The sequence below is a fragment of the Rutilus rutilus genome, assembly GCF_951802725.1.
Source record: "Rutilus rutilus genome assembly, chromosome: 6".
NCBI classification, from domain to species: Eukaryota; Metazoa; Chordata; class Actinopteri; order Cypriniformes; family Leuciscidae; genus Rutilus; species Rutilus rutilus.
Genome location: NC_140214.1, coordinates 47,724,947 through 47,797,035, shown reverse-complemented (window position 1 = coordinate 47,797,035; position 72,089 = coordinate 47,724,947). Strand labels below are relative to the sequence as shown.

The following is a 72,089-nucleotide window of genomic DNA, read 5'->3' as shown; positions in this document are numbered from 1 at the left end:
CATACCAAGTTTCGTAACAATTCGTTCATGCGTTCTTAAAATACAGCATTTTAGCACATAATTCAAAATGGCCGACAGTCAAAATGGCCGAAATGGTAAAATTGGATATCAGTCGACTCGGAATGTTGCCCTGAATCTAACAAGACCAATTTTATGATTTTTGGACAAACTGTTCAGAAGTTATAAGCAAAAATAGCCATTTTTCATATCTCCGGACCAGTAGGTGGCGCTGCGCCGAAACACAGCATGTAGCCTCAGTTCATGCTTGTGATGACATGTACCAATTTTGGTCTGAATCCGATAAAGCGTTGCGGAGATACAGCCCTACGACTGTTTTCGCAAGCGCTACGTAAAATTTGTTCGAGCCTTATTCGAAAACGGTTTGACGAATCAATTTGAATTCCATAACTTTTTGTCAGCACTACCTGAAGATGATCTGGTTCAATTTTCTTGCAAATCGGACAAACCGTCTAGGACGAGTTCGAAAAAGTAGCTTTTTCAGGTCATTCAAAATGGCGGCCATATTTATATGCCGGAAAATGACATCATAGGGTGCACTCGAATCGACAAGAGCTCAGGAATCAGAGGAAAAAAGAATTTTGTTGATTGGCCTTACTGTTCAAAAGTTATTAGCAAAATAAAAGTGAAATTTTGGACAGGTGGTGGCGCTAGAGGGAATGACTTAGAAACACCAAAATTGGTGTATTTAATGTTGGGACTGTCCTCTATCAGAATGTCAAATCAAAACAACTTTCCCGCAATCGGTTCTATGGGCTGCCATAGACGCCCAGTCGGAAGAAACGGAAGAATAATAATAAATATAGCTGCAAGCAGCAATTATCGGGGCCAAGCGCAAGCAGATGACAGGATATGCCAACATGGCTGAAGGTGTCAGACCATCTGCAACAATGAGCAATTAAATACATTTAAAGAGGATTTTAGGCGAAATGGCTGAAAAATCATATAAAAAGTCATTCAAAATATGATTTGATGGATTATCACTTTCGACCAATAGGTGGCGCAGTTACAAATGTGATGTGATGTGGTCAGAGTGAAGTGACAATGACACATACAAAGTTTGGTGTCAATATGTCAAGGCATTGCAGAGATAAAGCCTGAATAGTGCTTTTAGCATCATGCCTCAAGTTTGCTGCTACGCTATACGAAAACGGTTTCGTCTATAGACACGAAATCCATAACTTTTAGTCAGCAGAGTCTGGAGATGATACGATTCGATTTTGGTGAAAATCGGACAAACGGTCTAGGAGGAGTTCGAAAAAGTAGGTTTTGAATGAAAATCAAGATGGCGGACAGGAAGTTTGGCCAAATAAGGAAAACTTGGTATCTATGTTCTCGGCTTGACCCAAGGAATCTATTAAGACCAGTGGCATTTCAGTAGCCAGATTTATTCAAAAGTTATTAGCCTTTTTGGAAATGTTGTTATAACTTTTGACCACTAGGTGGCACTGTCTTGAAATATTTTGGGTACCTTCAGGGAATGGTGCTGATGGCACATTTTGAGTTTTGTAATATTACACCAATGCATTTGTTTAGTATAGCATTTTATTTCACAAAACTGTATTGAAGTCAATGGGAATTTCATGTTTTGTTCTATTATAGCGCTACCAAGAGGCTGAGTCCCACCATTTTTTTTACATGTCCTCAGAGTGAGCTCGTACATATGTGTGTCGATTTTGGTGAAAATATATCAATTCCCTTCGGAGTTATAGACTTTTATATGAAAAAACACGTAAAAAATGACTGACACATGACTTTGATTGGAATTTACTACCCCTAAACATCAATATTTTCGCATTTGGGCATTGGCGTATAGCTATCGACCTATGTTTCCAAACTTCTGAAGGTGGTTTCGTCTCGATCGGACTAGCGGTTTCGAAGATATAGCCAAATGTTTTTTAAGCGCTAAATCACAACGCTACACAAACCGTAAGGCAAAACCTAGCATGTTTGGTATCGTGGGACTCGGCAACGATTCAGGACTCTAATGAGATGAGTCTCGTGAAAATAAGTCGACCACACCCAAAGTTATAAGCATTTGGAAGCATTTGGGAAAAAAAATTCACCACTAGGTGGCACTGTTTCGAAACTTCTCAGGCTCCTTCAGGGCATCGTGCTGATGATCCATTCCGAGTTTTGTAACGATACGTTCACGCGTTCATAAAATACAGCATTTTAGCACATAATTCAAAATGGCCGACAGCCAAAATGGCTGATCGGGGAAAATTGGATATCAGTCGACTCAGCATGATGCCCTGAATCTAACGAGACCACTTTTATGATTTTTGGACAAACCATTCAGAAGTTATAAGCAAAAATAGCCATTTTTCATATCTCCGGACCAGTAGGTGGCACTGTGCCGAAACGCAGCATGTTGCCTCAGGTCATGCTTGTGATGAGATGTACCAAGTTTGGTCTTAATATGATAAAGTGTTGAGGAGATACTGGCTTGTATCTGTTTTCGCAAGCGCTACGTAAAATTTGTTTGCGCGGTATTCGAGAACGGTTTGATGAATCAACACGAATTCCATAACTTTTTGTCGGCATGGTCTGAAGATGATCTGATTCAATTTTCGTGGAAATTGGAGCAACGGCCTAGGAGGAGTTTGAAAAAGTAGGTTTTTCGGAAAATTCAAAATGGCGGAAAAATTATTATGACGAAAAATGACGTCATATGGTGCAATCGAATCGCCCTGAGCTCAGAAATCAGAGGAAAAAAGAATTTTGTTTCTAGCCCTTGTGGTTCAAAAGTTATTAGCATAAACATGAGTGAAACTTTGGACAGTTGGTGGCGCTAGAGGGAATGACTTAGACACACCAAAATTGGTGTATTTAATGTTGGGACTGTCCTCTATCAGAATGTCAAACCAAAACAACTTTCCCGCGATCGGTTCTATGGGCTGCCATAGACTCCCAGTCGGAAGAAGGAAGAATAATAATAATAAATATAGCTGCAAGCAGCAATTATCGGGGCCAAGCGCAAGCAGATGACAGGATATGCCAACATGGCTGAAGGTGTCAGACCATCTGCAACAATGAGCAATTAAATACATTTAAAGAGGATTTTAGGCGAAATGGCTGAAAAATCATATAAAAAGTCATTCAAAATATGATTTAATGGATTATCACTTTTGACCAATAGGTGGCGCAGTTACAAATGTGATGTGATGTGGTCAGAGTGAAGTGACAATGACACATACAAAGTTTGGTGTCAATATGTCAAGGCATTGCAGAGATAAAGCCTGAATAGTGCTTTTAGCATCATGCCTCAAGTTTGCTGCTACGCTATACGAAAACGGTTTCGTCTATAGACACGAAATCCATAACTTTTAGTCAGCACAGTCTGGAGATGATACGATTCGATTTTGGTGAAAATCGGACAAACGGTCTAGGAGGAGTTCGAAAAAGTAGGTTTTGAATGAAAATCAAGATGGCGGACAGGAAGTTTGGCCAAATAAGGAAAACTTGGTATCTATGTTCTCGGCTTGACCCAAGGAATCTATTAAGACCAGTGGCATTTCAGTAGTCAGATTTATTCAAAAGTTATTAGCCTTTATGGAAATGTTGTTATAACTTTTGACCACTAGGTGGCACTGTCTTGAAATATTTTGGGTACCTTCAGGGAATGGTGCTGATGGCACATTTTGAGTTTCGTAATATTACACCAATGCATTTGTTTAGTATAGCATTTTATTTCACAAAACTGTATTGAAGTCAATGGGAATTTCATGTTTTGTTCTATTATAGCGCTACCAAGAGGCTGAGTCCCACCATTTTTTTTACATGTCCTCAGAGTGAGCTCGTACATATGTGTGTCGATTTTGGTGAAAATATCTCAATTCGCTTCGGAGTTATAGACATTTATATGAAAAAACACGTAAAAAATGACTGACACATGACTTTGATTGGAATTTACTACCCCTAAACATCAATATTTTCGCATTTGGGCATTGGCGTATAGCTATCGACCTATGTTTCCAAACTTCTGAAGGTGGTTTCGTCTCGATCGGACTAGCGGTTTCGAAGATATAGCCAAATGTTTTTTAAGCGCTAAATCACAACGCTACACAAACCGTAAGGCAAAACCTAGCATGTTTGGTATCGTGGGACTCAGCAACGATTCAGGACTCTAATGAGATGAGTCTCGTGAAAATAAGTCGACCACACCCAAAGTTATAAGCATTTGGAAGCATTTGGGGAAAAAAATTCACCACTAGGTGGCACTGTTTCGAAACTTCTCAGGCTCATTCAGGGCATCGTGCTGATGATCCATTCCGAGTTTTGTAACGATACGTTCACGCGTTCATAAAATACAGCATTTTAGCACATAATTCAAAATGGCCGACAGCCAAAATGGCTGATCGGGGAAAATTGGATATCAGTCGACTCAGCATGATGCCCTGAATCTAACGAGACCACTTTTATGATTTTTGGACAAACCATTCAGAAGTTATAAGCAAAAATAGCCATTTTTCATATCTCCGGACCAGTAGGTGGCACTGTGCCGAAACGCAGCATGTTGCCTCAGGTCATGCTTGTGATGAGATGTACCAAGTTTGGTCTTAATATGATAAAGTGTTGAGGAGATACTGGCTTGTGTCTGTTTTCGCAAGCGCTACGTAAAATTTGTTTGCGCGGTATTCGAGAACGGTTTGATGAATCAACACGAATTCCATAACTTTTTGTCGGCATGGTCTGATGATGATCTGATTCAATTTTCGTGGAAATTGGACCAACGGCCTAGGAGGAGTTCGAAAAAGTAGGTTTTTCGGAAAATTCGAAATGGCGGAAAAATTTTTATGACGAAAAATGACGTCATAGGGTGCGTTCGAATCGTCATGAGCTCAGGAATCAGAGGAAAAAAGAATTTTGTTTCTAGCCCTTGTGGTTCAAAAGTTATTAGCATAAACATGAGTGCAACTTTGGACAGTTGGTGGCACTAGAGGGAAAGACTTAGACACACCAAAATTGGTGTATTTAATGTTGGGACTGTCCTCTATTAGAATGTCAAATCATTACAACTTTCCCGCGATCGGTTCTATGGGCTGCCATAGACTCCCAGTCGGAAGAAGGAAGAATAATAATAATAATAATAATAAATATAGCTGCAAGCAGCCATTACCGGGGCCAAGCAGAATAAGACGACAAGACATGGCTGAAGGTGTCAGATCAACTGCAACAATGAGCAATTACAGACATTTAAAGAGGATTTTAGACGAAATGGCTGAAAAATCATAGAAACAGTAATTAAAAATATAATTTAATTGATTATCACTTTCGACAAGTAGGTGGCGCAGTTACAAAACTGATGTGGTCAGAGTGAAGTGACACTGTCACATACAAAGTTTGTTGTCAATATGTCAAGGCATTGCAGAGATAAAGCCTGAATAGTGCTATTGGCATCATGCCTCAACTTTGCTGCTGCGCTATACGAAAATGGTTTCGTCTATCGACAAGAAATCCATAACTTTTAGTCGGCACGGTCTGGAGATGATACGATTAGATTTTGGTGAAAATCGGACAAACGGTCTAGGAGGAGTTTGAAAAAGTAGGTTTTGACTGAAAATCAAGATGGCGGACAGGAAGTTTGGCCAAATAAGGAAAACTTGGTATCTATGTTCTCGGCTTGACCCAAGGAATCTATTAAGCATTTCAATAGCCAGATTTATTCAAAAGTTATTAGCCTTTTTGGAAATTGTTAGAACTTTTGACCACTAGGTGGCGCTGTCTCGAAATATTTTGGGTACCTTCAGGGGATGGTGCTGATGACACAATCTGAGTTTCGTAATATTAAACCAATGCATTTGTTTAGTATAGCATTTTATTTCACAAAATTGTATGGAAGTCAATGGGAATTTCATGTTTTGTTCTATTATAGCGCCACCAAGAGGCTCAGTCCCACCATTTTTTGTATGTGTCCTCAGAGTGAGCCCATACATATGTGTGTCGATTTTGGTGAAAATATCTCAATTATCTTCGGAGTTATAGACATTTATATGAAAAAACACGTAAAAAATGACTGACACATGACTTTAATTGGAATTTACTACCTCTAGACATCAATATTTTCGCATTTGGGCTTTAACGTTTAGTTAACAAGCTATGATTCCAAACTTCTGACGGTGGTTTCGTCTCGATCGGACAAACGGTTTCGAAGATATCGCCTAATGTTTTTTAAGTGCTAAATCACAACGCTACACAAACCGTAAGGCGAAACCTAGCATATTTGGTATCGTTGGACTCGGCAAGGATTCAGGAGTCTAATGAGATGAGTTTGGTGAAAATAAGTCGACCACACCCAAAGTTATAAGCATTTGAAAAATAAAATTCACCACTAGGTGGCGCTGTTTCGAAACTTCTCACGCTCCTTCAGAACATCGTGCTGATGACCCATACCGAGTTTCGTAACAATCCATTCATGCGTTCTTAAAATACAGCATTTTAGCACAAAATTCAAAATGGCCGAAAGTCAAAATGGCCGATATGGTAAAATTTTATATCAGTCGACTCGGCATGTTGCCCTGAATCTAACGAGACCAATTTTATGATTTTTGGACAAAATGTTCAGAAGTTATAAGCAAAAATAGCCATTTTTCATATCTCCGGACCACTAGGTGGCGCTGCGCCGAAACGCAGCATGTAGCCTCAGGTCATGCTTGTGATGACATGTACCAATTTTGGTCTGAATCCGATAAAGCGTTGCGGAGATACAGCCCTACGACTGTTTTCGCAAGCGCTACGTAAAATGTGTTCGAGCGTTATTCGAAAACGGTTTGACGAATCAATTTGAATTCCATAACTTTTTGTCAGCACTGCCTGAAGATGATCTGGTTCAATTTTCGTGCAAATCGGACAAACCGTCTAGGACGAGTTCGAAAAAGTAGCTTTTTCAGCCCATTCAAAATGGCGGCCATATTTATAAGCCGGAAAATGACGTCATAGGGTGCAATCGAATCGGCATGAGCTCGGGAATCAGAGGAAAAAATAATTTTGTTGATTGGCCAAACGGTTCAAAAGTTATTAGCAAAATAAAAGTGAAATTTTGGACAGGTGGTGGCGCTAGAGGGATTGGTTTTAAGACACCAAATTTGGTATGGTGACTTTTCGGACTGTCCTCTATCATTGTGCCAAATTTCATAACTTTCCCGCAATCGGTTCTATGGGCTGCCATAGACTCCCATGGCGGAAGAAGAATAATAATAAATATAGCTGCAAGCAGCAATTATCGGGGCCAAGCGCAAGCAGATGACAGGATATGCCAACATGGCTGAAGGTGTCAGACCATCTGCAACAATGAGCAATTAAATACATTTAAAGAGGATTTTAGGCGAAATGGCTGAAAAATCATATAAAAAGTCATTCAAAATATGATTTAATGGATTATCACTTTCGACCAATAGGTGGCGCAGTTACAAATGTGATGTGATGTGGTCAGAGTGAAGTGACAATGACACATACAAAGTTTGGTGTCAATATGTCAAGGCATTGCAGAGATAAAGCCTGAATAGTGCTTTTAGCATCATGCCTCAAGTTTGCTGCTACGCTATACGAAAACGGTTTCGTCTATAGACACGAAATCCATAACTTTTAGTCAGCACAGTCTGGAGATGATACGATTCGATTTTGGTGAAAATCGGACAAACGGTCTAGGAGGAGTTCGAAAAAGTAGGTTTTGAATGAAAATCAAGATGGCGGACAGGAAGTTTGGCCAAATAAGGAAAACTTGGTATCTATGTTCTCGGCTTGACCCAAGGAATCTATTAAGACCAGTGGCATTTCAGTAGCCAGATTTATTCAAAAGTTATTAGCCTTTTTGGAAATGTTGTTATAACTTTTGACCACTAGGTGGCACTGTCTTGAAATATTTTGGGTACCTTCAGGGAATGGTGCTGATGGCACATTTTGAGTTTTGTAATATTACACCAATGCATTTGTTTAGTATAGCATTTTATTTCACAAAACTGTATTGAAGTCAATGGGAATTTCATGTTTTGTTCTATTATAGCGCTACCAAGAGGCTGAGTCCCACCATTTTTTTTACATGTCCTCAGAGTGAGCTCGTACATATGTTTGTCGATTTTGGTGAAAATATATCAATTCGCTTCGGAGTTATAGACATTTATATGAAAAAACACGTAAAAAATGACTGACACATGACTTTGATTGGAATTTACTACCCCTAAACATCAATATTTTCGCATTTGGGCATTGGCGTATGGCTATCGACCTATGTTTCCAAACTTCTGAAGGTGGTTTCGTCTCGATCGGACTAGCGGTTTCGAAGATATAGCCAAATGTTTTTTAAGCGCTAAATCACAACGCTACACAAACCGTAAGGCAAAACCTAGCATGTTTGGTATCGTGGGACTCGGCAACGATTCAGGACTCTAATGAGATGAGTCTCGTGAAAATAAGTCGACCACACCCAAAGTTATAAGCATTTGGAAGCATTTGGGAAAAAAAATTCACCACTAGGTGGCACTGTTTCGAAACTTCTCAGGCTCCTTCAGGGCATCGTGCTGATGATCCATTCCGAGTTTTGTAACGATACGTTCACGCGTTCATAAAATACAGCATTTTAGCACATAATTCAAAATGGCCGACAGCCAAAATGGCTGATCGGGGAAAATTGGATATCAGTCGACTCAGCATGATGCCCTGAATCTAACGAGACCACTTTTATGATTTTTGGACAAACCATTCAGAAGTTATAAGCAAAAATAGCCATTTTTCATATCTCCGGACCAGTAGGTGGCACTGTGCCGAAACGCAGCATGTTGCCTCAGGTCATGCTTGTGATGAGATGTACCAAGTTTGGTCTGAATATGATAAAGTGTTGAGGAGATACTGGCTTGTGTCTGTTTTCGCAAGCGCTACGTAAAATTTGTTTGCGCGGTATTCGAGAACGGTTTGATGAATCAACACGAATTCCATAACTTTTTGTCGGCATGGTCTGAAGATGATCTGATTCAATTTTCGTGGAAATTGGAGCAACGGCCTAGGAGGAGTTTGAAAAAGTAGGTTTTTCGGAAAATTCAAAATGGCGGAAAAATTATTATGACGAAAAATGACGTCATAGGGTGCAATCGAATCGCCCTGAGCTCAGAAATCAGAGAAAAAAAAGAATTTTGTTTCTAGCCCTTGTGGTTCAAAAGTTATTAGCATAAACATGAGTGAAACTTTGGACAGTTGGTGGCGCTAGAGGGAATGACTTAGACACACCAAAATTGGTGTATTTAATGTTGGGACTGTCCTCTATCAGAATGTCAAACCATTACAACTTTCCCGCGATCGGTTCTATGGGCTGCCATAGACTCCCAGTCGGAAGAAGGAAGAATAATAATAATAAATATAGCTGCAAGCAGCAATTACCGGGGCCAAGCAGAATAAGACGACAAGACATGCCAACATGTCTGAAAGTGTCAGACCAACTGCAACAATGAGCAATTAAAGACATTTAAAGAGGATTTTAGGCGAAATGGCTGAAAAATCATGTAAAAAGTGATTCAAAATATGATTTAATGGATTGTCACTTTTGACCAAAAGGTGGCGCTGTTACGAAATTGATGTGGTGTGGTCAGAGTAAGGAGACAGTGACACATACAAAGTTTTGTGTCAATATGTCGAGGCATTGCAGATATAAAGCCTGAATAGTCATTTTGGCATCATGCCTCAAATTTGCTGCTGTGCTATACGAAAACGGTTTCATCAATCGACACGAAATCCATAACTTTTTGTCGGCACAGTCTGGAGATGATACGATTCGATTTTGGTGAAAATCGGACAAACGGTCTAGGAGGAGTTCGAAAAAGTAGGTTTTGAATGAAAATCAAGATGGCGGACAGGAAGTTTGGCCAAATAAGGAAAACTTGGTATCTATGTTCTCGGCTTGACCCAAGGAATCTATTAAGACCAGTGGCATTTCCGTAGCCAGATTTATTCAAAAGTTATTAGCCTTTTTGGAAATGTTGTTATAACTTTTGACCACTAGGTGGCACTGTCTTGAAATATTTTGGGTACCTTCAGGGAATGGTGCTGATGGCACATTTTGAGTTTTGTAATATTACACCAATGCATTTGTTTAGTGTAGCATTTTATTTCACAAAACTGTATTGAAGTCAATGGGAATTTCATGTTTTGTTCTATTATAGCGCTACCAAGAGGCTGAGTCCCACCATTTTTTTTACATGTCCTCAGAGTGAGCTCGTACATATGTGTGTCGATTTTGGTGAAAATATATCAATTCGCTTCGGAGTTATAGACATTTATATGAAAAAACACGTAAAAAATGACTGACACATGACTTTGATTGGAATTTACTACCCCTAAACATCAATATTTTCGCATTTGGGCATTGGCGTATAGCTATCGACCTATGTTTCCAAACTTCTGAAGGTGGTTTCGTCTCGATCGGACTAGCGGTTTCGAAGATATAGCCAAATGTTTTTTAAGCGCTAAATCACAACGCTACACAAACCGTAAGGCAAAACCTAGCATGTTTTGTATCGTGGGACTCGGCAACGATTCAGGACTCTAATGAGATGAGTCTCTTGAAAATAAGTCGACCACACCCAAAGTTATAAGCATTTGGAAGCATTTGGGAAAAAAAATTCACCACTAGGTGGCACTGTTTCGAAACTTCTCAGGCTCCTTCAGGGCATCGTGCTGATGATCCTTTCCGAGTTTTGTAACGATATGTTCACGCGTTCATAAAATACAGCATTTTAGCACATAATTCAAAATGGCCGACAGCCAAAATGGCTGATCGGGGAAAATTGGATATCAGTCGACTCAGCATGATGCCCTGAATCTAACGAGACCACTTTTATGATTTTTGGACAAACCATTCAGAAGTTATAAGCAAAAATAGCCATTTTTCATATCTCCGGACCAGTAGGTGGCACTGTGCCGAAACGCAGCATGTTGCCTCAGGTCATGCTTGTGATGAGATGTACCAAGTTTGGTCTTAATATGATAAAGTGTTGAGGAGATACTGGCTTGTGTCTGTTTTCGCAAGCGCTACGTAAAATTTGTTTGCGCGGTATTCGAGAACGGTTTGATGAATCAACACGAATTCCATAACTTTTTGTCGGCATGGTCTGAAGATGATCTGATTCAATTTTCGTGGAAATTGGAGCAACGGCCTAGGAGGAGTTTGAAAAAGTAGGTTTTTCGGAAAATTCAAAATGGCGGAAAAATTATTATGACGAAAAATGACGTCATAGGGTGCAATCGAATCGCCCTGAGCTCAGAAATCAGAGGAAAAAAGAATTTTGTTTCTAGCCCTTGTGGTTCAAAAGTTATTAGCATAAACATGAGTGAAACTTTGGACAGTTGGTGGCGCTAGAGGGAATGACTTAGACACACCAAAATTGGTGTATTTAATGTTGGGACTGTCCTCTATCAGAATGTCAAACCATTACAACTTTCCCGCAATCGGTTCTATGGGCTGCCATAGACTCCCAGTCGGAACAATGAAGAATAATAATAATAATAATAATAATAATAAGAACGCGAACGAAAACAATAGGTGCCTCCGCACCTTCGGTGCTTGGCCCCTAATAATAGGAACGGGAACGGATACAATAGGTGCCTACGCACCTTCGGTGCTTGGCCCCTAATAATAAGAACGCGAACGAAAACAATAGGTGCCTCCGCACCTTCGGTGCTTGGCCCCTAATAATAATAAGAACGCGAACGAAAACAATAGGTGCCTCCGCACCTTCGGTGCTTGGCCCCTAATAATAAGAACCGGAACAAACACAATAGGTGCCTCCGCACCTTCGGTGCTTGGCCCCTAATAAGAACCGGAACAAACACAATAGGTGCCTCCGCACCTTCGGTGCTTGGCCCCTAAATATAGCTGCAAGCAGCAATTATCGGGGCCAAGCGCAAGCAGACGACAGGATATGCCAACATGGCTGAAGGTGTCAGACCAACTGCAACAATGAGAAATTAAATACATTTAAAGAGGATTTTAGGCGAAATGGCTGAAAAATCATATAAAAAGTCATTCAAAATATGATTTAATGGATTATCACTTTCGACCAATAGGTGGCGCAGTTACAAAACTGATGTGATGTGGTCAGAGTGAAGTGACAATGACATATAAAGTTTGGTGTCAATATGTCAAGGCATTGCAGAGATAAAGCCTGAATAGTGCTTTTAGCATCATGCCTCAACTTTGCTGCTACACTATACGAAAACGGTTTCGTCTATTGACACGAAATCCATAACTTTTATTCAGCATAGTCTGGAGATGATACGATTCGATTTTGGTGAAAATTGGACAAACGGTCTAGGAGGAGTTCGAAAAAGTAGGTTTTGACTGAAAATCAAGATGGCGGACAGGAACCTAGGCCAAATAAGGAAAACTTGGTATCTATGTTCTCGGCTTGACCCAGGGAATCTATTAAGACCAGTGGCATTTCAGTAGCCAGATTTATTCAAAAGTTATTAGCCTATTTGGAAATTTTGTTATAACTTTTGACCACTAGGTGGCACTGTCTCGAAATATTTTGGGTACTTTCAGGGGATGGTGCTGATGGCACATTTTGAGTTTCGTAATATTACACCAATGCATTTGTTTAGTATAGCATTTTATTTCACAAAACTGTATTGAAGTCAATGGGAATTTCATGTTTTGTTCTATTATAGCGCCACCAAGAGGCTGAGTCCCACCATTTTTTTTACATGTCCTCAGAGTGAGCTCGTACATATGTGTGTCGATTTTGGTGAAAATATCTCAATTCGCTTCGGAGTTATAGACATTTATATGAAAAAACACGTAAAAAATGACTGACACATGACTTTGATTGGAATTTACTACCCCTAAACATCAATATTTTCGCATTTGGGCATTGGTGTATAGCTATCGACCTATGTTTCCAAACTTCTGACGGTGGTTTCGTCTCGATCGGACTAGCGGTTTCGAAGATATAGCCAAATGTTTTTTAAGCGCTAAATCACAACGCTACACAAACCGTAAGGCAAAACCTAGCATGTTTGGTATCGTGGGACTCGGCAACGATTCAGGACTCTAATGAGATGAGTCTCGTGAAAATAAGTCGACCACACCCAAAGTTATAAGCATTTGGAAACATTTGGAAAAAAAAATTCACCACTAGGTGGCACTGTTTCGAAACTTCTCAGGCTCCTTCAGGGCATCGTGCTGATGATCCATTCCGAGTTTTGTAACGATACGTTCACGCGTTCATAAAATACAGCATTTTTGCACATAATTCAGAATGGCCGACAGCCAAAATGGCTGATTGGGGAAAAATGGATATCAGTCGACTCAGCATGTTGCCCTGAATCTAACAAGACCAATTTTATGATTTTTGGACAAACTGTTCAGAAGTTATAAGCAAAAATAGCCATTTTTCATATCTCCGGACCAGTAGGTAGCGCTGCGCCGAAACGCAGCATGTCGCCTCAGGTCATGCTTGTCATGACATGTACCAATTTTGGTCTGAATCCGATAAAGCGTTGCGGAGATACAGCCCTACGACTGTTTTTGCAAGCGCTACGTAAAATTTGTTCGAGCGTTATTCGAAAACGGTTTGACGAATCAATTTGAATTCCATAACTTTTTGTCAGCTCTACCTGAAGATTATCTGGTTCAATTTTCGTGCAAATCGGACAAACCGTCTAGGACGAGTTCGAAAAAGTAGCTTTTTCAGCACATTCAAAATGGCGGCCATATTTATATGCCGGACAATGACATCATATGGTGCAATCGAATCGGCATGAGCTCAGGAATCAGAGAAAAAAAGATTTTTGTTGATTGGCCTTACGCTTCAAAAGTTATTAGCAAAATAAAAGTGAAACTTTGGACAGCTGGTGGCGCTAGAGGGAATGACTTAGAAACACCAAAATTGGTGTATTTAATGTTGGGACTGTCCTCTATCAGAATGTCAAACCAAAACAACTTTCCCGCAATCGGTTCTATGGGCTGCCATAGACTCCCAGTTGGAAGAAGGAAGAATAATAATAATAATAGGAACGGGAACGGATACAATAGGTGCCTACGCACCTTCGGTGCTTGGCCCCTAACAAGCAGCCATTACCGGGGCCAAGCAGAATAAGACGACAAGACATGCCAACATGTCTGAAAGTGTCAGACCAACTGCAACAATGAGCAATTAAAGACATTTAAAGAGGATTTTAGGCAAAATGCCTGAAAAATCATAGAAACAATAATTAAAAATATGATTTGATGGATTATCACTTTCGACCAATAGGTGGCGCAGTTACAAAACTGATGTGATGTGGTCAGAGTGAAGTGACAATGACACATACAAAGATTGGTGTCAATATATCAAGGCATTGCAGAGATAAAGCCTTAATTATTGCTATTAGCATCATGCCTCAACTTTGCTGCTGCGCTATACGAAAACGGTTTCGTCTATCGACACGAAATCCATAACTTTTAGTCGGCACGGTCTGGAGATGATACGATTCGATTTTGGTGAAAATCGGACAAACGGTCTAGGAGGAGTTCGAAAAAGTAGGTTTTGAATGAAAATCAAGATGGCGGACAGGAAGTTTGGCCAAATAAGGAAAACTTGGTATCTATGTTCTCGGCTTGACCCAAGGAATCTATTAAGACCCGTGGCATTTCAATAGCCAGATTTATTCAAAAGTTATTAGCCTTTTTGGAAATTTTGTTATAACTTTTGACCACTAGGTGGCGCTGTCTTGAAATATTTTGGTTGCCTTCAGGGGATGGTGCTGATGACACAATCTGAGTTTCGTAATATTACACCAATGCATTTGTTTAGTATAGCATTTTATTTCACAAAACTGTATTGAAGTCAATGGGAATTTCATATTTTGTTCAATTATAGCGCCACCAAGAGGCTCAGTCCCACAATTTTTTTTACGTGTCCTCAGAGTGAGCCCATACATATGTGTGTCAATTTTGGTGAAAATATCTCAATTCACTTCGGAGTTATAGACATTTATATGAAAAAACACGAAAAAAATGACTGACACATGACTTTGATTGGAAATTAGTACCCCTAAACATCAATATTTTTGCATTTGGGCATTAACGTTTAGTTAACAAGCTATGATTCCAAACTTCTGACGGTGGTTTCGTCTCGATCGGACAAACGGTTTCGAAGATATTGCCTAATGTTTTTTAAGTGCTAAATCACAACGCTACACAAACCGTAAGGCGAAACCTAGCATATTTGGTATCGTTGGACTTGGCAAGGATTCAGGAGTCTAATGAGATGAGTTTGGTGAAAATAAGTCGACCACACCCAAAGTTATAAGCATTTGAAAAATAAAATTCACCACTAGGTGGCGCTGTTTCGAAACTTCTCACGCTCCTTCAGAACATCGTGCTGATGACCCATACCGAGTTTCGTAACAATCCGTTCATGCGTTCTTAAAATACAGCATTTTAGCACAAAATTCAAAATGGCCGACAGTCAAAATGGCCGATATGGTAAAATTTTATATCAGTCGACTCGGCATGTTGCCCTGAATCTAACGAGACCAATTTTATGATTTTTGGACAAAATGTTCAGAAGTTATAAGCAAAAATAGCCATTTTTCATATCTCCGGACCAGTAGGTGGCGCTGCGCCGAAACGCAGCATGTAGCCTCAGGTCATGCTTGTGATGACATGTACCAATTTTGGTCTGAATATGATAAAGCGTTGCGGAGATACAGCCCTACGACTGTTTTCGCAAGCGCTACGTAAAATGTGTTCGAGCGTTATTCGAAAACGGTTTGACGAATCAATTTGAATTCCATAACTTTTTGTCAGCACTGCCTGAAGATGATCTGGTTCAATTTTCGTGCAAATCGGACAAACCGTCTAGGACGAGTTCGAAAAAGTAGCTTTTTCAGCCCACTAAAAATGGCGGCCATATTTATAAGCCGGAAAATGACGTCATAGGGTGCAATCGAATCGGCATGAGCTCGGGAATCAGAGGAAAAAATAATTTTGTTGATTGGCCGAACGGTTCAAAAGTTATTAGCAAAATAAAAGTGAAATTTTGGACAGGTGGTGGCGCTAGAGGGATTGGTTTTAAGACACCAAATTTGGTATGGTGACTTTTTGGACTGTCCTCTATCATTGTGCCAAATTTCATAACTTTCCCGCAATCGGTTCTATGGGCTGCCATAGACTCCCATGGCGGAAGAAGAATAATAATAATAAATATAGCTGCAAGCAGCCATTACCGGGGCCAAGCGCAAGTAGATGACAGGATATGCCAACATGGCTGAAGGTGTCCGACCAACTGCAACAATGAGCAATTAAAGACATTTAAAGAGGATTTTAGACGAAATGGCTGAAAAATCATAGAAACAGTCAATAAAAATATGATTTAATGCATTATCACTTTCGACCAATAGGTGGCGCAGTTACAAAACTGATGTGATGTGGTCAGAGTGAAGTGACAATGACACATACAAAGTTTGGTGTCAATATTTCAAGGGATTGCAGAGATAAAGCCTGAATAGTGCTATTAGCATCATGCCTCAACTTTGCTGCTGCGCTATACGAAAACGGTTTGGTCTATCCACACGAAATCCATAACTTTTAGTCGGCACGGTCTGGAGATGATACGATTCGATTTTGGTGAAAATTGGACAAACGGTCTAGGAGGAGTTTGAAAAAGTAGGTTTTGAATGAAAATCAAGATGGCGGAAAGGAAGTTTGGCCAAATAAGGTAAACTTGGTATCTATGTTCTCGGCTTGACCCAAGGAATCTAATAAGACCAGTGGCATTTCAGTAGCCAGATTTATTCAAAAGTTATTAGCCTTTTTGGAAATGTCGTTATAACTTTTGACCACTAGGTGGCGCTGTTTCGAAACTTCTCACGCTCCTTCAGAACATCGTGCTGATGACCCATACCAAGTTTCGTAACAATCCGTTCATGCGTTCTTAAAATACAGCATTTTATCACAAAATTCAAAATGGCCGACAGTCAAAATGGCCGATATGGTAAAATTTGATATCAGTCGACTCGGCATGTTGCCCTGAATCTAACGAGACCAATTTTATGATTTTTGGACAAATTGTTCAGAAGTTATAAGCAAAAATAGCCATTTTTCATATCTCCGGACCAGTAGGTGGCGCTGCGCCGAAACGCAGCATGTAGCCTCAGGTCATGCTTGTGATGACATGTACCAAGTTTGGTCTGAATACGATTAACCGTTGCAGAGATACAGCCTTACGACTGTTTTTGCAGGTGCTACGTAAAATTTGTTCGAGCATTTATCGAAAACGGTTTGACGAATCAATTTGAATTCCATAACTTTTTGTCAGCACTGCCTGAAGATGATCTGGTTCAATTTTCGTGCAAATCGGACAAACCGTCTAGGACGAGTTTGAAAAAGTAGCTTTTTCAGCACATTCAAAATGGCGGCCATATTTATAAGCCGGAAAATGACGTCATAGGGTGCAATCGAATCAGCATGAGCTCAGGAATCAGAGGAAAAAAGAATTTTGTTGATTGGCCTTACGCTTCAAAAGTTATTAGCAAAATAAAAGTGAAACTTTGGACAGGTGGTGGCGCTAGAGGGATTGGTTTTAAGACACCAAATTTGGTATGGTGACTTTTTGGACTGTCCTCTATCATTGTGCCAAATTTCATAACTTTCCCGCAAGCGGTTCTATGGGCTGCCATAGACTCCCATGGCGGAAGAAGAAGAAGAAGAATAATAATAATAATAATAATAATAATAAGAACCGGAACAAAAACAATAGGTGCCTCCGCACCTTCGGTGCTTGGCCCCTAAATATAGCTGCAAGCAGCAATTACCGGGGCCAAGCGCAAGTAGATGACAGGATATGCCAACATGGCTGAAGGTGTCAGACCAACTGCAACAATGAGCAATTAAAGACATTTAAAGAGGATTTTAGACGAAATGGCTGAAAAATCATAGAAACAGTCAATAAAAATATGATTTAATGCATTATCACTTTCGACCAATAGGTGGCGCAGTTACAAAACTGATGTGATGTGGTCAGAGTGAAGTGACAATGACACATACAAAGTTTGGTGTCAATATTTCAAGGGATTGCAGAGATAAAGCCTGAATAGTGCTATTAGCATCATGCCTCAACTTTGCTGCTGCGCTATACGAAAACGGTTTGGTCTATCCACACGAAATCCATAACTTTTAGTCGGCACGGTCTGGAGATGATACGATTCGATTTTGGTGAAAATCGGACAAACGGTCAAGGAGGAGTTCGAAAAAGTAGGTTTTGAATGAAAATCAAGATGGCGGACAGGAAGTTTGGCCAAATAAGGTAAACTTGGTATCTATGTTCTCGGCTTGACCCAAGGAATCTATTAAGACCAGTGGCATTTCAGTAGCCAGATTTATTCAAAAGTTATTAGCCTTTTTGGAAATGTTGTTATAACTTTTGACCACTAGGTGGCGCTGTTTCGAAACTTCTCACGCTCCTTCAGAACATCGTGCTGATGACCCATACCAAGTTTCGTAACAATCTGTTCATGCGTTCTTAAAATACAGCATTTTAGCACAAAATTCAAAATGGCCGACAGTCAAAATGGCCGATATTGTAAAATTTGATATCAGTCGACTCGGCATGTTGCCCTGAATCTAATGAGACCAATTTTATGATTTTTGGACAAATTGTTCAGAAGTTATAAGCAAAAATAGCCATTTTTCATATCTCCGGACCAGTAGGTGGCGCTGCGCCGAAACGCAGCATGTAGCCTCAGGTCATGCTTGTGATGACATGTAACAAATTTGGTCTGAATACGATAAACCGTTGCAGAGATACAGCCTTACGACTGTTTTTGCAGGTGCTTTGTAAAATTTGTTCGAGCGTTTATCGAAAACGGTTTGACGAATCAATGTGCATTCCATAACTTTTGGTCAGCACTGCCTGAAGATGATCTGGTTCAATTTTCGTGCAAATCGGACAAACCGTCTAGGACGAGTTTGAAAAAGTAGGTTTTTCAAAAAATTCAAAATGGCGGCCAGATTTTTATGACGGAAAATGAAGTCATAGGGTGCAATCGAAACGGCATGAGCTCAGGAATCAGAGGAAAAAAGAATTTTGTTGATTGGCCTTGCGGTTCAAAAGTTATTAGTAAAATAAAAGTGAAATTTTGGACAGGTGGTGGCGCTAGAGGGATTGGTTTTAAGACACCAAATTTGGTATGGTGACTTTTTGGACTGTCCTCTATCAGTGTGCCAAATTTCATAACTTTCCTGCAATCGGTTCTATGGGCTGCCATAGACTCCCATGGCGGAAGAAGAAGAAGAAGAATAATAATAATAATAATAATAATAATAAGAACCGGAACAAAAACAATAGGTGCCTCCGCACCTTCGGTGCTTGGCCCCTAATAAATATAGCTGCAAGCAGCCATTACCGGGGCCAAGCAGAATAAGACGACAAGACATGGCTGAAGGTGTCAGATCAACTGCAACAATGAGCAATTACAGACATTTAAAGAGGATTTTAGACGAAATGGCTGAAAAATCATAGAAACAGTAATTAAAAATATAATTTAATTGATTATCACTTTCGACAAGTAGGTGGCGCAGTTACAAAACTGATGTGGTCAGAGTGAAGTGACAATGTCACATACAAAGTTTGTTGTCAATATGTCAAGGCATTGCAGAGATAAAGCCTGAATAGTGCTATTGGCATCATGCCTCAACTTTGCTGCTGCGCTATACGAAAACGGTTTCGTCTATCGACAAGAAATCCATAACTTTTAGTCGGCACGGTCTGGAGATGATACGATTAGATTTTGGTGAAAATCGGACAAACGGTCTAGGAGGAGTTTGAAAAAGTAGGTTTTGAATGAAAATCAAGATGGCGGACAGGAAGTTTGGCCAAATAAGGTAAACTTGGTATCTATGTTCTCGGCTTGACCCAAGGAATCTATTAAGCATTTCAATAGCCAGATTTATTCAAAAGTTATTAGCCTTTTTGGAAATTTTGTTACAACTTTTGACCACTAGGTGGCGCTGTCTCGAAATATTTTGGGTACCTTCAGGGGATGGTGCTGATGACACAATCTGAGTTTCGTAATATTAAACCAATGCATTTGTTTAGTATAGCATTTTATTTCACAAAATTGTATAGAAGTCAATGGGAATTTCATGTTTTGTTCTATTATAGCGCCACCAAGAGGCTCAGTCCCACCATTTTTTGTATGTGTCCTCAGAGTGAGCCCATACATATGTGTGTCGATTTTGGTGAAAATATCTCAATTATCTTCGGAGTTATAGACATTTATATGAAAAAACACGTAAAAAATGACTGACACATGACTTTAATTGGAATTTACTACCTCTAGACATCAATATTTTCGCATTTGGGCATTGACGTATAGTTAACAAGCTATGATTCCAAACTTCTGACGGTGGTTTCGTCTCGATCGGACAAACGGTTTCGAAGATATCGCCTAATGTTTTTTAAGGGCTAAATCACAACGCTACACAAACCGTAAGGCGAAACCTAGCATATTTGGTATCGTTGGACTCGGCAAGGATTCAGGAGTCTAATGAGATGAGTTTGGTGAAAATAAGTCGACCACACCCAAAGTTATAAGCATTTGAAAAATAAAATTCACCACTAGGTGGCGCTGTTTCAAAACTTCTCACGCTCCTTCAGAACATCGTGCTGATGACCCATACCGAGTTTCGTAACAATCCGTTCATGCGTTCTTAAAATACAGCATTTTAGCACAAAATTCAAAATGGCCGAAAGTCAAAACGGCCGATATGGTAAAATTTGATATCAGTCGACTCGGCATGTTGCCCTGAATCTAACGAGACCAATTTTATGATTTTTGGACAAAATGTTCAGAAGTTATAAGCAAAAATAGCCATTTTTCATATCTCCGGACCAGTAGGTGGCGCTGCGCCGAAACGCAGCATGTAGCCTCAGGTCATGCTTGTGATGACATGTACCAATTTTGGTCTGAATCCGATAAAGCGTTGCGGAGATACAGCCCTACGACTGTTTTCGCAAGCGCTACGTAAAATGTGTTCGAGCGTTATTCGAAAACGGTTTGACGAATCAATTTGAATTCCATAACTTTTTGTCAGCACTGCCTGAAGATGATCTGGTTCAATTTTCGTGCAAATCGGACAAACCGTCTAGGACGAGTTCGAAAAAGTAGCTTTTTCAGCCCATTAAAAATGGCGGCCATATTTATAAGCCGGAAAATGACGTCATAGGGTGCAATCGAATCGGCATGAGCTCGGGAATCAGATGAAAAAAGAATTTTGTTGATTGGCCAAACGGTTCAAAAGTTATTAGCAAAATAAAAGTGAAATTTTGGACAGGTGGTGGCGCTAGAGGGATTGGTTTTAAGACACCAAATTTGGTATGGTGACTTTTTGGACTGTCCTCTATCATTGTGCCAAATTTCATAACTTTCCCGCAATCGGTTCTATGGGCTGCCATAGACTCCCATGGCGGAAGAAGAATAATAATAAATATAGCTGCAAGCAGCAATTACCGGGGCCAAGCAGAATAAGACGACAAGACATTTCGACATGTTTGAAAGTGTCAGACCAACTGCAACAATGAGCAATTAAAGACATTTAAAGAGGATTTTAGGCAAAATGGCTGAAAAATCATAGAAACAATAATTAAAAATAATTTGTAATGGATTATCACTTTCAACCAATAGGTGGTGCAGTTTCAAAACTGATGTGATGTGGTCAGAGTGAAGTGACAATGACACATGCAAAGTTTGGTGTCAATATGTCAAGGCATTGCAGACATAAAGCCTGAATAATGCTTTTAGCATCATGCCTCAAATTTGCTGCTGCGCTATACGAAAACGGTTTCGTCAATTGACACGAAATCCATAACTTTTAGTCGGCACAGTCTGGAGATGATACAATTCGATTTTGGTGAAAATCGGACAAACGGTGTGGGAGGAGTTCGAAAAAGTAGATTTTGAATGAAAATAGCATTTTATATCACAAAACTGTATTGAAGTCAATGGGAATTTCATGTTTTGTTCTATTATAGCGCCACCAAGAGGCTCAGTCCCACAATTTTTTTTACGTGTCCTCAGAGTGAGCCCATACATATGTGTGTCAGTTTTGGTGAAAATATCTCAATTTGCTTTAGAGTTATAGACATTTATATGAAAAAACACATAAAAAATGACTGACACAAGACTTTGTTTGAATTTTACTACCCCTAAACATCAATATTTTCGCATTTGGGCATTGGCGTATAGCTATCGACCTATGTTTCCAAACTTCTGACGGAGGTTTCGTCTCGATCGGACAATCGGTTTCGAAGATATAGCCAAATGTTTTTTAAGCGCTAAATCACAACGCTACACAAACCGTAAGGCGAAACCTAGCATGTTTGGTATCGTAGGACTCGGCAAGGTTTCAGGATACTAATTAGATGAGTCTCGTGAAAATAAGTCGACCACACCCAAAGTTATAAGCGTTTGAAAAAAAAAATTCACCACTAGGTGGCGCTGTTTCGAAACTTCTCAGGCTCATTCAGGGCATTGTGCTGATGACCCATACCACGTTTCGTAACAATCTGTTCATGCGTTCATAAAATACAGAATTTTAGCACAAAATTCAAAATGGCCGACAGCCAAAATGACCGATATGGTCAAATTGGATATCAGTCGACTCGGCATGTTGCCCTGAATCTAACGAGACCAATTGTATGATTTTTGGACAAACTGTTCAGAAGTTATAAGCAAAAATAGCCATTTTTCATAACTCCGGACCAGTAGGTGGCGCTGCGCCGAAACACAGCATGTAGCCTCAGGTCATGCTTGTGAGTACAAGTACCAAGTTTGGTCTGAATACGATAAACCGTTGCGGAGATACGGCCTTACGACTGTTTTTGCTAGCGCTACGTAAAATGTATTTGTGCGTTTATTGAAAACGGTTTGACGAATCCATTTGAATTCCATAACTTTTTGTCAGCACTACCTGAAGATGATCTGGTTCAATTTTCGTGCAAATCGGACAAACCGTCTAGGACGAGTTCGAAAAAGTAGCTTTTTTTGAAAATTCAAGATGGCGGCCATATTTTTATGACGTCAAATGACGTCATAGGGTGCAATCGAATCGCCATGAGCTCAGGAATCAGAGGAAAAAAGAATTTCGCTGATTGGCCTTACGGTTCAAAAGTTATTAGCAAAATAAAAGTGAAACTTTGGACAGGTGGTGGCGCTAGAGGGAATGACTTAGAAACACCAAAATTGGTGTATTTAATGTTGAGACGGTCCTCTATCAGAATGTCAAACCAAAACAACTTTCCCGCAATCGGTTCTATGGGCTGCCATAGACTCCCATGGCGGAAGAATAATAATAATAATAATAAATATAGCTGCAAGCAGCAATTATCGGGGCCAAGCGCAAGCAGATGACAGGATATGCCAACATGGCTGAAGGTGTCAGACCAACTGCAACAATGAGCAATTAAAGACATTCAAAGAGGATTTTAGGCGAAATGGCTGAAAAATCATATAAACAGTCATTCAAAATATGATTTAATGGATTATCACTTTCACCAATAGGTGGCGCAGTTACAAAACTGATGTGATGTGGTCAGAGTGAAGTGACAATGACACATACAAAGTTTGGTGTCAATATGTCAAGGCATTGCAGAGATAAAGCCTGAATAGTGCTTTTAGCATCATGCCTCATATTTGCTGCTACGCTATACGAAAACGGTTTCGTCTATAGACACGAAATCCATAACTTTTAGTCAGCACAGTCTGGAGATGATACGATTCGATTTTGGTGAAAATCGGACAAACGGTCTAGGAGGAGTTCGAAAAAGTAGGTTTTGTCTGAAAATCAAGATGGCGGACAGGAAGCTAGGCCAAATAAGGAAACCTTGGTATCTATGTTCTCGGCTTGACCCAAGGAATCTATTAAGACCCGTGGCATTTCAATAGCCAGATTTATTCAAAAGTTATTAGCCTTTTTGGAAATTTTGTTATAACTTTTGACCACTAGGTGGCGCTGTCTTGAAATATTTTGGTTGCCTTCAGGGGATGGTGCTGATGACACAATCTGAGTTTCGTAATATTACACCAATGCATTTGTTTAGTATAGCATTTTATTTCACAAAACTGTATTGAAGTCAATGGGAATTTCATATTTTGTTCAATTATAGCGCCACCAAGAGGCTAAGTCCCACAATTTTTTTTACGTGTACTCAGAGTGAGCCCATACATATGTGTGTCAATTTTGGTGAAAATATCTCAATTCGCTTCGGAGTTATAGACATTTATATGAAAAAACACGAAAAAAATGACTGACACATGACTTTGATTGGAAATTAGTACCCCTAAACATCAATATTTTCGCATTTGGGCATTAGCGTATAGCTATCGACCTATGTTTCCAAACTTCTGAAGGTGGTTTCGTCTCGATCGGACTAGCGGTTTCAAAGATATAGCCAAATGTTTTTTAAGCGCTAAATCACAACGCTACACAAACCGTAAGGCGAAACCTAGCATGTTTGGTATCGTAGGACTCGGCAACGATTCAGGAGTCTAAAAAGATGAGTTTCGTGAAAATAAGTCGACCACACCCAAAGTTATAAGCATTTGAAAAAAAAAAATTCACCACTAGGTGGCGCTGTTTCGAAACTTCTCAGGCTCATTCAGGGCATTGTGCTGATGACCCATACCACGTTTCGTAACAATCCGTTCATGCGTTCATAAAATACAGAATTTTAGCACAAAATTCAAAATGGCCGACAGCCAAAATGACCGATATGGTCAAATTGGATATCATTCGACTCGGCATGTTGCCCTGAATCTAACGAGACCAATTTTATGATTTTTGGACAAACTGTTCAGAAGTTATAAGCAAAAATAACCATTTTTCATATCTCCGGACCAGTAGGTGGCGCTGCGCCGAAACACAGCATGTAGCCTCAGGTCATGCTTGTAAGTACAAGTACCAAGTTTGGTCTGAATACGATAAACCGTTGCGGAGATACGGCCTTACGACTGTTTTTGCTAGCGCTACGTAAAATGTATTCGTGCGTTTATCGAAAACGGTTTGACGAATCAATTTGAATTCCATAACTTTTTGTCAGCACTACCTGAAGATGATCTGGTTCAATTTTCGTGCAAATCGGACAAACCGTCTAGGACGAGTTCGAAAAAGTAGCTTTTTTTGAAAATTCAAAATGGCGGCCATATTTTTATGACGGAAAATGACGTCATAGGGTGCAATCGAATCGCCATGAGCTCAGGAATCAGAGGAAAAAATAATTTTGTTGATTGGCCTTACGGTTCAAAAGTTATTAGCAAAGTAATAGTGAAACTTTGGACAGGTGGTGGCGCTAGAGGGAATGACTTAGAAACACCAAAATTGGTGTATTTAATGTTGGGACTGTCCTCTATCAGAATGTCAAACCAAAACAACTTTCCCGCAATCGGTTCTATGGGCTGCCATAGACTCCCAGTCGGAAGAAGGAAGAATAATAATAAGAACGGGAACAGATACAATAGGTGCCTCCGCACCTTCGGTGCTTGGCCCCTAATAAATATAGCTGCAAGCAGCAATTATCGGGGCCAAGCGCAAGCAGATGACAGGATATGCCAACATGGCTGAAGGTGTCAGACCAACTGCAACAATGAGCAATTAAAGACATTTAGAGAGGATTTTAGGCGAAATGGCTGAAAAATCATATAAAAAGTAATTCAGAATATGATTTAATGGATTATCACTGTCGACCAATAGGTGGAGCAGTTACAAAACTGATGTGATGTGGTCAGAGTGAAGTGACAATGACACATACAAAGTTTGGTGTCAATATTTCAAGGGATTGCAGAGATAAAGCCTGAATAGTGCTTTTGGCATCATGCCTCAACTTTGCTGCTGCGCTATACGAAAACGGTTTCGTCTATCGACACGAAATCCATAACTTTTAGTCGGCACAGTCTGGAGATGATACGATTCGATTTTGGTGAAAATCGGACAAACAGTCTAGGAGGAGTTCGAAAAAGTAGGTTTTGAATGAAAATCAAGATGGCGGACAGGAAGTTTGGCCAAATAAGGAAAACTTGGTATCTATGTTCTCAGCTTGACCCAGGGAATCTATTAAGACCAGTGGTATTTCAATAGCCAGATTTATTCAAAAGTTATTAGCCTTTTTGGAAATTTTGTTATAACTTTTGACCACTAGGTGGCGCTGTCTCGAAATATTTTGGGTACCTTTAGGGGATGGAGCTGATGGCACATTCTGAGTTTCGTAATATTACACCAATGCATTTGTTTAGTATAGCATTTTATTTCACAAAACTGTATTGAAGTCAATGGGAATTTCATGTTTTGTTCTGTTATAGCGCCACCAAGAGGCTCAGTCACACCATTTTTTTAATGTGTCCTCAGAGTGAGCCCATGCATATTTGTGTCAATTTTGGTGAAAATATCTCAATTCGCTTCGGAGTTAAAGACATTTATATGAAAAAACACGTAAAAAATGACTGACACATGACTTTGTTTGGAATTTACTACCCCTAAACATCAATATTTTCGCATTTGGGCATTGGCGTATAGCTATCGACCTATGTTTCCAAACTTCTGGAGGTGGTTTCGTCTCGATCGGACAAGCGGTTTCAAAGATATAGCCAAATGTTTTTTAAGCGCTAAATCACAACGCTACACAAACCATAAGGCGAAACCTAGCATGTTTGGTATCTTGGGACTCGGCAACGATTCAGGAGTCTAATGAGATGAGTTTCGTGAAAATAAGTCGATCACAACCAAAGTTATAAGCATTTGAAAAAAAAAATTCACCACTAGGTGGCGCTGTTCCGAAACTTCTCAGGCTACTTCAGGACATCGTGCTGATGACCCATACCAAGTTTCGTAACAATCCGTTCATGAGTTCTTAAAATACAGCATTTTAGCACATAATTCAAAATGGCCGACAGCCAAAATGGCCGATATGGTAAAATTGGATATCAGTCGACTCGGCATGTTGCCCTGAATCTAACAAGACCAATTTTATGATTTTTGGACAAACTGTTCAGAAGTTATAAGCAAAAATAGCCATTTTTCATATCTCCGGACCAGTAGGTGGCGCTGCGCCGAAACGCAGCATGTAGCCTCAGGTCATGTTTGTGATGACATGTACCAATTTTGGTCTGAATCCGATAAAGCGTTGCGGAGATACAGCCCTACGACTGTTTTCGCAAGAGCTACGTAAAATTTGTTCGAGCGTTATTCGAAAACGGTTTGACGAATCAATTTGAATTCCATAACTTTTTCTCAGCACTGCCTGAAGATGATCTGGTTCAATTTTCGTGCAAATCGGACAAACCGTCTAGGACGAGTTCGAAAAAGTAGCTTTTTCAGCACATTCAAAATGGCGGCCATATTTCTATGCCGGAAAATGACGTCATACGGTGCAATCGAATCGGCATGAGCTCAGGAATCAGAGGAAAAAATAATTTCGCTGATTGGCCTTACGGTTCAAAAGTTATTAGCAAAATAAAAGTGAAATTTTGGACAGGTGGTGGCGCTAGAGGGAATGACTTAGACACACCAAAATTGGTGTATTTAATGATGGGACTGTCCTCTATCAGAATGTCAAACCATTACAACTTTCCCGCAATCGGTTCTATGGGCTGCCATAGACGCCCAGTCGGAAGAAGGAAGAATAATAATAAGAACGGGAACAGATACAATAGGTGCCTACGCACCTTCGGTGCTTGGCCCCTAATAAATATAGCTGCAAGCAGCCATTACCGGGGCCAAGCAGAATAAGACGACAAGACATGCCAACATGTCTGAAAGTGTCAGACCAACTGCAACAATGAGCAATTAAAGACATTTAAAGAGGATTTTAGGCAAAATGCCTGAAAAATCATAGAAACAATAATTAAAAATATGATTTGATGGATTATCACTTTCGACCAATAGGTGGCGCAGTTACAAAACTGATGTGATGTGGTCAGAGTGAAGTGACAATGACACATACAAAGATTGGTGTCAATATATCAAGGCATTGCAGAGATAAAGCCTTAATTATTGCTATTAGCATCATGCCTCAACTTTGCTGCTGCGCTATACGAAAACGGTTTCGTCTATCGACACGAAATCCATAACTTTTAGTCGGCACGGTCTGGAGATGATACTATTCGATTTTGGTGAAAATCGGACTAACGGTCTAGGAGGAGTTCGAAAAAGTAGGTTTTGACTGAAAATCAAGATGGCGGACAGGAAGTTTGGCCAAATAAGGAAAACTTGGTATCTATGTTCTCGGCTTGACCCAAGGAATCTATTAAGACCCGTGGCATTTCAATAGCCAGATTTATTCAAAAGTTATTAGCCTTTTTGGAAATTTTGTTATAACTTTTGACCACTAGGTGGCGCTGTCTTGAAATATTTTGGTTGCCTTCAGGGGATGGTGCTGATGACACAATCTGAGTTTCGTAATATTACACCAATGCATTTGTTTAGTATAGCATTTTATTTCACAAAACTGTATTGAAGTCAATGGGAATTTCATGTTTTGTTCAATTATAGCGCCACCAAGAGGCTCAGTCCCACAATTTTTTTTACGTGTCCTCAGAGTGAGCCCATACATATGTGTCTCAATTTTGGTGAAAATATCTCAATTCACTTCGGAGTTATAGACATTTATATGAAAAAACACGAAAAAAATGACTGACACATGACTTTGATTGGAAATTAGTACCCCTAAACATCAATATTTTCGCATTTGGGCATTGGCGTTTAGCTATCGACCTATGTTTCCAAACTTCTGACGGTGGTTTCGTCTCGATCGGACTAGCGGTTTCAAAGATATAGCCAAATGTTTTTTAAGCGCTAAATCACAACGCTACACAAACCGTAAGGCGAAACCTAGCATGTTTGGTATCGTAGGACTCGGCAACGATTCAGGAGTCTAAAAAGATGAGTTTCGTGAAAATAAGTCGATCACACCCAAAGTTATAAGCATTTGAAAAAAAAAATTCACCACTAGGTGGCGCTGTTTCGAAACTTCTCACACTCCTTCAGGACATCGTGCTGATGACCCATACCAAGTTTCGTAACAATCAGTTCATGCGTTGTTAAAATACAGCATTTTAGCACAAATTTCAAAATGGCCGACAGTCAAATTGGCCGATATGGCAAAATTGGATATCAGTCGACTCGGCATGACGCCCTGAATCTATCAAGACCAATTTTATGATTTTTGGACAAACTGTTCAGAAGTTATAAGCAAAAATAGCCATTTTTCATATCTCCGGACCTGTAGGTGGCGCTGTGCCGAAACGCAGCATGTAGCCTCAGGTCATGCTTGTAAGTACATGTACCAAGTTTGGTCTGAATACGATAAACCGTTGCGGAGATACGGCCTTACGACTGTTTTTGCAGGCGCTACGTAAAATTTGTTCGAGCGTTTATCGAAAACGGTTTGACGAATCAACAAGATTTTAATAACTTTTTGTCACCCCTGCCTGAAGATGATCCGATTCAATTTTCGTGCAAATCGGACAAACCGTCTAGGACGAGTTTGAAAAAGTACATTTTTAGGAAAATTCAAAATGGCGGCCATGTTTTTATGACGGAAAATGACGATATAGGGTGCAATCGAATCGTCATGAGCTCAGGAATCAGAGGAAAAAAGGATTTTGCTGATTGGCCTTACGGTTCAAAAGTTATTAGCAAAGTAAAAGTGAAACTTTGGACAGGTGGTGGCGCTAGAGGGAATGACTTAGAAACACAAAAATTGGTGTACTTAATGTTGGGACTGTCCTCTATCAGAATGTCAAACCAAAACAACTTTCCCGCAATCGGTTCTATGGGCTGCCATAGACTCCCATGGCGGAAGAAGAAGAATAATAAATATAGCTGCAAGCAGCCATTATCGGGGCCAAGCGCAAGCAGATGACAGGATATGCCAACATGGCTGAAGGTGTCAGACCATCTGCAACAATGAGCAATTAAATACATTTAAAGAGGATTTTAGGCGAAATGGCTGAAAAATCATATAAAAAGTCATTCAAAATATGATTTAATGGATTATCACTTTCGACCAATAGGTGGCGCAGTTACAAATGTGATGTGATGTGGTCAGAGTGAAGTGACAATGAGACATACAAAGTTTGGTGTCAATATGTCAAGGCATTGCAGAGATAAAGCCTGAATAGTGCTTTTAGCATCATGCCTCAAGTTTGCTGCTACGCTATACGAAAACGGTTTCGTCTATAGACAAGAAATCCATAACTTTTAGTCAGCACAGTCTGGAGATGATACGATTCGATTTTGGTGAAAATCGGACAAACGGTCTAGGAGGAGTTCGAAAAAGTAGGTTTTGAATGAAAATCAAGATGGCGGACAGGAAGTTTGGCCAAATAAGGAAAACTTGGTATCTATGTTCTCGGCTTGACCCAAGGAATCTATTAAGACCAGTGGCATTTCAGTAGCCAGATTTATTCAAAAGTTATTAGCCTTTTTGGAAATGTTGTTATAACTTTTGACCACTAGGTGTCACTGTCTTGAAATATTTTGGGTACCTTCAGGGAATGGTGCTGATGGCACATTTTGAGTTTCGTAATATTACACCAATGCATTTGTTTAGTATAGCATTTTATTTCACAAAACTGTATTGAAGTCAATGGGAATTTCATGTTTTGTTCTATTATAGCGCTACCAAGAGGCTGAGTCCCACCATTTTTTTTACATGTCCTCAGAGTGAGCTCGTACATATGTGTGTCGATTTTGGTGAAAATATCTCAATTCGCTTCGGAGTTATAGACATTTATATGAAAAAACACGTAAAAAATGACTGACACATGACTTTGATTGGAATTTACTACCCCTAAACATCAATATTTTCGCATTTGGGCATTGGCGTATAGCTATCGACCTATGTTTCCAAACTTCTGAAGGTGGTTTCGTCTCGATCGGACTAGCGGTTTCGAAGATATAGCCAAATGTTTTTTAAGCGCTAAATCACAACGCTACACAAACCGTAAGGCAAAACCTAGCATGTTTGGTATCGTGGGACTCGGCAACGATTCAGGACTCTAATGAGATGAGTCTCGTGAAAATAAGTCGACCACACCCAAAGGTATAAGCATTTGGAAGCATTTGGGAAAAAAAATTCACCACTAGGTGGCACTGTTTCGAAACTTCTCAGGCTCCTTCAGGGCATCGTGCTGATGATCCATTCCGAGTTTTGTAACGATACGTTCACGCGTTCATAAAATACAGCATTTTAGCACATAATTCAAAATGGCCGACAGCCAAAATGGCTGATCGGGGAAAATTGGATATCAGTCGACTCAGCATGATGCCCTGAATCTAACGAGACCACTTTTATGATTTTTGGACAAACCATTCAGAAGTTATAAGCAAAAATGGCCATTTTTCATATCTCCGGACCAGTAGGTGGCACTGTGCCGAAACGCAGCATGTTGCCTCAGGTCATGCTTATGATGAGATGTACCAAGTTTGGTCTGAATATGATAAAGTGTTGAGGAGATACTGGCTTGTGTCTGTTTTCGCAAGCGCTACGTAAAATTTGTTTGCGCGGTATTCGAGAACGGTTTGATGAATCAACACGAATTCCATAACTTTTTGTCGGCATGGTCTGAAGATGATCTGATTCAATTTTCGTGGAAATTGGAGCAAAGGCCTAGGAGGAGTTTGAAAAAGTAGGTTTTTCGGATAATTCAAAATGGCGGAAAAATTATTATGACGAAAAATGACGTCATAGGGTGCAATCGAATCGCCCTGAGCTCAGAAATCAGAGGAAAAAAGAATTTTGTTTCTAGCACGTGTGGTTCAAAAGTTATTAGCATAAACATGAGTGAAACTTTGGACAGTTGGTGGCGCTAGAGGGAATGACTTAGACACACCAAAATTGGTGTATTTAATGTTGGGACTGTCCTCTATCAGAATGTCAAACCATTACAACTTTCCCGCGATCGGTTCTATGGGCTGCCATAGACTCCCAGTCGGAAGAAGGAAGAATAATAATAATAATAAATATAGCTGCAAGCAGCAATTATCGGGGCCAAGCGCAAGCAGATGACAGGATATGCCAACATGGCTGAAGGTGTCAGACCAACTGCAACAATGAGCAATTAAAGACATTTAGAGAGGATTTTTGGCGAAATGGCTGAAAAATCATATAAAAAGTAATTCAGAATATGATTTAATGGATTATCACTTTCGACCAATAGGTGGAGCAATTACAAAACTGATGTGATGTGGTCAGAGTGAAGTGACAATGACACATACAAAGTTTGGTGTCAATATTTCAAGGGATTGCAGAGATAAAGCCTGAATAGTGCTTTTGGCATCATGCCTCAACTTTGCTGCTGCGCTATACGAAAACGGTTTCGTCTGTCGACACGAAATCCATAACTTTTAGTCGGCACAGTCTGGAGATGATACGATTCGATTTTGGTGAAAATCGGACAAACAGTCTAGGAGGAGTTCGAAAAAGTAGGTTTTGACTGAAAATCAAGATGGCGGACAGGAAGTTTGGCCAAATAAGGAAAACTTGGTATCTATGTTCTCGGCTTGACCCAGGGAATCTATTAAGACCAGTGGCATTTCAATAGCCAGATTTATTCAAAAGTTATTAGCCTTTTTGGAAATTTTGTTACAACTTTTGACCACAAGGTGGCGCTGTCTCGAAATATTTTGGGTACCTTCAGGGGATGGAGCTGATTGCACATTCTGAGTTTCGTAATATTACACCAATGCATTTGTTTACTATAGCATTTTATTTCACAAAACTGTATTGAAGTCAATGGGAATTTCATGTTTTGTTCTGTTATAGCGCCACCAAGAGGCTCAGTCCCACCATTTTTTTTATGTGTCCTCAGAGTGAGCCCATGCATATTTGTGTCGATTTTGGTGAAAATATCTCAATTCGCTTCGGAGTTATAGACATTTATATGAAAAAACACGTAAAAATTGACTGACACATGACTTTGATTGGATTTTACTACCCCTAAACATCAATATTTTCGCATTTGGGCATTGGCGTATAGCTATCGACCTATGTTTCCAAACTTCTGAAGGTGGTTTCGTCTCGATCGGACAAGCGGTTTCAAAGATATAGCCAAATGTTTTTTAAGCGCTAAATCACAACGCTACACAAACCATAAGGCGAAACCTAACATGTTTGGTATCGTTGGACTCGGCAACGATTCAGGAGTCTAAAGAGATGAGTCCTGTGAAAATAAGTTGACCACAACCAAAGTTATAAGCATTTGGAAGCATTTGGGGAAAAAAATTCACCACTAGATGGCACTGTTTCGAAACTTCTCAGGCTCCTTCAGGACATCGTGCTGATGACCCATACCGAGTTTCGTAACGATAGGTTCATGCATTCCTAAAATACAGCATTTTAGCACATAATTCAAAATGGCCGACAGCCAAAATGGCTGATCTGGGAAAATTGGATATCAGTCGACTCAGCATGATGCCCTGAATCTAACAAGACCACTTTTATGATTTTTGGACAAACCATTCAGAAGTTATAAGCAAAAACAGCCATTTTTCATATCTCCGGACCAGTAGGTGGCACTGCGCCGAAACGCAGCATGTAGGCTCAGGTCATGCTTGTGATGATATGTGCTTAGTTTGGTGTGAATACGATAAAGCGTTGCGGAGATACAGGCTTGTGTCTGTTTTCGCAAGCGCTACATAAAATTTGTTTGCGCGGTATTCGAGAACGGTTTGACGAATCAACACGAATTGCATAACTTTTTGTCGGCATGGTCTGAAGATGATCTGATTCAATTTTCGTGGAAATTGGAGCAACGGCCTAGGAGGAGTTCGAAAAAGTAGCTTTTTCGGAAAATTCAAAATGGCGGAAAAATTATAATGACGGAAAATGACGTCATATGGTGCAATCGAATCGCCATGAGCTCACGAATCAGAGGAAAAAAGAATTTTGTTTCTAGCCCTTGTGGTTCAAAAGTTATTAGCAGAAACATGAGTGAAACTTTGGACAGTTGGTGGCGCTAGAGGGAATGACTTAGACACACCAAAATTGGTGTATTTAATGTTGGGACTGTCCTCTATCAGAATGTCAAACCATTACAACTTTCCCGCAATCGGTTCTATGGGCTGCCATAGACTCCCAGTCGGAACAATGAAGAATAATAATAATAATAATAAGAACGCGAACGAAAACAATAGGTGCCTCCGCACCTTCGGTGCTTGGCCCCTAATAATAAGAACGGGAACGAAAACAATAGGTGCCTCCGCACCTTCGGTGCTTGGCCCCTAATAATAATAAGAAACGGAACAGATACAATAGGTGCCTCCGCACCTTCGGTGCTTGGCCCCTAATAATAATAATAAGAACGCGAACAAAAACAATAGGTGGCTCCGCACCTTCGGTGCTTGGCCCCTAATAATAATAAGAACGGGAACAAAAACAATAGGTGCCTCCGCACCTTCGGTGCTTGGCCCCTAAATATAGCTGCAAGCAGCAATTATCGGGGCCAAGCGCAAGCAGATGACAGGATATGCCAACATGGCTGAAGGTGTCAGACCAACTGCAACAATGAGCAATTAAATACATTTAAAGAGGATTTTAGGCGAAATGGCTGAAAAATCATATAAAAAGTCATTCAAAATATGATTTAATGGATTATCACTTTCGACCAATAGGTGGCGCAGTTACAAACTGATGTGATGTGGTCAGAGTGAAGTAACAATGACACATACAAAGTTTGGTGTCAATATGTCAAGCCATTGCAGAGATAAAGCCTGAATAGTGCTTTTAGCATCATGCTTCAACTTTGCTTCTACGCTATACGAAAACGGTTTCGTCTATAGACACGAAATCCATAACTTTTAGTCAGCACACTCTGGAGATGATACGATTCGATTTTGGTGAAAATCGGACAAACGGTCTAGGAGGAGTTCGAAAAAGTAGGTTTTAACTGAAAATCAAGATGGCGGACAGGAAGCTAGGCCAAATAAGGAAACCTTGGTATCTATGTTCTCGGCTTGACCCAAGGAATCTATTAAGACCAGTTGCATTACAATAGGCCAATTTATTCAAAAGTTATTAGCAGTTTTGTAAATTTTGTTACAACTTTTGACCACTAGGTGGCACTGTCTCAAAATATTTTGGATACCTTCAGGGGATGGTGCTGATGGCACATTTTGAGTTTCGAAATATTAAACTAATGCATTTGTTTAGCATAGCATTTTATTTCACAAAACTGTATTGAAGTCAATGGGGATTTCATGTTTTGTTCTATTATAGCGCCACCAAGAGGCTGAGTCCCACCATTTTTTTTACATGTCCTCAGAGTGAGCCCATACATATGTGTGTCGATTTTGGTGAAGATATCTCAATTCGCTTCGGAGTTATAGACATTTATATGAAAAAACTCGTAAAAAATGACTGACACATGACTTTGATTGGAATTTACTACCCCTAAACATCAATATTTTTGCAATTGGGCATTGGCGTATAGCTATCGACCTATGTTTCCAAACTTCTGACGGTGGTTTCGTCTCGATCGGACTAGCGGTTTCAAAGATATAGCCAAATGTTTTTTAAGCGCTAAATCACAACGCTACACAAACCGTAAGGCGAAACCTAGCATGTTTGGTATCGTGGGACTCGGCAACGATTCAGGACTCTAGTGAGATGAGTCTCGTGAAAATAAGTCGACCACACCCAAAGTTATAAGCATTTGGAAGCATTTGGGAAAAAAAATTCACCACTAGGTGGCACTGTTTCGAAACTTCTCAGGCTCCTTCAGGGCATCGTGCTGATGATCCATTCCGAGTTTTGTAACGATACGTTCACGCGTTCATAAAATACAGCATTTTAGCACATAATTCAAAATGGCCGACAGCCAAAATGGCTGATCGGGGAAAATTGGATATCAGTCGACTCAGCATGATGCCCTGAATCTAACGAGACCACTTTTATGATTTTTGGACAAACCATTCAGAAGTTATAAGCAAAAATAGCCATTTTTCATATCTCCGGACCAGTAGGTGGCACTGTGCCGAAACGCAGCATGTTGCCTCAGGTCATGCTTGTGATGAGATGTACCAAGTTTGGTCTTAATATGATAAAGTGTTGAGGAGATACTGGCTTGTGTCTGTTTTCGCAAGCGCTACGTAAAATTTGTTTGCGCGGTATTCGAGAACGGTTTGATGAATCAACACGAATTCCATAACTTTTTGTCGGCATGGTCTGAAGATGATCTGATTCAATTTTCGTGGAAATTGGAGCAACGGCCTAGGAGGAGTTTGAAAAAGTAGGTTTTTCGGAAAATTCAAAATGGCGGAAAAATTATTATGACGAAAAATAACGCCATAGGGTGCAATCGAATCGCCCTGAGCTCAGAAATCAGAGGAAAAAAGAATTTTGTTTCTAGCCCTTGTGGTTCAAAAGTTATTAGCATAAACATGAGTGAAACTTTGGACAGTTGGTGGCGCTAGAGGGAATGACTTAGACACACCAAAATTGGTGTATTTAATGTTGGGACTGTCCTCTATCAGAATGTCAAACCATTACAACTTTCCCGCGATCGGTTCTATGGGCTGCCATAGACTCCCAGTCGGAAGAAGGAAGAATAATAATAATAAATATAGCTGCAAGCAGCAATTACCGGGGCCAAGCAGAATAAGACGACAAGACATTTCGACATGTTTGAAAGTGTCAGACCAACTGCAACAATGAGCAATTAAAGACATTTAAAGAGGATTTTAGGCAAAATGGCTGAAAAATCATAGAAACAATAATTAAAAATAATTTGTAATGGATTATCACTTTCAACCAATAGGTGGTGCAGTTTCAAAACTGATGTGATGTGGTCAGAGTGAAGTGACAATGACACATGCAAAGTTTGGTGTCAATATGTCAAGGCATTGCAGACATAAAGCCTGAATAATGCTTTTAGCATCATGCCTCAAATTTGCTGCTGCGCTATACGAAAACGGTTTCGTCAATTGACACGAAATCCATAACTTTTAGTCGGCACAGTCTGGAGATGATACAATTCGATTTTGGTGAAAATCGGACAAACGGTGTGGGAGGAGTTCGAAAAAGTAGATTTTGAATGAAAATAGCATTTTATATCACAAAACTGTATTGAAGTCAATGGGAATTTCATGTTTTGTTCTATTATAGCGCCACCAAGAGGCTCAGTCCCACAATTTTTTTTACGTGTCCTCAGAGTGAGCCCATACATATGTGTGTCAGTTTTGGTGAAAATATCTCAATTTGCTTTAGAGTTATAGACATTTATATGAAAAAACACGTAAAAAATGACTGACACAAGACTTTGTTTGAATTTTACTACCCCTAAACATCAATATTTTCGCATTTGGGCATTGGCGTATAGCTATCGACCTATGTTTCCAAACTTCTGACGGAGGTTTCGTCTCGATCGGACAATCGGTTTCGAAGATATAGCCAAATGTTTTTTAAGCGCTAAATCACAACGCTACACAAACCGTAAGGCGAAACCTAGCATGTTTGGTATCGTAGGACTCGGCAAGGTTTCAGGATACTAATTAGATGAGTCTCGTGAAAATAAGTCGACCACACCCAAAGTTATAAGCGTTTGAAAAAAAAAATTCACCACTAGGTGGCGCTGTTTCGAAACTTCTCAGGCTCATTCAGGGCATTGTGCTGATGACCCATACCACGTTTCGTAACAATCTGTTCATGCGTTCATAAAATACAGAATTTTAGCACAAAATTCAAAATGGCCGACAGCCAAAATGACCGATATGGTCAAATTGGATATCAGTCGACTCGGCATGTTGCCCTGAATCTAACGAGACCAATTGTATGATTTTTGGACAAACTGTTCAGAAGTTATAAGCAAAAATAGCCATTTTTCATAACTCCGGACCAGTAGGTGGCGCTGCGCCGAAACACAGCATGTAGCCTCAGGTCATGCTTGTGAGTACAAGTACCAAGTTTGGTCTGAATACGATAAACCGTTGCGGAGATACGGCCTTACGACTGTTTTTGCTAGCGCTACGTAAAATGTATTTGTGCGTTTATTGAAAACGGTTTGACGAATCCATTTGAATTCCATAACTTTTTGTCAGCACTACCTGAAGATGATCTGGTTCAATTTTCGTGCAAATCGGACAAACCGTCTAGGACGAGTTCGAAAAAGTAGCTTTTTTTGAAAATTCAAGATGGCGGCCATATTTTTATGACGTCAAATGACGTCATAGGGTGCAATCGAATCGCCATGAGCTCAGGAATCAGAGGAAAAAAGAATTTCGCTGATTGGCCTTACGGTTCAAAAGTTATTAGCAAAATAAAAGTGAAACTTTGGACAGGTGGTGGCGCTAGAGGGAATGACTTAGAAACACCAAAATTGGTGTATTTAATGTTGAGACGGTCCTCTATCAGAATGTCAAACCAAAACAACTTTCCCGCAATCGGTTCTATGGGCTGCCATAGACTCCCATGGCGGAAGAATAATAATAATAAATATAGCTGCAAGCAGCAATTATCGGGGCCAAGCGCAAGCAGATGACAGGATATGCCAACATGGCTGAAGGTGTCAGACCATCTGCAACAATGAGCAATTAAATACATTTAAAGAGGATTTTAGGCGAAATGGCTGAAAAATCATATAAAAAGTCATTCAAAATATGATTTAATGGATTATCACTTTCGACCAATAGGTGGCGCAGTTACAAATGTGATGTGATGTGGTCAGAGTGAAGTGACAATGACACATACAAAATTTGGTGTCAATATGTCAAGGCATTGCAGAGATAAAGCCTGAATAGTGCTTTTAGCATCATGCCTCAAGTTTGCTGCTACGCTATACGAAAACGGTTTCGTCTATAGACACGAAATCCATAACTTTTAGTCAGCACAGTCTGGAGATGATACGATTCGATTTTGGTGAAAATCGGACAAACGGTCTAGGAGGAGTTCGAAAAAGTAGGTTTTGAATGAAAATCAAGATGGCGGACAGGAAGTTTGGCCAAATAAGGAAAACTTGGTATCTATGTTCTCGGCTTGACCCAAGGAATCTATTAAGACCAGTGGCATTTCAGTAGCCAGATTTATTCAAAAGTTATTATTCTTTTTGGAAATGTTGTTATAACTTTTGACCACTAGGTGGCACTGTCTTGAAATATTTTGGGTACCTTCAGGGAATGGTGCTGATGGCACATTTTGAGTTTTGTAATATTACACCAATGCATTTGTTTAGTATAGCATTTTATTTCACAAAACTGTATTGAAGTCAATGGGAATTTCATGTTTTGTTCTATTATAGCGCTACCAAGAGGCTGAGTCCCACCATTTTTTTTACATGTCCTCAGAGTGAGCTCGTACATATGTGTGTCGATTTTGGTGAAGATATCTCAATTCGCTTCGGAGTTATAGACATTTATATGAAAAAACACGTAAAAAATGACTGACACATGACTTTGATTGGAATTTACTACCCCTAAACATCAATATTTTCGCATTTGGGCATTGGCATATAGCTATCGACCTATGTTTCCAAACTTCTGAAGGTGGTTTCGTCTCGATCGGACTAGCGGTTTCAAAGATATAGCCAAATGTTTTTTAAGCGCTAAATCACAACGCTACACAAACCGTAAGGCAAAACCTAGCATGTTTGGTATCGTGGGACTCGGCAACGATTCAGGACTCTAATGAGATGAGTCTCGTGAAAATAAGTCGACCACACCCAAAGTTATAAGCATTTGGAAGCATTTGGGAAAAAAAATTCACCACTAGGTGGCACTGTTTCGAAACTTCTCAGGCTCCTTCAGGGCATCGTGCTGATGATCCATTCCGAGTTTTGTAACGATACGTTCACGCGTTCATAAAATACAGCATTTTAGCACATAATTCAAAATGGCCGACAGCCAAAATGGCTGATCGGGGAAAATTGGATATCAGTCGACTCAGCATGATGCCCTGAATCTAACGAGACCACTTTTATGATTTTTGGACAAACCATTCAGAAGTTATAAGCAAAAATAGCCATTTTTCATATCTCCGGACCAGTAGGTGGCACTGTGCCGAAACGCAGCATGTTGCCTCAGGTCATGCTTGTGATGAGATGTACCAAGTTTGGTCTGAATATGATAAAGTGTTGAGGAGATACTGGCTTGTGTCTGTTTTCGCAAGCGCTACGTAAAATTTGTTTGCGCGGTATTCGAGAACGGTTTGATGAATCAACACGAATTCCATAACTTTTTGTCGGCATGGTCTGAAGATGATCTGATTCAATTTTCGTGGAAATTGGAGCAACGGCCTAGGAGGAGTTTGAAAAAGTAGGTTTTTCGGAAAATTCAAAATGGCGGAAAAATTATTATGACGAAAAATGACGTCATAGGGTGCAATCAAATCGCCCTGAGCTCAGAAATCAGAGGAAAAAAGAATTTTGTTTCTAGCCCGTGTGGTTCAAAAGTTATTAGCATAAACATGAGTGAAACTTTGGACAGTTGGTGGCGCTAGAGGGAATGACTTAGACACACCAAAATTGGTGTATTTAATGTTGGGACTGTCCTCTATCAGAATGTCAAACCATTACAACTTTCCCGCGATCGGTTCTATGGGCTGCCATAGACTCCCAGTCGGAAGAAGGAAGAATAATAATAATAAATATAGCTGCAAGCAGCAATTATCGGGGCCAAGCGCAAGCAGATGACAGGATATGCCAACATGGCTGAAGGTGTCAGACCAACTGCAACAATGAGCAATTAAAGACATTCAAAGAGGATTTTAGGCGAAATGGCTGAAAAATCATATAAACAGTCATTCAAAATATGATTTAATGGATTATCACTTTCACCAATAGGTGGCGCAGTTACAAAACTGATGTGATGTGGTCAGAGTGAAGTGACAATGACACATACAAAGTTTGGTGTCAATATGTCAAGGCATTGCAGAGATAAAGCCTGAATAGTGCTTTTAGCATCATGCCTCATATTTGCTGCTACGCTATACGAAAACGGTTTCGTCTATAGACACGAAATCCATAACTTTTAGTCAGCACAGTCTGGAGATGATACGATTCGATTTTGGTGAAAATCGGACAAACGGTCTAGGAGGAGTTCGAAAAAGTAGGTTTTGTCTGAAAATCAAGATGGCGGACAGGAAGCTAGGCCAAATAAGGAAACCTTGGTATCTATGTTCTCGGCTTGACCCAAGGAATCTATTAAGACCCGTGGCATTTCAATAGCCAGATTTATTCAAAAGTTATTAGCCTTTTTGGAAATTTTGTTATAACTTTTGACCACTAGGTGGCGCTGTCTTGAAATATTTTGGTTGCCTTCAGGGGATGGTGCTGATGACACAATCTGAGTTTCGTAATATTACACCAATGCATTTGTTTAGTATAGCATTTTATTTCACAAAACTGTATTGAAGTCAATGGGAATTTCATATTTTGTTCAATTATAGCGCCACCAAGAGGCTAAGTCCCACAATTTTTTTTACGTGTACTCAGAGTGAGCCCATACATATGTGTGTCAATTTTGGTGAAAATATCTCAATTCGCTTCGGAGTTATAGACATTTATATGAAAAAACACGAAAAAAATGACTGACACATGACTTTGATTGGAAATTAGTACCCCTAAACATCAATATTTTCGCATTTGGGCATTAGCGTATAGCTATCGACCTATGTTTCCAAACTTCTGAAGGTGGTTTCGTCTCGATCGGACTAGCGGTTTCAAAGATATAGCCAAATGTTTTTTAAGCGCTAAATCACAACGCTACACAAACCGTAAGGCGAAACCTAGCATGTTTGGTATCGTAGGACTCGGCAACGATTCAGGAGTCTAAAAAGATGAGTTTCGTGAAAATAAGTCGACCACACCCAAAGTTATAAGCATTTGAAAAAAAAAAATTCACCACTAGGTGGCGCTGTTTCGAAACTTCTCAGGCTCATTCAGGGCATTGTGCTGATGACCCATACCACGTTTCGTAACAATCCGTTCATGCGTTCATAAAATACAGAATTTTAGCACAAAATTCAAAATGGCCGACAGCCAAAATGACCGATATGGTCAAATTGGATATCATTCGACTCGGCATGTTGCCCTGAATCTAACGAGACCAATTTTATGATTTTTGGACAAACTGTTCAGAAGTTATAAGCAAAAATAACCATTTTTCATATCTCCGGACCAGTAGGTGGCGCTGCGCCGAAACACAGCATGTAGCCTCAGGTCATGCTTGTAAGTACAAGTACCAAGTTTGGTCTGAATACGATAAACCGTTGCGGAGATACGGCCTTACGACTGTTTTTGCTAGCGCTACGTAAAATGTATTCGTGCGTTTATCGAAAACGGTTTGACGAATCAATTTGAATTCCATAACTTTTTGTCAGCACTACCTGAAGATGATCTGGTTCAATTTTCGTGCAAATCGGACAAACCGTCTAGGACGAGTTCGAAAAAGTAGCTTTTTTTGAAAATTCAAAATGGCGGCCATATTTTTATGACGGAAAATGACGTCATAGGGTGCAATCGAATCGCCATGAGCTCAGGAATCAGAGGAAAAAATAATTTTGTTGATTGGCCTTACGGTTCAAAAGTTATTAGCAAAGTAATAGTGAAACTTTGGACAGGTGGTGGCGCTAGAGGGAATGACTTAGAAACACCAAAATTGGTGTATTTAATGTTGGGACTGTCCTCTATCAGAATGTCAAACCAAAACAACTTTCCCGCAATCGGTTCTATGGGCTGCCATAGACTCCCAGTCGGAAGAAGGAAGAATAATAATAAGAACGGGAACAGATACAATAGGTGCCTCCGCACCTTCGGTGCTTGGCCCCTAATAAATATAGCTGCAAGCAGCAATTATCGGGGCCAAGCGCAAGCAGATGACAGGATATGCCAACATGGCTGAAGGTGTCAGACCAACTGCAACAATGAGCAATTAAAGACATTTAGAGAGGATTTTAGGCGAAATGGCTGAAAAATCATATAAAAAGTAATTCAGAATATGATTTAATGGATTATCACTGTCGACCAATAGGTGGAGCAGTTACAAAACTGATGTGATGTGGTCAGAGTGAAGTGACAATGACACATACAAAGTTTGGTGTCAATATTTCAAGGGATTGCAGAGATAAAGCCTGAATAGTGCTTTTGGCATCATGCCTCAACTTTGCTGCTGCGCTATACGAAAACGGTTTCGTCTATCGACACGAAATCCATAACTTTTAGTCGGCACAGTCTGGAGATGATACGATTCGATTTTGGTGAAAATCGGACAAACAGTCTAGGAGGAGTTCGAAAAAGTAGGTTTTGAATGAAAATCAAGATGGCGGACAGGAAGTTTGGCCAAATAAGGAAAACTTGGTATCTATGTTCTCAGCTTGACCCAGGGAATCTATTAAGACCAGTGGTATTTCAATAGCCAGATTTATTCAAAAGTTATTAGCCTTTTTGGAAATTTTGTTATAACTTTTGACCACTAGGTGGCGCTGTCTCGAAATATTTTGGGTACCTTTAGGGGATGGAGCTGATGGCACATTCTGAGTTTCGTAATATTACACCAATGCATTTGTTTAGTATAGCATTTTATTTCACAAAACTGTATTGAAGTCAATGGGAATTTCATGTTTTGTTCTGTTATAGCGCCACCAAGAGGCTCAGTCACACCATTTTTTTAATGTGTCCTCAGAGTGAGCCCATGCATATTTGTGTCAATTTTGGTGAAAATATCTCAATTCGCTTCGGAGTTAAAGACATTTATATGAAAAAACACGTAAAAAATGACTGACACATGACTTTGTTTGGAATTTACTACCCCTAAACATCAATATTTTCGCATTTGGGCATTGGCGTATAGCTATCGACCTATGTTTCCAAACTTCTGGAGGTGGTTTCGTCTCGATCGGACAAGCGGTTTCAAAGATATAGCCAAATGTTTTTTAAGCGCTAAATCACAACGCTACACAAACCATAAGGCGAAACCTAGCATGTTTGGTATCTTGGGACTCGGCAACGATTCAGGAGTCTAATGAGATGAGTTTCGTGAAAATAAGTCGATCACAACCAAAGTTATAAGCATTTGAAAAAAAAAATTCACCACTAGGTGGCGCTGTTCCGAAACTTCTCAGGCTACTTCAGGACATCGTGCTGATGACCCATACCAAGTTTCGTAACAATCCGTTCATGAGTTCTTAAAATACAGCATTTTAGCACATAATTCAAAATGGCCGACAGCCAAAATGGCCGATATGGTAAAATTGGATATCAGTCGACTCGGCATGTTGCCCTGAATCTAACAAGACCAATTTTATGATTTTTGGACAAACTGTTCAGAAGTTATAAGCAAAAATAGCCATTTTTCATATCTCCGGACCAGTAGGTGGCGCTGCGCCGAAACGCAGCATGTAGCCTCAGGTCATGTTTGTGATGACATGTACCAATTTTGGTCTGAATCCGATAAAGCGTTGCGGAGATACAGCCCTACGACTGTTTTCGCAAGAGCTACGTAAAATTTGTTCGAGCGTTATTCGAAAACGGTTTGACGAATCAATTTGAATTCCATAACTTTTTCTCAGCACTGCCTGAAGATGATCTGGTTCAATTTTCGTGCAAATCGGACAAACCGTCTAGGACGAGTTCGAAAAAGTAGCTTTTTCAGCACATTCAAAATGGCGGCCATATTTCTATGCCGGAAAATGACGTCATACGGTGCAATCGAATCGGCATGAGCTCAGGAATCAGAGGAAAAAATAATTTCGCTGATTGGCCTTACGGTTCAAAAGTTATTAGCAAAATAAAAGTGAAATTTTGGACAGGTGGTGGCGCTAGAGGGAATGACTTAGACACACCAAAATTGGTGTATTTAATGATGGGACTGTCCTCTATCAGAATGTCAAACCATTACAACTTTCCCGCAATCGGTTCTATGGGCTGCCATAGACGCCCAGTCGGAAGAAGGAAGAATAATAATAAGAACGGGAACAGATACAATAGGTGCCTACGCACCTTCGGTGCTTGGCCCCTAATAATAATAATAATAATAATAAGAACGGGAACGAAAACAATAGGTGCCTCCGCACCTTCGGTGCTTGGCCCCTAATAATAATAAGAACGGGAACGAAAACAATAGGTGCCTCCGCACCTTCGGTGCTTGGCCCCTAATAAGAACGGGAACAGATACAATAGGTGCCTACGCACCTTCGGTGCTTGGCCCCTAATAATAGGAACGGGAACAGATACAATAGGTGCCTACGCACCTTCGGTGCTTGGCCCCTAATAAGAAAACTAACAGATACAATAGGTGCCTTGCCCCTTCGGGGCTTGGCCCCTAAATATAGCTGCAAGCAGCCATTACCGGGGCCAAGCAGAATAAGACGACAAGACATGCCAACATGTCTGAAAGTGTCAGACCAACTGCAACAATGAGCAATTAAAGACATTTAAAGAGGATTTTAGGCAAAATGCCTGAAAAATCATAGAAACAATAATTAAAAATATGATTTGATGGATTATCACTTTCGACCAATAGGTGGCGCAGTTACAAAACTGATGTGATGTGGTCAGAGTGAAGTGACAATGACACATACAAAGAATGGTGTCAATATATCAAGGCATTGCAGAGATAAAGCCTTAATTATTTCTATTAGCATCATGCCTCAACTTTGCTGCTGCGCTATACGAAAACGGTTTCGTCTATCGACACGAAATCCATAACTTTTAGTCGGCACGGTCTGGAGATGATACGATTCGATTTTGGTGAAAATCGGACTAACGGTCTAGGAGGAGTTCGAAAAAGTAGGTTTTGACTGAAAATCAAGATGGCGGACAGGAAGTTTGGCCAAATAAGGAAAACTTGGTATCTATGTTCTCGGCTTGACCCAAGGAATCTATTAAGACCCGTGGCATTTCAATAGCCAGATTTATTCAAAAGTTATTAGCCTTTTTGGAAATTTTGTTATAACTTTTGACCACTAGGTGGCGCTGTCTTGAAATATTTTGGTTGCCTTCAGGGGATGGTGCTGATGACACAATCTGAGTTTCGTAATATTACACCAATGCATTTGTTTAGTATAGCATTTTATTTCACAAAACTGTATTGAAGTCAATGGGAATTTCATATTTTGTTCAATTATAGCGCCACCAAGAGGCTCAGTCCCACAATTTTTTTTACGTGTCCTCAGAGTGAGCCCATACATATGTGTGTCAATTTTGGTGAAAATATCTCAATTCACTTCGGAGTTATAGACATTTATATGAAAAAACACGAAAAAAATGACTGACACATGACTTTGATTGGAAATTAGTACCCCTAAACATCAATATTTTCGCATTTGGGCATTGGCGTATAGCTATCGACCTATGTTTCCAAACTTCTGACGGTGGTTTCGTCTCGATCGGACTAGCGGTTTCAAAGATATAGCCAAATGTTTTTTAAGCGCTAAATCACAACGCTACACAAACCGTAAGGCGAAACCTAGCATGTTTGGTATCGTAGGACTCGGCAACGATTCAGGAGTCTAAAAAGATGAGTTTCGTGAAAATAAGTCGATCACACCCAAAGTTATAAGCATTTGAAAAAAAAATTCACCACTAGGTGGCGCTGTTTCGAAACTTCTCACACTCCTTCAGGACATCGTGCTGATGACCCATACCAAGTTTCGTAACAATAGCCCTTTTTCCACTTCCGCTCTTCTAAGGCAACGAATGGAATCATCAATCCAAGGTTCAGAGTAGGATTTTAGTCGCGATGATCTCAAAGGGGCCACGGCGTTCAAGACATCAGAGCAGGTGGAATTAAATCTGGAGAAAAGTACTTCTGCGCTGGTTTTACAAGCAAATTCATCAGGCGATGGCATCACTTCATCAAAGATGGTTAGGAAAGATGATTTTGTATGGTTATTAATGTAACGATATGAAGCCTCACGAGGTAAAACTGTAGATATTTTCGCATGGCAGAGTACATGAAACATAACAGTCTTATGATCAGAAAACCCGTTTTCACAGACTTCTAGGTCAGCAATACAAACTCCATGCTGGAGCACTAAGTCGAGGGTATGGCCTCCTTTGTGTGTGGAAACATCGATCCCCATAGTAAAATCAAAAGCATTTAGTAGATGCGTGAATTCCTTAGCCAAGCAATCATTCATGCAACATACGTGCACATTAAAATCACCCACGATAAGAAACTTATCATATTTCGGGGTCAGATCACCAAGGAATTCTGCAAAGTCTGTTATAAAGTTTGTGTTATATTTTGGTGGTCGGTAAATTACAGCAATCAGAAGTGGATCAGCAAGTTCAAAGCAAAACATCTGAAGTTCAAAACTGCTGTAGCTGTTACTCACCACCGAACAACAAATAAAATGCTCTTTGTATATAGACACTAGTCCACCACCCCGGCCAGTTGTCCGTGGGGAGTTAAAATAACGACATTTGTTTGGCAAAAGTTCGGTAAAAGGGCTCAGATCTCCTGGACAGAGCCAGGTCTCCGTAAGAAATAGAAAATCCAGTCTCTGCGCAGAGAACAGATCGTTTAAAATAAAAGTTTTATTTACGATCGATCTGGAGTTTATCAAGGCCATCCTTACTTTCAAGGGATTTGATGTAGATTCCTTTTCATGTACTGCGCGTGGTAGCGAGCGAAGATGATTCAAACCATAGACTGTAAAAAAATATGGACGTAGTGTCCGTGACGTCACCCGTAGGTTTCTGAAGAGCATTTTTGAAGCCTAAAGTGGGCGGAGCCGGCCGTCGCCATCTTGGCCTTGCGTCACTCCCGGATAACAGAAAATAGGCAAACAGGCGCGCGTGAGTGGAGCTGAGGAGCCTGGCTATCTGAAATCACCTAGCTCGATGTGATCGAGTTAGCTGATGATGTAAAGCCAATTAAACGTTCCTATTTTTGCCCTTCAAAATATTATAATAGTTAAAAGGCATGGCTACAAGTGAGACTGTGTATTACTTCGAGAGTGTTTGTGTGTGACAGTGATTTATGTGCATACATGTCCGTCACTCTTTCATGGTCCGTCAGCGCGGCATTGCTCAAGTTCGTAGAGAGCTTATTCAGTCCATTTTAAATTCTGATTTTGGCCGTCTCTCAAATGGGTTAAACCATAGATATATTGCCTTTGAAGTGCAAGTAAATGCGCTAGAAAATCCGCGCTCATTCATGTGCATTTATTGCATGGATGGAGAAAGCGCCGACGCCTGCAGGATTTCATCTGACGGTACATAAGCATATTATAATCCATCTGTTCCGTGAGAGCAGAACGAACGAGTATTTATTGACGTTTTAAATTTGAAAACCCCAAAAAGCAAGGAAATTGTCAGACATCCATTAGTGCATGTTCACAGAGGAAAACAACTGAAATACAGCGCTGGTTGTTCTCTCGAACGATAACGACGGAATCCAAAGACGTGGGCTTTGTACCCAAGTATTAAATTGTATGAAATAATCCCGAAAAAAAGCACAAACACTGCAAAGATGGCAAGTTCAGCAGCAACATTTGCTGAGGTGAAGTGACGGCTAGTAACAGCAGACAAACGGCTAGCACTGACAGCGGCAATCCATCTGTCACTCAAGTGGCCACTGGCCACACCCTTAAATTTAAATATTAATCAACTAAACGGACGAGTTATAAAATAATTCACCCCCCTCACAGTTGTTATGAAGGGCAAAATTAGCTGTATAGACCAAAGCCACATAGAGATCCAGGCTGTAAACATATTTTTTTCTGCTGTAAAGTTGGTAATTTTAACATGAGGGAGATACAGATTTGACTCACTTCTGCAGCCAGGCCAAGCGGCCAGTCAATGAATTGCAGTTTAACTCACTTCCGTGTTGGTTTCAAGAGAGAGACGGGGAGGTTGCCGCTTGATTCAAACACACTCCTCCACGATAAAAACGAGGAGAAAAAACAAGAGTGTGAACACTTGAGGGCGAAGCCAGCTCAGTCGGAACCAGGGGAATTATCCATTGTTGAAGCGGATCCAAAGAGCGTCTCCGAACAGCTCTGCGCCAGATGAAAGGAAGCTCTCCATGCCTCAGCAACTCCAGCCTCAGCTTAACCGCGATGCCAGCTCGTTTTCCCCGGCGTCGCCTCCGCCTCCGAGTCGGAAGAGAGCCAGGCCAGCGGCGCAGGTATCCAGGTATAGATGTTAAAACAGGTGGTGGTATAGAATGATAACCATCCTGTAGTTGGTATGGCTGCACATTTGATGAGATTTCCACGTTTAGATTTAAAAGAGTTTCTCGATTATAAATCAGTAGAGTACACTATGAATATTACATCACTCAATAAATAATCCATCCATCTGAGTTTGATCATCATTCTCAATATGATCTGGTGGAAGTCTGACATTAACATGATTTTCTCAGCTTTTTGCTCAAAACGTTTTTTTTTATTATTATTAAACTTTCCCACATTCAAGTGTTGTTAAAAAAAGGAATGCATGTGTTTTTTTTTTTTTTTTTTTGTAAAGCAGTGTCGATTCTTTCTTTTGATATATTACATGTTCAGATATTCATACAACAAAATATTCTGTGGGCCGTGAAGCTTTAGTGAAAATGAGCAAAAACACTTGCGGGGAAAGAGTTAAAAACACAGAGTGAACTTTAAAACTGAAATCATCAGATATAAAGCGTTCTCAGATTACTTCAGTCGTCGTAGTTGAGCCGAACCGTTTGTGAAAGTTAGACTGGTTTTTCACTCAAACCACCATTGTTAGTTAATTGTGTCTTTAAGGTAATTACAGTTGCACACGTTGGATCAAATAGTTTGTCTGTAATCTCAGGCATTTCCTACATTAGATCCACAAGCTTTAAGATGTGTGTTTTTACAGTGTGTGCAGTGAATGAAGAGCTCTTTAAACACGGCAGTGGAAACTTGTGAAACATCTGTCAGTCTGTGTGTTGCTCCACAAACTTCTGCTTTGACCTGCAGACGAAACACACAATCCTGTCAGTAACGTAAGTTCTTCAAGATTTATTCCTAGTTTAATAAACCATTGTACACTTGCAGCTGTGCTGGACTGAATATTCAGAACAACAGCATTCTTGCTTCTGTGATATTGTTCAAATGGAGGATTTCCAAACTTTAATCTTACATTTCACGTATTTCAAGCTTTCTAACATTACACACATCTCCTCTAAAGAACATGTCAAGCAAACTGAGGAAACTTTATTTCAACAATAACACAGAAAACAAGTTATGTCATATATTTTCCTAATGTTTTTAATAAAGTAGTAAATAGTAAATTAATGCATGTTTTTTAAACTAATGACTGGTTTGTTATTTAGTGTTGCCTGTCAAGATTTCATGAAACAATGGGACAAAACGCCAGCAGCAACGGATCAAGTCATTATGATGAATGGAAACTTCATTCTGCAAACCCATTAATTATCAGTATAATTGCAGCCATTGAGATTGTAATCATGATCTTAACTCTGTTTGCGTTGTGTGCTCTTATCAAATCTAATCGCTCCACTCCAGTGTTTGTTATTCATTTGATTCTTTCAGATCTCATTCAGATCATTTGTAAATTAACACACACAATCATACGGTCAGGGGGGGTGTATATGGCATATGAGGTGCATATGGGATATTTCTATAGTTTGATTGTGGGTGTGTATTTTATGGCATGTGTTGCTTTTGAACGATATCTTCTGGTTTCTCATCCTATCTGGTACAGATCTCATCATTCACTAAAAGTCTCCTGTGTCGTTTCTGTGATCATCTGGTTTGTTCCTCTGATCTTTGCAGTCATACTAAGCCCTCTGTTCCTACCGATCGCCTGTTTAATCCCCTACCCGATAATCATTCTGTGTTTTGTTGGCACTTGTCGCGGTCTTTCACGCGCAATATCACTTACTTCTCTAAAGCGCAAGAAAATTTTGGGCAGTTTGTTCCTGGTGCTTCTGACTTACACTTTTCTCATTCTCCCGAACATGATCGTGATTTTAATTAGTCATTTTTACAGGTACAACAATACACAGCTAGAGTTTAGTTACAGCTATACACTGTTTTATATATTTGTGTATTTGTCTAGATATCTCCTGTTTCTGAACCCACTCGCTGACTGTGTATTGTACATGTTCTTGAGGCCTGATGTTGGAGGGTTAATGAAGTCTGTTCACTGCTGTTGTAGAACTGACACACATTAGAGTTCGACACACAGCCGGGACGAACACTCTCGAGACAGTAGTGCAGCGTTTGCCTGCTGTGTTTCAATGCAAAAGCCTGCGTCTCATTCACAGACCGCCTGCAGTTCAGTTTAAACATCTGCACTCAATAAATGAAGTCAATGTCATTCTTTTCACTGCACACACCCTTCCTTTCTGTGACATTTAGGTTTATTAGAGATAACTCTTGACTCATAAAACTCAAAACTCAATTGCTCTGTTTGCGCTCCATTAAACACATACGGTAAACAGAGTTTTATTAAAGATGTATTGATGTGCCGTTGATGCTTCTGCTGACGTTCTGTATCAGCAGGACTTTATCATACGATGGAGAGGAGGGTTGTATAAAGCACGGTTTATTCTCATTAATTCCCCCGATAGACTGACAGATCAACAACATCAAGTAGTTTAATGTCATAGTCTTGCTTGTGTTCCTAATGCATGTACATTATACTCTTTTACCAAATAACTACTATTCACGCTATTATTCATAGCACTTGAATATTGTTAGTTTAACTTCTATTGTTCTCCTCATTTGTAAATCGCTTTGGATTAAAGCGTCTGCTAAATGATTCAATGTAAATGTATTAAAAAAATGGTTCACTCAAAAATGAAAATTGCCATAATGTACATATGCCCTCATGTCGAGCAAAAGCTGGATAACTTTCTTTCTTCTGTGGAACATAAAAGACAATATTTAGAGATTTCTTTGTCCATACATTAGAAGTCAGTGGACAGTTTCGGGTGAACTATCCCTAAAAAGACTTGATTTAAAGTGCACAGAATATATTAGAAGAGTACTAAGTTTATATACAAATATTAACCAGAGCTTGCATGGAAATCAGAAGAGAGTTATTTGTAATATTGTTGTGTCTTTATAGAAGTGTTTCATATCGAGTCAGAGACTGTCCTGTATTCTCTCTTTTCTATCATTAATATAATTAAAGAGCTCTCAGTTCTCCTGTATGTGTTTCTGTCTGTGATTATTTGACAAATAACAGCTGAGTTGAACTGAGAAGGTCCACTTCCAGAAGAGAGAATCCACTTGCTCGTATGACTTTAATGCAAAGACTCCACATGGGAAGAGCTCTCGCTCCGCTACAGTATAAGCCTTATTCTGCCTCTCCCACTGTTAATAAAATGTTAACAATTATCATTCAGTTTTATAAATGTTTGGTATCCAACTGTCTCTCTCTGGTAACATTTTTCATATATGCTGGGTAAGATTAATGCTATAAGTTATCATCATCTCATGCATCTATTTTTTAACTATTTTAAGTGTAACCATAACTATATTTTGTCATTAAACCTTTTCAATTACAACTAATGTGCTAACTAGTTTTGATTTGGTATTGACTTTGAAGTGCTACTCTAGTAATCATGGACAGACTGTCGTTGGTTAGTTGGCAGTGGGTGGAACAGACAGGAAGTTTTCTACCATCTTGTTAAGCACATTTCTTTAGTCATTCAGCAGTCTTGCAGCTAGGATATGATAGGAAAAGTCTCCATTTGCATGAATTGAATGAAACAGAATTTAGAAAGTTTTGAATAGCTTTAATAGCTTGGAAAAGCGGAACCTTTTTCTATGTTCCCCGAGGGGATTATTTTGGTGTGACACCCTACTCCGGTTCCGGGTGTAGCTGAGGCATTGCCCGACCTGATTACCGCTGATGCACGGCAGGTGTGAGAGAGAGGGGAGCGGCGTTTGTATAGGCTTTTCGCTTCACAAGAGGAGGATAAAGTCGGCGCTTGCGCAGACCGAAGCACCCGCGTCCTCTGATCATTTGGGTGTGTGTGTTTACAAGAGGACAAAAACTATATAAATACTGTTCGTTTTCTCACACAAACCGCTCGTTTCGTGTCTTAAGCCATTAATGTGTACTTACGATGGGGAATTGTTTAATTTGGACGATGGGGAATTGTTTAATTTGGACGATGGGGAATTGTTTAATTTGGACTTTGTGCATTATATGACTGACAGACAAGAACGGTTTGACCTAAAAATATCAAAATTGAAACTACTCCGGAAAAAAAGACACCTACATCTTGGATGCCTTTGAGGTAAGCTAAAACATACCAAAAATTAATTTCAAAGTGAACTATCCCTTTAATTTCATTGCAGTCATTGGTTTAATGAGAAAGATTGAGAACTTAGGAGAATCCTGTTTCTCCTCTCTGGCTGATATCTCTTTACGATATCTCCTGAAACCAGGTGCTACCCCCTGGGGTACATGGATTGGCCCAAACAACTCTAAACAACATTTGTATAACCCCTTTTGTTCTGGTCTGGTACTTAAGGCGAGGTGACAGAGCAGACTTTGGGACTCTTTACCAGGATCATCCCCCACAGTGATGTTTCAGTGTTTTCCTGTTGGAGAGCCCTGACACATAACTGTGTGTCTCTGTCAGGAAAACATTGCTTACTTTTAGAGCCATCTTTGAGTAAATTATGTCATATATTTTCTGAATTGGTTTTTAATAATTTACTTCTGTAATTGGCATGATACATTTTTACCTGACAAATAAATGTTACATCTTGAATTATTCTGAAGTTTTAGAAATCATTAATTTGAGTAGATTAATGTGTAGTCTGGTGTTTCCGCAAATCTTTGTCCAGGATAGATCAAACTGAAGGCACTTTGAATGGACCATGGGGCACATCTTAGGAAGACCTTCTGATTTCTGACTATCTCCTGACTTAGCATGTTGTACGCTGCAAATATTATAAAAAAATTACACCTATGGGTCTGCAGTGAGCGGCTGCATAGGGTAAAATATTTGCACTGCACCCTCTGACTATTTCAGGACTGGCTAGTTTGTGATCGTGAGCGCACATTCGCGACGTGACGTCTCAAAGCGACACTAGGTCCGTAATGAACGAATATTTGAAATTATGAGATGCCCAGAATAATCAAAGATCTAAATTAGTTCATAATCAATATTTATGATTATTTTCTAATCAGACACACGATCTAAATTTGATTATCATTTGAAATTGGAGTCAGATTACGCATAGAGCTAAAGTAATACTAAATCTAAATTCCAATAAATTAAGTGAACTTCACTGGAGCGCTGAAAAGACATACACGCATTATACCTTCGCCAGGCCGTTGGATTCCGTCGTTGGGCCAATGGGTGGTCCTTACAGGGGTTTCCTAATAATGTTGTATATATCAGACTAACTAAAGTTGAAAAACATTCTGTTCTTTAAAAGTGTATAAATGAAATGTTTATAATATTAAATCTATAATATAAAATCACAGAGTGGTTCTCTCTCACAGCACCGGCTGTCGGTCTCTGACTCAGAGGGGTGTATTCAGTGATCAGGATGAGACATAGTGAATGCTGTGTTGAATTTATTTCAAAGTATAATCTTAAAAGTTTAAATGATATCTTTTAAAAATAAAATATGTTTTAAATTAAATTCAATAAATTAATAAAAGTCTTAATAAAAAACAAATATTCTACAACGATGGTCTGTGGAAAAACTTGACTTGAACTTAAAGTATATTTTTATTTATCATGAGTATGTAAAATAATTTGAAGCGTCACAAGTCATCTCACACCTGTGAAATGTTCAATAATTCCTTAAGTTGTATCTGTGAAAAAATGACCACATAGGCCTATCTTCAGAGATAGAGAGAGCAACAATGAAGACATTTAGAAACTGTGAACCCTCAGGCTGGCCCATTGATAGGCTGCTTATAAGGTCCTTCCGATCAGCGCGGCGTCTTCTGAGAAAGAAGTTACTTGACAATAATGTTGGCTTCAGGATATCGGGTGACAGACCAGATGAGCCTCCCTGCATCATGTCACAGCGTATGTAATGTTAGTCTGCTAACGCCTTTCCAGAGCCAAAGTTTTGTTCATACTAAATTTATTTCAAAGCATAATCGTAAAAGTTTAAATATGATCTTTTAAAATGAAAGATTGTTTAAATTAAATCTTTAAAGTTTGAATACATACGCATCTTCTATTTATCTTTTAGAAGATTATTGTAATGATTTTGTTTAACGGTGACCTAAAGTATAATTGTTATTAAACAATGTCTGTTCAAAAACTTTAGATTGTTGAAAAACTGTACTTAGCCGTCTTAAATCTCATTTATATGAAAAGATTCAATCAGCATTTTTTGTCCATGCGGGGTTTCAATTTTTATGGTGGGGGCTTTACATAGCCATACTGGTTTTTGTACCGTAACTGCATATTCTATCCCGTACACCTGAACACGACCATCACAGAAAACTATAAAATAAATAATTTAATATAATTTCTAAGCTGTTTTGCGCGCACACACGGTTCTAAAAAACTCTATTTTAAATTAAATTATTATTAATAAAATATATAACCAATGAATAATAACATATGGTACTAAAATGTATTTAAAAAATGTAAACAAAGTTTTAGCTAAATAAATATATAAATAAAAACAGCTTACATTTCCAGAGAGGTGAAGTAGTTCTTTATGCAACGATAAAAAACAATCCAAAAAGCAAATAGTTTAAGTTGTCATAAACAAAACAGCCCCAGATCCTTCAGGGATAAACTACAGTGTGAACTGAAGCTTCAGACCCGTACAGAGACGAGAGGAGTTACAGACCAGATGAGCCTCGGGGGATAATGTCACAGTAAAGCTAGTCTGCGTTACAGAGTACATCCAGAGTTTATACTAAATTCATTTAAAAGCATAACCTTAAAAGTTTAAATTAGATCTTTTCAAATTAAAAGACTGTTTAAATCAAATCTTTAAAGTTTTATTAAAATCATATCTTCTATTTATCTCCTTAGAAGACTTGTGTATGATGTAAATGATTTTGCTTAAATTTAACCTAAGGTATTATTTTTACTAAACAGCGTCTGTTCAAAAACTTTAGATTTACAATTTTTTTATTTATTTTTATTAAAAAGTATGCTTAGGCGTCTTAGATCTTATTTATACAAAAATATTTGGTAACGCTTTAGATTACAGCCCGGAAAGTACTGCGTAATTACGCCGAAATTACAGCGCACCTTTCAGTAATTATAGTGTACTTATAAAGTACGTACGTGTAATTATAAGGGAACAATTTATAAGGGGTAACAACCAGGAAAAGTACTGCTTAAGTACACCGAATTTACAGTGTACCTTTCGGTAATTATAGAGTACTTATAAAGTACGTAAGTGTAATTATAAGGGAACAATTTATAATATTTGGGGAATAAAGGGGTAACAACCAGGAAAAGTACTGCGTAAGTACACCGAATTTACAGTGTACCTTTCGGTAATTATAGAGTACTTATAAAGTATGTATGTGTAATTATAAGGGAACAATTTATAATATTTGGGGAATAAAGGGGTAACAACCAGGAAAAATACTGCGTAAGTACACCGAATTTACAGTGTACCTTTCGATAATTATACAGTACTTATAAAGTACGTATGTGTAATTATAAGGGAACAAGTTATAATATTTGGGGAATAAAGGGGTAACAAGCAGGAAAAGTACTGCGTAAGTACACCGAATTTACATTGTACCTTTCGGTAATTATAGAGTACTTATAAAGTATGTATGTGTAATTATAAGGGAACAATTTATAATATTTGGGGAATAAAGGGGTAACAACCAGGAAAAATACAAATAATATGCAGTATTTCATAACTAAGGGCTAACTATTTTAATATTACATGGTATGTATAACCTAAATGCTAAAAACGTGGAAAATTACAAATGATTTATACAGTAAGTAATTCATAACTTCGGGCTAACTATTTTAATATTAGGCCTACCTGATATGGCCTACAAGCTACATGCAAAACAACAATCTTATATTTGAGAGCAATTTAGCGAGAACACACATTCACTGAATTGGCTCGATCACACTCCTCTCCACATATAGCTGGTGTGTGGTGATTGCACTGGCGTCGTAGTACCATGGCTGCCGTCGCATCATCCAAGTGGATTCTGCAAACTGTGGTGATTCAGAAGAGACCTCTGATATGGTTGTAAAGTGCGCTGGGTCTTCATTCAATCATAATCATACAGCATATCTTTTTGGAATAATGCATAGGTATTAAAATATATTTAGGCCTAGGTATTTTTTTAACCCCGGGGTACATATTCTATCATTTCATGATGCATGATGGAGATTACTGAACAACAAAACTTGAAATTCAGAGGAATGAGTTAATGAGTTTCTGCTATGGTTTTATTTAGAATTTTCAATAGGTTACTTACCTTAAGAAATAAAAACAGGAGTACAGGATTTTGTTGGGTCATCAAGCAAAATTAAAAATAGGCAAGGCAACTATGATGAAAACAAAGCAAGCAAAACTAGAACTATTTTCACAGTTACTGTGTAAATATACCATTAACCATATACCATTGTTACCCCCTTGTTTCACGTAGTTACAGAGTAATTACAACATCTACAGGCTGTCAATTAAAGTGGCACTTGTTACCCCATTGTTTTGTATAGTTCTAGGGTAAGTTTAATATTAAAGTAATGGTGCAGATAAACCTAACTTCAGCCAAAGTTCTAAACAAAGAAATAAAATACAAATTTAAAAGCATGGTAGAAAAACCTTAATTTAACCCAAAACAAGTTTATTTAACCCTCTGGGGTCTGAGGTGTTTTTGGGGTCCTTGAGATGTTCTGACATGCCCTGACATTTGTGCTTTTTTCAGTTGCTTATAAACATATTAATGACAAAAAAAAATTACACACTATTTAGCACAAACAGGGCTACCATAATATGTGAGCAACAAGAATGTACATGTCTGCATTTTTGAGAGAATAATGTTTATGCGTGGTTATTGAAAAAACTAAAAACTAAAGTTTCTGAAATAAGACCACAAAACACACACTAAATATGTGCCAATAAGACTTTTGTCTAATGGATGTCATCGCCTAGTGTTTTTTCTTCAAAATTATGTGAAAATCACCCTGCCTAATCCTTCACATAACACAATACATTGATTTGAATTTTGCAAAGCACTTTCTGTTTGGAAAGGCCATATGCGGAGTGGGCGTCACAGATCATGCATATGTAGTGGTTCACACCTGAGGACCGCATACTTAATGAGCCATTCATTCAGGTGAGTCACTGAGCCACAAGAATGCAAGAGCAACAGTTGGAAGCATCTCAATTCTTTTTTATTTTTCCACATATTGTGCTTGCAATTTGGCCTATAATAGCCAAGGAAAACATGTAATTGTGCAGTTAATTCTCATACTGTATTTTCAGTTTTGGAATATTTATCTTCTCCCCAAATTTGTCACTAATAAAACACAATAAAAATTATTTATAGAAAAGGCTTATATTTACCTTTTAATAGTTTGTTTACATCTACCTTGTAAATATTTAAATAAACAACAATTCAAGTGTAATCTTTCTTTGTACAAACTAAAGTATACATTTTATCATACATATTTCAAAGTTAAGGATTTGATTGATTATTTGATTATTTTTGACAAAAAAATTGGCAAATAAAAGCTTATTTGAGGTGGCAGATATTTTACAGTAAAAATGTATAATCTATCCAAAACTAATCAACGAAATGTTGTCTTTCATATGTCTGTAACATAGGTCTTTCATTTTTATTATAAGGAATATAAATGCTAAAATGCTAAAAGGAATATAAACGAGAAAACACAGCCCCTCACAGGTTTGCGCCGTGGATTCCCGCGAGTCAGACGCGGATACTGTGTTTGTTTTAGGCTCGCGCAGTCTTCACTCGGACGCGCGCTTCAATCCGTTGTGGAGACTCTCTTTTCGTTCCAGTGAAATTACAAAACAAAATACACACACACACATGTCTCTGCCTGATATACAACCACTGATAAACATAATCTGATTTGACAAAAAAAAAAAAAAACATATGAGTGCAGATTCGAACTCAAAACCTCTGACACGCTAGGCAAATGTGGTAGAACTCATATTCCACGTATTTACTCACGTGAAAACTCGGTGTTTACTCGGCGTGATCAATTCGCTCTTGAACATGCTGCCGTTCGTCTGAGTTACAATCTTCCTCTGAGGAAAAGCCAAGGTGAGTTATTCCTCGCTGTCCAGGATCATCTGAAGACCGTCTTTACCGGAGAAACGCGCCATCCTCTCTAAACGCGATGAACTATCAGTGAATCTGATCTGATGAAACTTCGTGTTTTCAAGGCATTGATCGGGGGGCGGGTGCGAAGCATAGATCACCTAAACTATTTACCATGTCAATAGCGCCAGGGGCGGGGCGGCCTCAGTTCATTATAGAGATAATTAGGCAGAAGGAAAAAACGGTACCTCTCCTTGCTTTCAAACGGATTACATGAGTTGAAAACATTTGTTTTTTTTATTAATTACTTCATTTAAAAGAAGAGATTTCAAGCTTCATAAAGACATATATCACATGCCTGTGTGAGAAGTATTCGCTGAGTTATGATTCATTTTCGGACGCGTTTCAGAATGGACTACACGGACAGAGAGAAGGCAGATCGCGCTCCGTGATTATTTTTCTTAATTTGGCGAAAAGCACAACACTTTGTTTTTATTGTGAGTATACAGAAAAATAATACACATTTAACAGAATCGATTGATGTATGAAACTCCAATGGAAAATCAAAGTCAACAGAGTATTTATGAGTTTCTTTTACACTGATAAAAAAAAAGCGAGCTGGTATCGCCGGCGATACCGCCGACCTCAGGGGGTTAAAACAAAAATATTTATCCGAACAATTTTAAAAGAACAACAAGAAACTGTAAAAACAACAAATAACTAACAAACAATTCAACAAAAGAACATCAATTTAAGGATTAAGTATTTAATAAAAAAAATTAACGCCTAAATTTATTTTTTTTAAAGGTAACAGCTTGTTTGCTGCCTTCATTTTTTCAATTTTAATTTTGAGGTGGGGGCAGGAAGAAAGGAATTGCTGCAAATCTTTTCCATAAGACTGCAAGGTTGTCCCTGCAGTATAGGGAGGCACAGTCAGGGCTTCTCCCTCTGATGCTATTGCCACCGGTAATCACACAAGTAGAGAAATATATATATATATATATATATATTTGGCAGAATGTCAAAGCAATTTGTTACACTAATACAATAATAGGAATTGGGCAAAGAATATAGAAACAGATTTTTGTGTGTGTGTACAATCTACAAATCAGCCACGATACAGAGGGAGGGGAACCTGACAACCCACTGCTCAGGCCCACCGATACCAGCAAAGGAGGTATGGAGTCGCGGCGCGAGAAAAGGACACAAACACCAAATACCGTATAAAAACAAAGCTTTTATTTAACCACGGTAATATTGTAAATAATTAACAATGATAAACAATAAGAATTTCCTGGGAAAAGGGGAGGGCTGGACGAACCAAAACAAAGAAATAAACAAAAAGGACCCCACCCCTAACCTATTCTAATCCCCAAAAATAAAATAAAATAAATAAAATTACAATTTCTATCTGGCACACGATCAAGGCGCCCTAAACAAAATTACAGCTGGTGGTCCGCCCAGGTCTAGCTGGTGTTTCTAGACAAAGAAGTATACCTATGGGTGATGTATGTATACCCCGGGGTAGCTCTAAATCTACTCCCCAACTCCCTATAAACAACAGAGAAAAAAAATAATTAATACAAATTATAAAAATTCACAAACAAACAAGTGCTCCGTCCTGCTACTACAAGTTCCAAATAAAAATGAAACACAAGTTAGGTTTACTAACACACAAAAACAATTGAACTATTCTCAAATATTTCAAGCAAAAATGTCAGAAAACCAAACACACACAGGGTACAAACCAAACCAAAAGCAGGAACAGAGAGAGAGAACTGATCCAAAACTGAGCTTTTTAAAGAGCCCAGCCAGCTGCAGCCACTGATGAGTGGGTGGAGTTCCAAGTCCCAATCAGCCGATGAGCCACCAATCAGCTGCCGGAACAGTCACAGAAGCCATCTTACCTGGTAGAAAAATACAAACACACAAACCACAAGCAATACCAGAACAAAATGACTATAAAACGAACCCAGAACTCTGGGGACGTAACACGCCCCCCCAAAAGGTGTGCAAACCACCTTTTGCACACAATTAGTCCTGGTAAACACGGGACAACGCGTCTGCAACTACGTTGGAAGTTCCTTTAACATGAGTGATACAAACATTGTATCCCTGTAGGATCAGAGCCCACCGCATAAGGCGGCGGTTCTGATTGTACATTCTTTTGAGGAATGTAAGAGGATTATGATCTGTGAATACTCTTACAGGCACAACACTAGAACCGACATATACCTCAAAGAACTGTAAGGCCAACAATAAAGCAAGCGTTTCTTGTTCAATGGTAGAGTACCGTGACTGGCACGGATTGAACTTCCTGGAAAAAAAACTAATTGGCCGATCTACTCCTTCCTCATCTTCCTGTAAAAGGACCGCCCCAGCCCCCACCATACTGGCGTCTACCTCCAGCTTGAAAGGTTTATCAAAGTTAGGAGCTGTTAGCACAGGAGCGCTACAAAGCAGTGCTTTTGCTGACTCGAAAGCAGAGCTGCACTCTGCGGACCATTTAAAAGGTACTTTAGGACTGAGCAAGGTAGTTAGGGTGCTACTACAGTTGAAAAGTTTTTACAAAAAGTCCGATAGTAACCCACCATTCCAAGAAACCGACGTAACTGACGGCGTGTTTTAGGAGCAGGATAGCTAACAATAGCGTCCACTTTGCTAGCAATGGGACGCACTTGCCCACGACCCACCTGTTTCCCCAGATATGTTACAGTAGCTTTACCAAATTCACATTTAGCCAAGTTAAGTGTTAACGAAGCGTTTTCCAAACGCTGGAACACCAACCTCAACGTGGAGAGATGTTCAGCCCATGTGGGTGAGTATATTACTACATCATCAAGGTAAGCTGTACAGTTGGGAACGTCATCAAACACAATGTTAACTAAACGCTGAAATGTAGCAGGTGCATTGCACATTCCAAATGGCATAACTGTATACTGTACAAAGTTATCGGGGGTCACAAAAGCCGAAATGTCAGAAGCCCGTGGGGTTAGGGGCACCTGCCAATAACCTTTAAGCAAATCGAGTTTACTTACAAAAACAGCCGAACCAATCCGGTCAATACAGTCTTCTATCCTAGGCAGTGCATAGGAATCTGGCACAGTTACTGCATTTACTCGACGGTAGTCCGTGCATAAACGGGACGTGCCGTCTGGTTTCGGAACCAAAATACACGGGGAGCTCCAAGCACTGTGACTACGTTTTGCCATGTCATGTTTTAACAGGTAGTCAACCTCACCTTTCATTAACTCACGTTTTTTTGTATTTACCCGATAGGGATGTTGGCGAATAGGAGATGTACTGCCTACATCCACGTCGTGCGCCAAAACAGACGTGCTCTTAGGTACATCTTGGAACACAGTAAGAAAAGAATGTATTAGAGACACAAGATCATCTTTTTGACTGTCATCCAAATGTTCCATTAATGAAGGTAAGTTTTGTAACATCTCTGAATTACTAAGACGTTTACACTGTTGTAATGAGTGACGCAATTCCAAACCATCATTATTGTTCTCCTCTAGGTCCACAATAGGCACAGGAACCACCAACGCCATGCTGGATCCCGCAAACTGAACCGGAACACTAGAGGGGTTGTCGGAAGTGTTACGCACATGATAGGCTTTAAGCATGTTGACATGACACAAACGAGAAGAGCGCCTGCGATCTGGTGTTTTAATAATGTAATTAGTATCACTGACTTTGCGCTCCACAACATACGGTCCAGAAAAACTGGCAGACAGTGATGAACCTGGGATTGGTAACAAAACCAGTACTTGATCCCCGGGCAAAAACGCACGGTCTTTTGCTTGTTTATCATACTGTTTTTTCATACGTGACTGAGAGGAAGAGAGAGACTCCTGAGCTAGCATGCAGGCAGCATGCAGCCTCTCCCGCATCTGACTTACAAAGTGTAACACATTCTTAGGGGTACTACTAGGCGCATCAGATAGAACACGCTCCTTTAACACTTTTAACGGACCCCTAGGTGTGTGTCCGAACACAAGGTCAGCCGGGCTGAACCCCAACGATTCCTGCACTGTTTCCCTAACAGCAAACAAAACAAAGGGCACCCCCTCATCCCAATCAGCACCTGTCTCCATACAATACTTCTTCAGCATGGCCTTGAGCGTCTGGTGCCAGCGTTCCAGAGCCCCTTGACTCTCTGGGTGGTAAGGGCTGGAGACCTGGTGCGATATGGACAATGTTTTTAATGCAGAAGAAAACAGTTTGGACATGAAATTAGTTCCTTGATCCGTCTGGATCACTCTGGGAAGACCAAAGGTGGAAAAGAACTTAATCAGACTCTTAATAATTGTCTTAGCTGTAATTGTCCGGAGAGGAATAGCCTCCGGGTACCGAGTGGCGCTGCACATAATGGTAAGCAGAAACTGGTTACCTGTTCGGGTTTTTGGTAATGGACCCACACAGTCAATAATCACCCGCTCAAACGGTTCTCCAATCACAGGAATCGGGTGAAGAGGCACACGAGGAACAGGTTGGTTCACTTTTCCTGCAAGTTGGCATACATGACAGGTTTTACAATATTGCACAATGTCCGATTTTAATCCTGGCCAGAAGAAATGTCGGAGAACTCTGTTGTATGTTTTAGTTACCCCTAAATGTCCGGACCATGCAGGGTTATGAGCCAGTGACAATACTTGTTGTCGTAGTGGTGATGGAACTACTACCTGCCAAACTGTATCCCAGTCCTCACCCGTTTTATGCGCAGTCCATTTACGCATTAGAACACCAGTGTCCACAAGGTAAGCAGTCTCCTGTACTTTTGCGTTTTCAAGAGAGACCACAGAATCAAAGCATTTATTAAGGCTGACATCCTCTTTTTGCCACTCAATCAGCCTCTCTGATGTGATGGATGACAACACATCACCTAACTGGGGAACGACTCCGCATCCCCCTTTCTCAGGCTGCACATAAGATAACCCCTCTGGTTTAGACTCTACATCTACAGTTTCAACCCGTTCAAAAATAGTATCAGACAAATTCACTGTATCCCCCTGCATGTGAGCCTGTGCCCTTGTTAAAACACATGCAGGGAACACTTGAGGATACTTCTGAACCAGGGCAATGTCAGAGACATTAGATTGTGGTCTGTCTGTTACTTCTAGTACTGGAGACACCTTACCCCCAGCAATGTCGTTTCCTAGCAATAATGCTACCCCTTCCACTGCTAACGTAGGCACCACCCCAACACGGAACCGACCTGAAACCAAATCAGAATGCAAGTAAACCCAGTGTAAAGGCACAGAAATTGGGCTAGCTTCGATACCACACAAAAGTATATGTGAACCACAGTATGTCTGATCAGACCATGGCAACACATCTGTAAGGATAACTGACTGAGCCGCACCAGTGTCACGTAAGATTTTAATTGCCCTCTGGTCTTCAGTTTTCCCTGTGCATGAAACACACCCTACAGACACAAACGGAGCATACACCAGGTCTGGTTTCCTTGTGAGTACCTCGCTAGCACTTCTGGCTTCCTGGTAAGAAACAGACTGAGTTAAACCAACACTCTTACGGACAGGTGGAGGTGACTTAGGCTTGTTCTTAAGTAAGAAACAATCTGAGATTAAATGGCCTTTCCGGTGGCAATAAAAACATTCCCTCTCCTCTTTCCTAGGAACAGTAGGAGGGTCTGAAGAGCGTGATACACCGGCCACTGGTGAAGCGGAAGTCCTGCTCTGACTGGATGCTGTAAACACCGTTTTATGTGTTAGGGCATATTCATCTGCTAGGACCGCTGCCTGACCCAACGTCGCCACCTTCTTTTCACTAAGATGCAACACGATTCTTTCGGGTAGGTTGTTCTTAAAATCCTCCAACAATATCTGATTTCTCAAAGTCTCATAAGTAGATGTTTTATTGGCTGCACACCAGCGGTCAAACAAGGACTCTTTGTCCCTGGCAAACTCAACAAATGTTCTACTACCGCTTTTCTTATAATTTCTAAATCGTTGTCTATAAGCCTCTGGCACTAGCTCAAAGGCACGCAGCACGGTAGCTTTAACCACATCATAATGTAAACTGTCCTCTATAGAGAGAGAGGCCACAACCTCCTGGGCCTTCCCAGTTAGCTTACACTGGAGGAGTAGAGGCCAGACCTCTTTTGGCCACTGTAGGGCAGTAGCTACCCGCTCAAAAGCAGAAAAGTATGAATCTACCTCAGACTCACGGAATGGGGGAACCACCGCAATGTTCCTCCCCACATCAAAATGACCTGACTTGCCAACTGGGTGAGAAGACACCCCAGCCTCAAGCTCCATTCGCCGAATGTGAATTCGAGCTTCCTTGTCTGCCTCTATTTTTCTAATTTCTATCTCATACCTCCTTTTGTCTTCCCTATCTTTTAGGTCTGCTTCCAGACGGGCCGTTTTCAGCTTCAACCGAGCGACCTCTACAGACTCGGGGGACACAGGAGACAACGGGTCGTACTTTGGCAGAGTTCGAGGCACCGGAGCTTCCCCACCTCCCACAGCGCCCTTCGACCGTGCAGGCGAGAGATTCTCTACGGCGCCCTCGTCCTCCCCCTCATCCTCTGTTTCCACGTCCTCCACAGCCATAACTCCTGCCCTTGACAGACTCAATAAATGGCTTTTGATCACCATTACTAAATTTGCTTTACGAGCCTGTCTATCAACTGTAATATTGTAGTAGTCCGCTAACGCTAACAAATCAACCTTACGCAGGTTAACCAATGAACCCAATGAGGGTTCCGCAATAAAGCCTGCCACATCTGAAGTAGCCGCCATGCTCACACCTCATCCAGTACAATCCTGCACTTTTCAGTACTCAACGAACACCACAAACTACAAATACTAACAAACTACAGGACAGAACAACAACTACTATGCAAACACTACTAGTCCTTACTCACACCCCAACACCACACCCCAATCACCGAGCACAGGGTGGTCCGAGCAGCAGGGTGCCAAGGATCCCGGACGAGCCCCCAATTGTTACATTCTAGCTCCCCCAAAGGGAGGGGAACCTGACAACCCACTGCTCAGGCCCACCGATACCAGCAAAGGAGGTATGGAGTCGCGGCGCGAGAAAAGGACACAAACACCAAATATCGTATAAAAACAAAGCTTTTATTTAACCACGGTAATATTGTAAATAATTAACAATGATAAACAATAAGAATTTCCTGGGAAAAGGGGAGGGCTGGACGAACCAAAACAAAGAAATAAACAAAAAGGACCCCACCCCTAACCTATTCTAATCCCCAAAAATAAAATAAAATAAATAAAATTACAATTTCTATCTGGCACACGATCAAGGCGCCCTAAACAAAATTTACAGCTGGTGGTCCGCCCAGGTCTAGCTGGTGTTTCTAGACAAAGAAGTATACCTATGGGTGATGTATGTATACCCCGGGGTAGCTCTAAATCTACTCCCCAACTCCCTATAAACAACAGAGAAAAAAAATAATTAATACAAATTATAAAAATTCACAAACAAACAAGTGCTCCGTCCTGCTACTACAAGTTCCAAATAAAAATGAAACACAAGTTAGGTTTACTAACACACAAAAACAATTGAACTATTCTCAAATATTTCAAGCAAAAATGTCAGAAAACCAAACACACACAGGGTACAAACCAAACCAAAAGCAGGAACAGAGAGAGAGAACTGATCCAAAACTGAGCTTTTTAAAGAGCCCAGCCAGCTGCAGCCACTGATGAGTGGGTGGAGTTCCAAGTCCCAATCAGCCGATGAGCCACCAATCAGCTGCCGGAACAGTCACAGAAGCCATCTTACCTGGTAGAAAAATACAAACACACAAACCACAAGCAATACCAGAACAAAATGACTATAAAACGAACCCAGAACTCTGGGGACGTAACACTCACATTAAAATGATCCACTTTGCGGGTTTTGCTATTACCTCTGAAAGCAAGTATTCTTATTTTTATGTGAATGTCCCGGGTCGGATTTACCGCCAGTGACTTGACCTGCACGCACGCTCCCGAGCCTCTCGACTCCTCTAGCTTACTGACTTTGCACTCAACTGCAACTTATGACATGGACTTATGACTTATGCAACTTATGACATGTCTGATAACACTAAGAAACGACCTGCGCCCAGCAAAACACCAACTCCAACACAAACTCCACATATTGATAAAAACAAAAAAAACAAAAAAATTCTGCTGAAGCTCGTAAGGCCAGACGTGAATCGGATGAACTTCGGGTAAAAAACACGGATCAACATCGGCAGGGCATTTGAATAATGGAGAAACCTTATCTACAAACCTAGAATGTACATTTCCTGAAGAAAATGTGAAGTGGTGCTTGCAGTGGCAAAATTCGGCACGGTTGATAGGGTTCCTTACTTATCATGGTACGAGCATGGAGCATTAGTTCAACGTCAAGCTGATAAAAGTAGCCTATTATTGTAACGTTGCAGTGGGAGTTTACCTGAGTTTCCAGCATGCTGCATATGGAGAATCACTGGGGTGTCCAGCCGCAGGTGGAATATTTCAACCCCAGGGGTGGCAAGGTGGCTTGCCGAGGGAAAGACACATGCTCAAAGAGGCTTACAGTGGAAATACACATGTGGGGGTCGCCCGGAGGGGGAACCATGCACATGGAGGCACCTAGCCAAGCGCGAAAGCTGCCAGAGGCATAACTCTGGCATTGACGACAACCGTGCTGGAGGAGACTCAGGGCTATGAGGCTCACCTGAGGAGAATATCGCACGTATCCCGTCCGTGGAGAGGAATGGCGAGCAAGCGAAGACACCTGAGCAGAATCTAGCACCGGCTAGTTGAAGCGAGTACATGAGAAGAAACTGGCTCAACTCGGAGATTGTAGAATCTCGCGAATGTGTTAGGTGTCGCCCAGCCTGCAGCTCTGCAGATGTCTGTTAGCGAGGCACCATGCGCTAGCCCCAGAGGATGCCACACTCCGGGTGGAGTGGGCCGTCACACCAAGGGGGCACGGTCGACCTTGCTACTGGTAAGCCGAAGCAATGGTGTCCACTATCCAGTGACAACCTTTGCTTGGAGAGAGCCTTTCCCTTCAGCTTCCCACCATGACAGACAAAGAGCTGGTCTGAGGTCCTGAAACACTGCGTTCTGTCAACGTAAGCACGAAGGGCGCGTACTGGACAGAGCAGTGCCAAGGCTGGGTCTGCCTCCTCCAAGGGCAGCGCTTGCATGTTCACCACCTGGAAAGGGTGTGGTGGGAACTTTGGGCACATATCCAGGCCGGGGTCTCAGGATCACGTGAGAGTTAGCCGGTCCAAATTCCAGGCACGCTTCGTCAACCGAAAATGCCTGCAGGTCCCCTACCCTCTTGATGGAGGCCAATGCAACCAGGAACGCTGTCTTCATTGACAGGAACTTAAGCTCCACTGATTGCAGAGGCTCAAAGGGAGCACTCTGCAGGGCAGTTAAAACCACTGAGAGGTCCCAAGAGGGTACGAGGGGAGGACGAGGAGGATGCAGTCTCCTCGCTCCCCTCAGGAACCTGACGATCAGGTCGTGCTTTCCCAAGGACTTACCATCAACTGCGTCGTGATGTGCGGCAATGGCGGCAACATACACTTTCAGGGTGGAGGGAGACAGCCTTCGCTCCAACCCTTCTTGCAGGAAGGAAAGCACGACACTCAAACCTACCTCGTCCAGTCCAGGAACCACACGTGGAGGTTCCAAAGATCAGGACGAGGGTGCCATAGGGTGCCCCGTCCCTGAGAAAGCAGGTCCTTCCTCAGAGGAATTAGCCAGGGAGGTGCTGTCGCGAGGAAAACTAGTTCTGGGAACCAGGTGCGGTTGTGCCAATAGGGGGCAACCAATATGACCTGCTCCTCGTCCTCCCTGATCTTGCGCAAGGTCTGAGCAAGAAGGCTCACTGGGGAAAACGCATACTTGCGGCCCCGCGGCTAGCTGTGTGCCAGTGCATCCGTGCCGAGCGTGCCCTCGGTCAGGGAATAAACAGGTCGCAATGGGACGAGTCGAGAGAGGCAAACAGATCTATCTGAGCGTCCCCGAACTGATCCCAAATCAGCTGAACCGACTGGGGATGGAGTCTCCATTCTCCAGGGAGAGGCCGAAGCCGAGACAGCTCGTCGGCCGCCTGGTTCAGGTCTCCCGGAATGTAAATGGCTCGAAGCGACCTCAGATGCTTCTGACTCCATATGAGGAGGTGGCGGGCGAGTTGCGACATACGGCATTCGGCATCAAGTAATCAAGGCAACTTGCGGTCAGATTAATAAAAAAAAACTACGCATCTGTAGAGATTATAAGGGTATGAGTTGTTCCACACAATCAGAAATCTCAACACTGTTTGGCCAAACTGTCTTTATATTGTTATTACTGTGATGAGTTTTCACTGTGATGCTTTAAAGGATTAGGTCACTTTCTAAAAAAATGTGCTGATAATTTACTCACCACGATGTCATCCAAGATATCCATGTCTTTCTTTCTTCAGTGGAAAAAGAAATGAAGTTTTTTGAGGAAAACATTTCAGGATTTTTTCTACACAGAATGGACTTCAATGGCAACAACGATCCCAATGTTCAAAGAAGGTTCAAATGTCCGTCTCAATGCAGCTTCAAAGTCTCTACTCAATCCCAGTCGAGAAATAAGGGTCTTATCTAGCGAAACCATCGGTCATTTTCAAAAAAAAAAAAACGATATACTTTTTAACCACAAATGCCCATCTTGTACCATCTCTGACGTATTACGTCATCACGTTGGAAAGGTCACCAAAAAAAAAAAAAAAAGAAATTAAAAGAAAGATGTCGGACAATTTTGAAGTTGGAGGAGAAGATGAGATGGAGTATTTCGCCCTTTGCTGCCTTTTTGAACCGGAGCACACAGACAAATAACAGATGACGTGACGTGTCACCTTTCCAACGTGATGACGTAATGCTTGGCGCATCTCAGAGATGGTACATGATGGGCATTTGTGGTTAAAAAAGTATATAATTGTTGTTGTTTTTTGTGTGAAAATAACAGATGGTTTCGCTAGATAAGACCCTTATTTCTTGACTGGGATTGTGTAGAGACTCTGAAGCTGCATTGAGACGGACATTTGAACCTTCTTTGAACATTGGAATTTTTGGTTTACATTAAAGTCCATTAAATGGAGAAAAATCCTGAAATTTTTTCCTCAAAAACCTTAATTTCTTTTCAACTGAAGAAAGAAAGACATGGATATCTTGGATGTCCAGAATTTTTAGAATGTAGGTTAACAAGTTGAAAGTGTGTTAGCTAAGTAGCATTTTATAATTTTAACTTACTCCTCCTCCCAAACGATCTTTCGTTGGGTTTTGTCTTCTTCTTCTTCTTCTTCTTCTTCTTCTTCTTTTTCTTCTTCTTCTTCTTCTTCTTCGTCTTCTTCTTCTTCTTCATCATCTTTACTGCCTCAGAAGAAGACGTGGAAGATGAGGAGGAGGAGGACAATGAAGAGGATGTTGAGGAGGAGCTAATCCTCTTCTTTTTTGGTTTCTCTAAAAGAAAATAAATGTACTTTAAGTCTCTCTGCTTTAACTCCTTTTAAACTAATTCTTTACATGTATTTAAACAAATTCATACAATAACCTATACAAAAGCATGTCAGGGGAAACTTGAAATATAAACATTTAAAAGCACATCATGTTTAAAAACAACAATGTAACTTACTGTAGCTGTGAGGAGGGGCAGGTGCAGTGGATGGAGCAGGGGCAGGTGCAGCAGCAGCAGAGTCCATCATTTGATCTAGCTCTGTTCTCAGCTGATCTCTCTTATCCATCAACTCACTTTTCTCTTCACTTAGTTTAATAGAACAGAGCCAGATGGAGCAACATTACTCCCCTCATCAGATGCAACTGCTGGGGGGAGAGTATCAGCTGGTTATAACAGCTTCTGCTAATGACCAGCTTTGGCTAGCCTCCATCTTAATATGTTATTTTTCACTTGGAAACTCATGGTCTTTATAAAACTTAAGACCACAATTAGATGTTGGCAGCAAATGTTTACCAAAGCTGACTTGCATAGTACACACACACACACACACACACACACACACACACACACACACACACACCCTAACAACAACAACAATAATAAAAAATAAGTAGTAGGCCTAGTAGTGGCATTGCGTTGCTGTTCTGGGAAATACATCTAGTGTCCAGTTTACCTTCTGCGGAGTACTCTGCAGTGTCTTGTGCACTGTCCCCCATGGTAAATCTACTGGGAAAAAAGAAAGAAAAAAAAGACTGAAACTGTGAAGTTAATCACTAACCAATTGGCCGTATCTTACTGGAGAAAGCAACTTCAAAGTTGCTGTCATGATAACTCAACCAGATTTAGGTAATTGGCTTGCATGTGACATACACAACATACAACGACTAATTAGTAAATAATGTGGTACAATAAAAAATATAATATCATAAACACTGTATTATCTGCTGTTGCTAATGTAACCTCTTAACAACATTCAATAGTAACTACTTTATAAAGAAATGCTAAGGCTAACAAAAATGTTACTCACCGGAAGGGCCTCAAGAACTGTTTCTGCTGCAATGACGTGGCACGACTTAACATGATTATCTTAATTTAAAAAATATATTATTTCAAAGTACATTTTATGACATACGTTTTTTTTTTTTTTTTTATCCAGTTAAATTAGAGAACACACACACACACACACACACACACAAAAGAAAAGCGCAAGCAACGCAAGTAGGGCTGTAGTCAAGACCACCTTTGTCGAGTCCAAGACAAGTCCAAGACCGGGACTAGTCGAGTCCAAGTCAAGACCGAGTCCAAAAAGGTTCGAGTCCGAGTCAAGACCGAGTCCAAAAAGGTTCGAGTCCGAGTCAAGACCGAGTCCAGGACAGGAAAAAAAAAGTCTGCTAAAAATTAAAGCCTATAGAAATTAAATCATTATGTAATAATTAAAAAAAT

The 72,089-nt window shown here is 40.2% G+C and overlaps 1 protein-coding gene across 2 annotated transcripts; it reads right to left on the bottom strand.

The window, feature by feature from the left end:
• Positions 1–60,386: 60,386 nt before the first annotated feature.
• Positions 60,387–67,013, bottom strand: LOC311292246 (uncharacterized protein). Of its 2 annotated transcripts, none has more exons than XR_014627694.1 (2): positions 60,918–67,013; positions 60,387–60,720 (listed from the first exon to the last, which is right to left on the bottom strand). XR_014627694.1 is itself a non-coding variant. In XM_084411857.1 (2 exons), exon 2 carries the CDS (start codon positions 65,940–65,942, stop codon positions 61,707–61,709), a length of 4,236 nt encoding a protein of 1,411 aa, XP_084267983.1. In that variant the 5' UTR covers positions 65,943–66,598; positions 66,796–67,013; the 3' UTR covers positions 60,387–61,706. The 2 variants fall into 2 exon arrangements, 1 of the variants encoding a protein (XP_084267983.1); XM_084411857.1 differs by having other exon boundaries at positions 60,387–66,598; positions 66,796–67,013.
• Between the last annotated feature and the right edge of the window lie 5,076 nt (positions 67,014–72,089).

Coding starts and splice junctions, on each gene's coding strand:
- LOC311292246 (XM_084411857.1), bottom strand. CDS start 65,942: ATGGCGGCTACTTCAGATGTGGCAGGCTTTATTGCGGAACCCTCATTG.